General features: G+C 43.9%; 1 long non-coding RNA gene and 2 pseudogenes across 1 annotated transcript; 2 read left to right on the forward strand and 1 right to left on the reverse strand.

Annotated features, from left to right (window-relative positions):
• Positions 1-4600: 4600 nt before the first annotated feature.
• LOC116541885 lies at positions 4601-5429 on the reverse strand (annotated as a pseudogene).
• Positions 5430-23331: 17902 nt separating this feature from the next.
• Positions 23332-48223, forward strand: LOC116541890. The gene is made up of 4 exons (XR_004264997.1): positions 23332-23443; positions 38951-38957; positions 41507-41508; positions 48207-48223. It is a non-coding gene; the product is annotated as an uncharacterized LOC116541890 (long non-coding RNA).
• A 10041-nt stretch (positions 48224-58264) lies between these two features.
• LOC116541917 lies at positions 58265-60316 on the forward strand (annotated as a pseudogene).
• The last annotated feature ends 11773 nt before the right edge of the window (positions 60317-72089 follow it).

The following is a 72089-nucleotide window of genomic DNA, read 5'->3' on the forward strand; positions in this document are numbered from 1 at the left end:
GGTGTGCACCTAAATAAAATCCTCCTGTTTCACCCATAGGTCTCTCTGGTCTCGTGATTCCTGCAACAACATGACCTCCACTGACACTGCGCTGTGGGGAAAGGTGGCCTTGTCACTGCTGATGAGTGAAGAAATTCCTTACTCCCCATCAGGCCTCCTGTGGCACCACCTGACGGGAAATGGGGAGGTGCACCTTGTTGCCATTGGGTGTGCGTGGTAGAATTCAGGCTTTCCGCATGTTCCACATTGACACCACAGTGGGTGTAGTAGGGAGTCTTGTTAATGCTTAAAAGAGATAAAAATCCCAGCCTTTTACTTGGTGTTCCATATTACCTATCTCCTGGTAGAGGGGATGGGGTCACCTTGTTATAGTCTGGTAAAGGCAAAAATTTTGATTCCTCATTCACCCTTTAATGGTGGGGTGGTAGTAGGGCCACAGGTTTTTAAATTTTTTTTATTTTTGTGGCGTTCGGCTGGAATAGAGCAGTTATTTAAAATTTCCTGTCTTTTTAGGCCCTCCCTGTTTTGATCCTTGGGGTAGAGAGAACACTCTTTTCTTTTTTTTCTTTTTTCTTTTTTTTTTTTGCTTGTTTGTTTTGTCTTTGCTGTATTTTACTGGGAAGAATAGGGAAAAGTACTTTTACTCTGTCTTTCTGGAAGCAGAGATTCCTGGCAACAAATCTTCATATACTAAATGTCAAGACAAGGCTGACAAATTTGATTGGTAAGGAGACAATGATCCTTTTAGAGATTCAGACAGTTTATTAGTGATATAGGCAGCAAAAGTAAAATAAAACAAAAATGCAAAGGTGCCAGCTCAAGTCCTTTGTCCCATACGATCACACTGAAACAAAAGGTACCAGATGAAGATTCAGTTCTAGTGGTGGGACACCTTGTTGAAGAGATAATCTGATACTATTCTTAAGCAGTTTTATAGCCTGTGGCTGTGAAATGGTCTTTGCAAATATTACATCAGTGAGAAAACTATTGAAATGGCTCTGCTATCTGGGGTAAATACCTGGGGTTTGTTGTCTCGTGCCAAGAAAATTAAGGACACAGATACACAAAGAGTGGGTTTTAGAGTGGAAAGTTTAACAGACAAAAAAGAAGAGAGAGAGAGAGGAAGCTTCCTCGTGTTGAGAAAGCAGATTACCCAAGATAAAGCTTCTGGGTTTGCGATGCCATGCGATTGTTTTTGTAGAGATGCGATTGTTTTTGTAGAGAGGTTTGAGGCGGTGGTGATTGACTTATGTACAGCCCAGGGATTGGTTTGACCCAGCGTGCCATTTACATAGCCTGTGAAAAGATTGACCCTCCCACTCTAATCCTTTATTATGCAAATGTGGCTTCTACCTGGCTGTTGCCATGACACCTGCACATGTGGTGACAAAGAAAAGGGAGGGAGACTCGCCATAGTCAATGTACCTGGCTTCCAGGAGCAGCTGCTGGCATTGACATATGCAAGCTAACCTTGCATATCTGTCCTTGCAGCCTGACTTTCCAGGTTGCTTTCTGTTAGAAAAGAAATGGATTTGGGGCTGCTTTTTATTTTATTTTTCTTTTTATTATTATTTTTGAGACAATCTCACTCCGTCACCAGGCACCAGGCTGGAGTGCAGTGGTGCGACCTTGGCTCACTGCAACCTCCGCCTCCCGGATTCAAGCAATTCTCCTGCCTCAGCCTCCCAAGTAGCTGGGACTGCAGGCGCACACCACCACGCCCAGCTAATTTTTTTGTATTTTTAGTAGAGATGGGGTTTCACCATGTTGGCCAGGATGGTCTCGATTTCTTGACCTCTTGATCCATCCGCCTCAGCCTCCCAAAGTGCTGGGATTAGGGGCTGCTTCTTATTAAAGGAAAACTCCGAGAACTCTTACCATCGCTAACTGCCTAAAATACTTTCTGTGTTACTATGGCAGTGGGAGAGATCTGATCTAGCCAACTCCCCTCTTGCCTTAGCTTTCTAGTTGCTTTTATTTCTGTGCTTAGGCCAAGCTAACTTTGGAAGACATTTAAGTTATAGTTTAAATGTTAATAGCCCTTCTCCGAAACTCGACCACCTTTGTAAAGCTAATGAGAGACCACCAGGCTAGAGGAAGGAGAGGAGCTGGAATCCTGCTAAAGTATAGACTGATCACAAGATATGCAACTTCCCCTATTACTCCTGCAGGTAACGTCACTATTGTAGATTGGCCTTGTGAGATATCTTTTCAGGTTTTTGCACATTTGCCACTGATGGCTTCACCTGGACCCACCGGGCTGCTGTTATGGCCCCACCTAGAAGTCACTCAACTCAAGAGGACAGCTTTGACCCTCTATGATTTCATCTTCACCCCAACCAATCAGTAGCAAGCACCCATTTCCTAGCCACCCCCACCCATTCCCCCAAACTGCCTTTGAAAAATTCCTAACCTACAAGACTTTGATTAGATTGATTTGGGTAGTAACTCCATCTCCTACATGGTGTGGCCAGCCTCGTGTCAATTCAACTCTTTCTTTACCACAATGATGTGGTTTTTGTGCAGCAGGCAGAAAGAACCCATCGGGTGGTTACAGCCGTGCCATAAGGAGTCAGGAGCAAGGCAGAAAGCGTCATACTTTTTCAGACCCCAAAGTATGATAAGAAACTATGTTACGACAGCTTCCCTCTTAGGAAGATAGGCAGAGAGTGGGAAGTGGCTGTGTGGCACCTCCTTACAAGCCCCCTGTGTGCTCATGTCCTGCAAGTGTCACAGTTTGCTTTTCCAAGACATAGGTCAGCTGTGGTGAAGCCTTGCCTACATGACGTATGTGGATACATGAAGGGTCCTCAGGGTGTTGGCAGAAAGCTTTTTTCCTAAATGATGTCTGCATTTTCATTGAGAATATATTTTCTCATTTCCCTTGTGATTTCATCTTTGACCAGTCTTTCTTGTTTAATTTTCAATATTTGGATTCTTCCTAATTTCTTATTGTTACTAATTTTTAAATATTACTATTTTACATAGAAAACATACCGTTCATGGTTTTTACTGCTCTTTAAGTTTATTGAAAGTTGTTTTGGGGCACAGCATATGATATGTCTTGTTCCATACATGCTTGAAAGTAATGGTTTTTTTTTTGGACCTAGAGTAGCTTAGGTGAAAAGTAGGTCAAATTAGATCATAGTGTTGTTTAAGTCTGCTGTATACTTTATGATGTTTTGATATGCTTGGTCTATCAATTATGGAGAAAGACGTGTTACTGTTTAACTGACTGTGGTTTTGTCTGCCTCTTCCATTAGAATTTTCTTCATGTATTTTCTTTTCTTTTTTTTTTTGAGACAGGATCTTGCTCTATCACTGGGTTGAAGTACAGCGGCGTGATCCTGGCTCACTGAAGCCTTGAACTTCCAGTCTCAAGTGATTCTCCTGCCTCAGCCTCCCAAGTAGCTTGGGACTTCCAGTACACGCCACCACACCTGGCTACATTTTGTAATTTTTATAGAGATGGGATTTTTCCATGCTGCCCAGGCTGGTCCGGAACTCCTGGACTCAAGCGATCTGCCTATCTCAGCCTCCCAAAGTGCTGGGACTACAAGCGTGAGTCACTGTACCTGGCCCCTTCATACATTTTCAATACCTGTTAATAATAAAAGTAAAAAAAAGGCCGGGTGCGGTGGCTCACGCTTGTAATCCCAGCACTTTGGGAGGCTGGAGCGGGTGGATCACGAGGTCAAGAGATCGAGACCATCCTGGTCAACATGGTGAAACCCTGTCTCTACTAAAAATACAAAAATTAGCTGGGCATGGTGGCGCGTGCCTGTAATCCCAGCTACTCAGGAGGCTGAGGCAGGAGAATTGCTTGAACCCGGGAGGTGGAGGTTGTGGTGAGCCGAGATCGCGCCATTGCACTCCAGCCTGGGTAACAAGAGCGAAACTCCGTCTCAAAAAAAAAAAAAAAAAGTAAAAAAATATTTAGGATTGTTATATCCCCTTGAGGAACTGTCTTAGTATCCTCATTCATTGTTTTTCTTTATCCCTGATAATACTCCTTTTTCTGAATTTTACCTTGCTTGATATTAATATAGTTGCTGGGCTTTTCCCCTTTGGTTTTTTTTTTTTTTTTTTGGAGAAAGAGTCTTGCTCTGTCTCCCAGGCTGGAGTGCAGTGGCATGAGCTTGGCTCAGTGCAAAGTCTGCCTTCTGTGATCAAGCAATTCTCATGCCTCAGCCACCTGAATAGCTGGGATTATAGGTGTACACCACCACACCAGCTAATTTTTGTGTTCTTAGTAGAGATAGCATTTCCCCATGTTGGCCAGGCTGGTTTCAAACTCCTGGCCTCAAGTGCCGTGGCCTCTCAAAGTGCTGGGATTACAGGTGTGAACCACTGTGCCGGCCTCCTTGGTCTTTATGTGCTTCCTTTCACTTCTTGCATATCTGCCTCGCTTAATTTCCAGTTTGTTTTATGTAGATGGCACATAGTTTGGAATTTTAAAACGCTCAGTGTAATAATCTCTGTTTTTTTAAGTGAAACGTTCAGCCTGTTTATAGTTAATATTTTTATCAATATAGTTGAGTTTGCATCTACCATCTTGTGATTTGTTTTTCTATGTTTCCCATGCATTGTTTCTTTTTTCTTTTTTTTTTTTTTTGAGTCTGATCTTATTTATTTGTTACTCAAAAAATCTTATTTCTGACTGGATTCAGACTTAGAAGTAGAAGCTCGCAGAGAAGAAAGGCAGCATCTCTTCGCAATTTGTTCCTGGCGCTTCTCTTTAGCCTCCTTCATTCTCTTGGCCAAAAGTTTGGCATATTCTGCGGCCTCTTCCTTGTTTTTCTTAGTAGGCTGCTTCTTCAGAGCAATACGCCGCCGTTTGTGCTGCAGGACACGTGGAGCAACAAGACACTGAGTCTTGGGTGCTTTAGTCCTGGGTTTCCTACCTTCTTTGTTTAAGGGCTTTCTTACAGCATACTGGTGGACATCATCTTCTTTAGAGAGACTGAAAAGTTTGTGGATTCTGCTAGCTCTTTTGGGCCCCAGGCGACGAGGCACGGTGGTATCAGTCAGCCCAGGAATATCCTTCTCTTCTTTTTTTACAATAACCAAGTTGAGAACGCTCAGATTGGCATCCACGATGCAACCACGGACTGATTTTCTCTTTCTTTCTCCAGTTCTCCTTGGTCTGCAACAGGAATGCCCCTTACTCAGTAGCAGGTGGGCATGGCCATGAGTCAAGACACCCTGCTTCATGGGGGGAAACCTTGTTTGTGGTTCCTACCACTGATTCGGACCACTTAACCCTTCCATTCTTCACCCAGAGCATCAGCAGCAACTTCTGTCACCATATGCTTCTCATAAAAAGTACCAAGTTTGCGTTCATCGTCCACTTCAATGAGTTTCTGGCAGCCAGTGGCTGGGAAGGAGATGTTCAGCTTCATCTTGAAGCAGCTATACACCTTCCGTTTCTTTTTTCTTAACTTCTTGAAATTGATTGTGAATTATTAATGATTACAATATCTATTATAGGCTTATTCACTATATTATTATGAGTTTATGTGGTTGCTCTAGGGTTTAAGATATAAATCTTTAACTTAACACAATCTATCTTAATATTTTATAATTCACATATGTTGTAAGAACCTAGTAATTTTTTCATATCTCTTTAATCCTTGTGCCACTGTCAAATATTTTACTTTTCTGTGTATTATAAACCTCAATTACGTTTTTAACAGAATTCAAAAAATGAAAAATGTATGTATATTGATCTTGTATCCTTCCTTTGCTCAACTTGTTTTTAATTTTAATAGTCTTTTTAGTGGATTCCTTAGAATGCTGTCTACATATCAGTGAGACTAGTGACACTATAAAGCAACCACATAAATAAGTTTGCAAAATAACCAGGTAACATCATGATGAGAGGTTCAAATCCACACATATCAATACTAACCTTAAATGTAAATGGGCCAAATGCCCCCAATTAAAAGAGTGGCAATCTGGTTAAAGAACCAAGACCTATTGGCACACTGTCTTGAAGAGACCCATCTCACATGCAGTGACACACATAGGCTCAAAATAAAGATATGGAGAAAAGTCTATCAAGCAAACAGAAAACAGAAAAAAGCAGGGATTGCAAATCTAGTTTCTCATGAAACAGATGTAAAACCAATGAAGATCAAAACAGACAAAGAAGGGCATTACATAATGGTAAAGTGTTCAATTCAACAAGAAGATCTAACTCTCCTAAACATATATGTACCTAAGACAGGAGTGTCCAGATTCATAAAACAAGTGTTTAGAGACCTTCAAAGAGACTTAGACTCCCAAACAATAATAGTGGGGGACCTTAATACCCCATTGACGAAATTAGATCATTGAGAAAGAAAATTAACAAACATAATATGCAGAAGATTAAATTTGGACCCCTTCCTTATACCATATCCAAAAATTAACTCAAGATGGATTAAAGACTTAAATGTAAAACCCAAACTATAAAAACCCTGGAAGAAAACCTAAGTAAGACCATTCAGGACATAGGCACGGGGAACGATTTCATGATGAAGATGCCAAAAGCAATTGCAATGAAAGCTAAAATTGACAAATGGTATCTAATTAAACTGGAGTCCTGCACAGCAAAATAAACTATCAATACAGTGAACAGACAGCTTACATAATGAGAGGAAATTTTTGCAAACCATGCATTCAACAAAGATCTAATTTCCAGCCTCAATAAGAAACTTAAAAAAATTTATAAGAAAACCTGAACCTGAACTCAGCACTGGATCAAATGGACCTGATATATATCTATAGAACTCTCCACCCAAAAACAACAGAATATACGTTCTCATCACCACATGGCACTTACTCTAAAATTGATCACATAATTGGAAGTGAAACAGTCCTTAGCAAATGCAAAAAGCTGAAATTATAACAGTCTGTTGGACTACAGCACAAATTGGAACTCAAGACTAAGAAATTCACTCAAAACCATACAATTACATGGAAATTGGACAACCTGTTCCTGAATGACTTTTGGGTAAACAATGAAATTAAGGAAGAAGTCAAGAAGTTTTTTGAAACTAATGAGAACAAAGATACAACATACCAGAATCTCTGGGGCACAGCTAAGGTAGTGTTAAGAGGAAAATTTATAGCACTAAATGCCCACATCAAAAAGTTAGAAACATCTCAAATTAACAACCTAACATCACAATTAAGCTAGAAAAACAAGAACAAATACCGAAGCTAGCAGAAGACAACAAATCACCCAAATCAAAACTGACCTGAAGAAGACTGAGACATGAAAAACCATTCAAAAGATCAATGAATCTAGGAGCCTATTTTTTGAAAAAAAAAAAAAAATAATAATAAATAGACTGGTAGCTAGACTAATAAAGGAGAAAAGAGTGAAGATTCAAGTAGACACAATCAGAAACCACAAGGGGAATATTACTACTGACCCCACAGAAATACAGACAACCATCAGAGAATATTATGAACATCTCTATGCACATAAACTAGAAAATCTAGAAGAAATGGGTAAATTCCTGGAGACATACACGCTCCCAAGACTGAACCAGGAATAAACTGAATCCCTGAGCAGACCAATAATTAGTTCTGAAATTGAGGCAGTAATAAATAGCCTACCAACCAAAAAATGCCCAGGGCCAGATGGATTCAGAGCTGAATTCTATCAGATGTACAAAGAAGAGCTGGTATGTATTCCAAAAAATTGAGGAGGAGGGACTCCTCTCTAATTCATTCTGTGGGGCCAGAATCATCCGGATACCAAAATCTAGAAGAGATACAACTGTAACAAAAGAAAACTTCAGGCCACTATTGATGCAAAAATCCTCAACAAAATACTGGCAACCTGAATTTAGCAACACAAAAAGCATATCCACCATAATCATGTAGGCTTCATTCCTAAAATGCAAGGTTGGTTCAACACACACAAATCAATAAATGTGATTTACCACATAAACAGAACTAAAGTAAAAAACCACATGATTATCTCAATAAATACAGAAGACTTCAATAGATTTCAACATCCATTCATGTTAAAAACTCTCAATAAACTAGGTATTGAAGGAACATACTTCAAAGTAATAAGAACCATCTGTGACAAATCCACAGCCAGTATCATACTGAATGCACAAAAGCTGGAAGAATTTCCCTTGAAAACCAGCACAAGACAAGGATGCCCTCTCTCACCACTCCTATTCAACATAGTATTGGAAGTTCTGGCCAGGGCACTCAGGCAAGAGAAAGAAAGAAAGGCATCCAAACAGGAAGAGAGGAAGTCAAACTATACCTGTTTGCAGATGACATGATCCTATATCTGGGATCTAAGATGATGACCACATCATCTTAGCCCAAAAGCTTAAGCTGATAAACAACTTCAGCAAAGTTTCAGGATACAGTCAATGTGCAAGAATCACCAGCATTCCTACACATCAACAACAGTCAAGCTAAGAGCCAAATCAGGAGCAAATTCCCATTCACAAAAAGAATAAAATACCTAGGAATATAGCTAACTAGGGAGGTTGAAGATCGCCACATGGAGAACTACAAACTACTGCTTAAATAAATCAGAGATGACACAAACAAATGGAAAAACAGTCCACGCTCATAGATAGGAAGAATCAGTAAAAGTAAGATGGCTATACCGCCCAAAGCAATTTATAGATTAAATGCTATTCCTTTTAATCTACCATTAACATTCTTTACAGAACTAGAAAAAAACTATTTTAAAATGCATATGGAGCCAAAAAAAAAAAAAAAGAGGCCAAATAGCCAACGAAATCCAAAGCAAAACTTACAAAGCTGACTTCAAACTATACTACAGGGCTACAGTAACCAAAGCAGCTTGGTACAGGTACAAAAACAGGCACACAGACCAATGGAACAGAATACAGAACCCAGAAATGAGACTGCACACCTACAACCATCCGATTTTTGACAAACCTGACAAAAGCAATGGGGAAAAGCATTCCCTATTTGAAAATTGGTGCTGGGATAACTGGCTAGCCATATGCGGAAGATTAAATTTGGACCCCTTATACCATATTCAAAAATTAACTCAAGATGGACTAAAGACTTAAATGTAAAACCCAAACTATAAAAACCCTGGAAGACAACCTAGGTAAGACCATTCAGGACGTAGGCATGGGGAACGAATTCATGATGAAGATGCCAAAAGCAATTGCAATGAAAGCTAAAATTGACAAATGGTATCTAATTAAACGGGAGCCCCGCACAGCAAAATAAACTATCAATACAGTGAACACACAGCTTACATAATGCGAGGAAATTTTTGCAAACCATGCATTCAACAAAGGTCTAATGCTCAGCATCAATAAGAAACTTAAAAAAATTTACAAGAAAAAAAAAACACAACCTCATTAAAAGGTAGGCAAAGGACATGAACACATTTTAAAAGAACACATACAGGCCTGGTGTGTGGCTCATGCCTATAAGCCCAGCACTTTGAGAGGCTGAGGCAGGTGGATCACCTGAGGTCAGGAGTTTGAGACCAGCCTGGGCAATATGGTGAAACCCGGTCTCTACTAAAAATAGAAAAATTAGCTGGTCATGGTGGTGGACACCTGTAATCCCAGCTACTCAGGAGGCTGAGACAGCGGAATTGCTTGAACCTGGGAGGCAGAGATTGCAGTGAGCTGAGATTGTGCCACTACACTCCAGCCTGGGTGACAGAGTGAGACTCTGCCTCAAACAACCACAGCAACAACAATAACAAACACATCCATGCAGCCAAGAATCATATAAAAAAACTCAGCATCACTGATCATTAGAGAAATGCAAGTCAAAACCACAATGAGATACCATCTCACGCCAGTCAGAATGGCTACTATTTTTTTTTTTTTTTTTTTTTAAGACAGAGTCTCACTCTATCGCTCAGGCTGGAGTGCAATGGCACAATCTCAGCTCACTGCAACCTTTGCCTCCTGACTTCAAGTGATTCTCCTGCCTCAGCTTCCTGAGTAGCTGGGATTACAGGCACACACCACCACACCTGGCTATTTTTTTTTTTTGTATTTTTAGTAGAGATGGGGTTTCACCATGTTGGTCAAGCTGGTCTCAAACTCCTGATCTCGTGATCTGCCCACCTCCCAAAGTGCTGGGATTGTAGTCGTGAGCCACTGCGTTCAGTCAGAATGACTTAAACTATTCTTTAAGTCAAGAATAGTTCTTAAGTCAAGAACCTATTCTTGACTTAAAAAGTCAAGAAAATAACAGATGCTGGCAAGGTTGTGGAGAAAAAGGAATGCTTTTACACTGTTGGTAGGAGTGTAAATTAGTTAAACTATTGTGGAAGACAGTGTGGTGAGGGCTCAAATACCTAAGGGCAGAACTACCATTTGACTCAGCAATCCCATTGCTGGGTATATATCCAAAGGAATATAAATCATTCTATTATAAAGACACATGCCTGCATATGTTCATTGCAGCATTATTCAAAATATCAAAGACATGGAATCAATCTAAATGCCCACAATGAGACTGGATCAAGAAAATGTGGTACATATACATGTACCAAATGTGATGCATGGAGTCCTGTGCAGCCATAAAAAAAATGAGATTATATCCTTTTCAGGGACTTGGATGGAGCTGGAAGCCATTATCCTTAGTAAGTTAACACAGGAACAGAATATCAAATACCACATGTCCTTACTTCTAAGTGGGAGCTAAATGATGAAAACACATGGACACAAAGAGGGGAACAACATAAACTGGGTTCTATCAGAAAATGGAGGGTGGGAGGAGTGAGAGGATCAGAAAAATAACTAATGAGTAGGAGGGTTATTACCTGGGGGTAAAATAATCTGTACAACAAACCCCGATGAGACAAATTTACCTATGTAACAAACCTGCATATGTATGCCTGAACTTAAAAGTTAAAAGAAAAGGTATCTGTGCGCAGAGATATTTTACTTCTTCCTTTCCAATCTAGGTACATTTTATTTCTTTTTTTGCCTAATTGGCCTGTCTAGAACCTCCGCTATAATATCGAATAGAAGTGGTCAGAGCAGACAACCTTGTCTTCCTTCTGTTATTAGGGATAGAGGGGCAAGGGAAAACTCCCCCTTCACCATCTGAAGGTTTGCTGAAAAGCAGTTGACAAAAGGCAGATTAATAGGAGAAAAGACATGCGAATTTGCTTGATCATAGCTTTACACGACACAGGAGCCTTCAGAATGAAGATGCAAAGTTATGGGAGAACCCATTCATTTTTATGCTTAGGTTCAACGTAGTATGGACAGCTGTGTAGAAATATGATTGAACAAAAAGGGTATAATCTAATGCTAATAGACTGAGTGGGGAAAGTCTGCAAGGCCTGTCTGTCTGGATTTCTCTTGGCCTCTGAGCGTGCAGTCCTTACTTTTGGGTATGGGGCAGGACTCTTTCCAGAATGGAGGTCTTATGACCTACAGTCAAACAAAGTATGTGAGATAATTTCTTTATGGCCAGTTTTTACACAGAAAGGCAGGGGAAAGTACGAGTAATATTTTTAGGTTTTATGGTTGACTTTGGGTAAACAGGGTTCTGGTTAGCATGACCTGCCTTGGGCAGGAGAGATTCTAATTACTATGGCTAGCCTCAGGGGGGAATGAGGAATCAGAGACAGGACAGGGAAGGAGAAGGTCAGAGAGAAAGTTTTGCTTCTGAGGCTGCTTCCTTGGCCTTCATTTTGGGTGTTATTTTCTGAGCTTGAGCAAGGAGAAAGCACTCAATCTCTGACCATTAAGTATGACTTTAGTTTTGGGGTTTTCTTAGTTGCTCTTTATCAGGAAGTTCCAGTGTATTCCTAGTTTGATGAGTGTTTTTATCATGATACTGTTGAGTTTTGCCATTTCCTTTTTTTGTGTCTGTTAAGATGATAATGTGGTTTTTGTTTTTCTTTTATTCTGTTGAAATGGTGAATGACAGTAATAGATTCTTTTTTTTTTTTTTTGAGACAGGGACTCATTCTGTCACTCAAGCTGGAATGCAGTGGCATGATGGCTCACTGCAGCCTCAAGCTTGTGAGCTCAAGCAATCCTCCCACCTCTGGCCTCTTCCTCCTCCTTGCATGCCCTGAGTAGCTGGGACTACAAGGGCATGCCACCATGGCCGGCTAATTTTTTTATTTTTGTAGAGGTGGGGTCTTGCTATGTTGCCCAGGCTGGCCTCAAATTCTTGGGCTCAAGATCCTCCTGCTTTGGTCTCCCAAAGGGCTGGGATTATAGTATGAGCCACTGTGCCCAGGATTTTAAAAATGTTAGACCAACTTTTTGTTCCTCAGATAAATCCCACCTGGTAATGGTGTATAATATATTCAATATGCTGATAGATTCAGTTTCCTAGTATTTTTTTAATTTTTAATTTCAACTTTCATTGGTATATAGTAGGTACACATATTTATGAGATCAATGAGATGTTTTGATACAAGCACACAATGCATAATAATGACATCAGGGTAAGTGGGATATCCATGTCAAGCATTTATCCTTTGTGGTAAAAGCCAATTATATTCTTTTTTTTTTTTTTTTTTGAGACGGAGTTTCACTCATGTTACCCAGGCTGGAGTGCAATGGCGCGATCTCGGCTCACCGCAACCTCCGCCTCCTGGGTTCAGGCGATTCTCCTGCCTCAACCTCCTGAGTAGCTGGGATTACAGGCACGCACCACCATGCCCAGCTAATTTTTTGTATTTTTGGTAGAGACGAGGTTTCACCATGTTGACCAGGATGGTCTCGATCTCTTGACCTCGTGATCCACCCGCCTCAGCCTCCCAAAGTGCTGGGATTACAGGCTTGAGCCACCGCGCCCGGCTTATATTCTTATAGTTATTTGAAAGTGTACAGTTAAATTATTATTGACTATAGTCACCCTGTTATGCTATCAAAACTATGTTTTATTTATTCTTTGTATTTTTTTGGTACTCATTAACCATTCTCACCTCCCCCAAGACCGCCACTAACTTCCCAGCCTCTGGTAACCATTGTTCTACTCTCTCTCCATCTCTATGAGTTAAATTGCTTTGATTTTTAGATCTCACAGGTAAGTGAGAACATGTGATGTTTGTCTTTCCGTGCCTAATGACCTTTGGTTCCATCCATGTTGTTGCAAATGACAGGAACCCATTTGTTCAATGGCTGAATAGTACTCCATTCTGTATATGTACCACATTTTCTTCATCCATTTGTCTGTTGATGGACACTTAGGTTGCTTCCAAATGTTGGCTGTTGTGAATGATGCTTCAACAAGCACGGCAGTGCGGATATCTCTTCAATATTAGTGATTTCTTTTGAGTATATACCCAGCAATGGGATTGCTGGATTATATGGTAGCTCTAGTTTTAGTTTTTGAGGAACCTCCGAACTGTTCTCCATAGTGGTTGTACTAATTTACATTCCTACCAACAGCGTATGAGGGTTCCCCTTTCTCCACGTCCTCACCAGCATTTGTTATTGCCTGTCATTTGGATATAGGTCAATTTAACTGTGGTGAGATGATACTGTAGTTTTGATTTGCATTTCTCGGTTGATCAGTAATGCTGAGCACCTTTTATATGCCTATTTGCCATTTGTATGTCTTCTTTTGGTAAATGTCTATTCAAATCTTTTGCCCATTAAAAAAATCAGATTATAAGTTTTTTTTTTTTCCTATAGAGTTGTTTGAGCTCTTTATTTATTCTGGTTATTAATCCCTTGATAGATGGGTAGCCTGCAGGTATTTTCTCCCATTCTGTGGGCTGTCTCTTCACTTTATTGATTGTTTCCTTCGCTGTGCAAAAGATTTTTAACTTGGTGTGATCCCATTTGTCCATTTTTGCTTTAGTTACCTGTGCTTGTGGGGTACTACTCAATAAATTTTTGCCCAGACCAATGTCCTGGAGAGTTTCCCTAATGTTTTCTTGTAGTAGTTTCATAGTTTGAGGTCTTATATTTAAGCTTTTAATTCATTTTGATTCAGTTTTCCTGTATGACAACAGATAGTGGTCTAGTTTCATTCTTCTGCATATGAATATCCAGTTTTCCCAGTACCATTTATTGAAGAGACTGTCTTTTCCCCAGTGTAAGTTCTTGGCATTTTTGTTGAAAATGAGTTCATTGTAAGTGTGTGGATTTGTTTCTAGGTGCTTTATATTGTTTCATTGGTCTGTGTGTCTGTTTTTATGCCAGTATCATGCTGTTTTGTTACTGTAGCTCTCTGGTATAATTTGAAGTCAGGTAATGTGATTCCTCCAGTTTTTTTTTTTTGTTTTTTTTTTGCTCATGATAGCTTTGTCTATTCATTCATATGAATAAACAATCCTAAAAATTATATGGAACTTACAATAGCTTTGGTTATTCATTTATTCATTATACGAATTTATTCATTTATTTGAATAGTCAAATAGCTTACAATAGGTAAGTTCCATATACATTTTAGGATGGTTTTTTGTGGTTCCATATAAATTTTAGGATTGTTTTTTCCATCTCTGTGAAGAATGTAATTGGTATTTTGATAGGGATTGCACTCAAGCTATAGATTGCTTTAGGTAGTACAGACATTTTAACAATATTGCTTCTTCCAATCCATCAGCATGGAGCATCTTTCCATTTTTTTGTGTGTCCTCTTCAATTTCTTTTATCAGTGTTTATGGTTTTCATTGCAGTGATCTTTCACTTCTTTGGTTCATTCCTAAGTATTTGATTTTATTTGTTGCTATTGTAAATGAGCTTATGTTGTTGATTTCTTTTTTAGATTGTTCACTCTTGCATATGGAAATGCAATTATTTTTGTATGTTGAGTTTTGTATCCTGTAACTTTACTGAATTTGTTTGTAAGTTCTAATAGTTTTTCGGTGGAGTTTTAGGTTTTTCCAAATGTAAGATCACATGATCTTCAATCAAGGATAATTTCACTTCTCCCTTTCCAATTTGGGTGCCCGTTCTTTCTTTCTCTTGTCTGATTACTCTAGCTAGAACTTGCAGTACTGCATTGAATAACAGTGGTGAAAGTGGGCATCCTTGTGTTGTCCCAGATTGTAGAGGAAAGGCTTTCAGTTTTTCCCAGTTTAGTATGATACTAGCTATGGGTCTGTTGTGTATGACTCTTATTGTGTTGAGGTATGTTCCTTCTATATCAAGTTTTCTGAGGGTTTTTTTTTTTTAATCATGGAAGGATGTTGAATTTTGTCATATGTTTTTCAGCGTCAATGAAAATGATCATATGGTTTTTTCCTTCATTCTGTTGATATACCATTGATTGATATGATGTTATCATTGATTGATCTGTGTATATTGAACCATCTTTGTGGCCCAGGGATAAATCCCCCTTGGTTGTGATAAATGATCTTTTCAATGTATTGTTGAATTTGATTTACTAGTATTTTGTTGAGGATTTCTAAATCAGTATTTATCAGAGATATTGGCCTGAAGTTTTCTTTTCGTGATATGTCTTTGTCTGGTTTTGGTATCAGGGTAATACTGGCCTGTTAGAATGAGTTTAGAAGTATTCCCTTTTCCTCTGTTTTTTTGACTAATTGGAGTAGGATTGCTATTAGTTATTCTTTAAATGTTTGGTAGAATTCAGCAGTGAAGACACTGGCTCTCAGCGTTTTCTTTTGTTGGAGGATTTTTTATTACGGCGTCAATCTCATTACTTGTTATTGGTCTGTTAGGATTTTAGATTTCTTGATGCTTCAATCTTTGTAGGTTGTATATGTCCAGAATTTTGTTCTATATTTTCCAATTTATTGGCATGTAGTTGGTCATAGTAGCAACTAATGATCCTCTGAATTTATGCGGTATCAGTAGTAATGTCTCTTCTCATCTCTGATTTATTTGGATATTTTCTCTTTTTTTCTTAGTTTGGCTAAAGGTTTGTCAATTTTGTTTTAACTTTTCAAAAAACCAACTTTTCATTTCATTTCACAAGTGAAACAAAACAATTTGGGAAAATGCCAGTTATTGTCTCCAAATAAACTTTCTACCCTATCATCTCTTTAAGGCCAATAACAGATTTGCCCTTTTGAGGCTGGATACCTTAGGCATGCTTCATTATGTTTTACTCTTTTTTATTTTGTCTCCTCTAACTGAATTTTCAACTATCCTATTTTAAAGCTTACTAATGCATCTGCTTGATCAATTCTGCTATGAAATTACTTAGTCTTCAATATGCCAATTGTGTTTTTCAGTTCCAGAATTTCTGCTTAATTCTTTTAAATTATTTCAATCTCTTTGATAAATTTGTCTGATAAAATTCTGAATTCCTTCTCTGTGTTATCTTGAGTTTCTTTGAGTTTCCTCAACACAGCTATTTTGAATTATGTTTAAAAGGTAAACTATTTCTGTTTCTCTAGAGTTTGTACCTGGTACATTATTTAGTTTGTTTGGTGAGGTCATGTTTTCCTGGATAGTCTTGTTATTTGTAGATATTCATCTGTATTTGGGCAGTAAAGAGTTAGGTATTTATTGAAGTTTTCTTAATCTGGGGTTGTTTGCACCTGTCCTTTTTAGAAGGCTTTCCAAATATTTAAAATGACTTGGATATTGTGAGCTAAAGCATGTCTGTTTTGGGTGGCACCCCAAGCTCAGTAATGCTGTGGTTCTTGCACACTTGTAGAGGTACCACTTTGATCATCTTGGACAAGATTCAGAAGAATTCTCTGGATTACCAGGCAGAGACTCTTACTGTCTTTGCTTACATTCTCCCAAACAAATGGAGTCTCTCTCTTTGGATAGAGCTGGGAGTAGGATGACACAAGCACCCCTGTGGCCACCACCACTGGGACTGCAACGGATCAGGTGTAGGTTTTTGTATGATACACAGTTTTCTTTTCATGGGATAAGTGCTCAATGGGTACAATTCCAGGTAAGTATATGTTTCGTTTTATAAGAAACTACTAGTTGTTTTTCCACAGAGGTATCATTTTACTTTTCTGCCAGCAATATATGTGAGATCCATTTTTTTCTGCATCATCACCAGCATGTATTATTTCTCCCTTTTTTTTATTGCTGTTCTAATAGGTATGTAGTGACATTGTGATTTTAATTGGCACTTTCTTAATGGGCAATAATATTGAATGACTTTTCATGTGCTTGTTTATATATCTAACTCCTTTTTACAGAAGTGTCTGTTTTGTCCATTTTATAATAGGCTTATCTGGTTTTTTTTGCTGTTTTAGAAATGAGTTTCTTGTTGGGTATGTGGTTTGCAAATATTTGGTCAGCCTGTAGCTTGCATTTTCATGTCCTTAACATAATATTTTATAGCACAAAACTTTTCAATTTTGATAAAGCCCAATTTAATAGTTTTTTCTTTAATGTATTATACTATTGTCATGTCTAAGAACTACTCACCTAGCCCTAGATCTCGAATTTCTCCTATCGTGTTTTACATTTAAGTCTGTGATGCTTTTTGCCTTAATATTTGCAGGTGATTTGAGGTTTAGATGATGTTTATTTCTTTGTTTACAGATGCCCAGTTCAGTGCCATTTGTTGAAAAGTCTGTCCTTTAGTTGCATTGCTTTTGCACCTTTGTCAAAAATCAACTAGGCGTATTTGTGCTGGTAAGATTTTTGGTGTTTTTTTGTGTACCTTCCACCACAAAGTTTTTTCTGTTGTTTCTATTCCTCTGTTGATACCAGTCTTTTTTGTAGCTACATAAGTTTTAATATCAGGTAGAGTTATGATTCCCATTTTATTCTTATCAAAATGTTTTAAATATTTTGGTTTCTTTGTCTTTCCATATAAAGTTTAGGATACATTTGTCTATATATACAAGCAATTCTGCTGGGATTCTGATAGGACTTGCATTAAATCTGTAGAACAATTTGGGGAAAATTGACTTTTTTAAACTAGCTTTAATCTTCTAATCCATGGTGTGGCATGTCTCTTCATTTATTTAGATCTTCTTTAATTTCATCAGCATTTTATGATTTTCGGCCTATAAATACTATATGTGCTTTTTAAAGATTTACACTTAGGGTTTTATTTTTGAGTGTAAGCAGTTTTGTCTTGAAGGATTCTTGATTCTGAGTAGTTTGAAGGCTGAAATGTAGGCTAAATTAGGAAAAATGTGAGTACAAAATTGTTTTCAGAAAGAAACCAATTAAAGGGAAAAATATCTTGACCGTAGTATTGCAGGAAATACTGTGTGCTTTTGGAATGATAGCTTGCAGACTATACATACATGTGTGTGTGTGTGTGTGTGTATGTCACACTATATATATATAGCACACTATATATATGATAGCTTGCACACACACACACACACTATATATATGTGTGTGTATGTGTGTATATATATGTATATATATTTATATATGCCCTTGTTTTCAAGGAAGACATCTCTTAACTCTTTCATCTGTTGTTTCTTGGGGCTGTGAGCTCAGAACCACTTTTGGTTTTTAGCAAAGGCGTGATGTTGCATGAAGTATGCCTAGCAGGAGGGTGACAGTCAAGTATACACCAGAAGTTTTAAATGATAAATCAATATAAAGGATTCTTCTAAAATTGAGGAGGGAGGTGGAAACATGTGATCCTTAAATTTTTCACAACCAGTAGAAACCGGATATGCTGAAAAATGCATGGAGGACAAGAGGTGTGTTGGCTCATGCTTGAAATCCCAGCACTTTGGGATGCTGAGATAGGAGGATCACTTGAGTCAAGGAGTTCAAGACCAGTCTGGCCAACCTAAAGAGACCTTGTCTCTACTAAAAAAAAATTAAAATTAGCTGGGTGTGGTGGCATGTGTTTGTAGTCACAGTTCCTTGGAGGCTGAAGTGGGAGAACTGCTTGAGCCTAGGAGGTTGAGACTCCAACGAGTCATGATTGCATCCACCACTGCACTCCAGCCTGGGTGATAGAGCAAGAATCTCCCAAAAGAAAGAGAGAGAGACACAGAGAGAGAGAGAAAGAGACAGAGAGAGAGAGACAGAGAGAAAGAGAGGAAGATTGAGAGGAAGAGCAAGCATGGAAAGCAGTTTACTATGAAATAGGGTTAAAACTGGGTTCAGGAATCAAGATACTGAAAAGGGGAAACTTTGGGAGGCTGAGGCAGGTGAATTGCTTGAGCTCTGGAGTTCAGGAGTCTGGGCAACATTGTAAAATTATACACAAAAAATAGCCAGATGTGGTGGCATGCAACTGTGGTCCCAGCTACTCAGGAGGATCGCCGAAGCCCAGGAAATTGAGGCTGCAGTGAGTTGTGATCTCACCATTGCACTCCAACATGGGTGACAGAGTGTGGCCCTATCTAAAAAAAAAAAAATTTGATGCTCAGCAAAGGCTTACTTTTTAACGATAGCAGCATGAGCCAAAGTACCAGCGCCAGGACAGAACAGTGACTCCAACTCAGGTGGAAACGTGGCTATTCTTTCAGTTATTTTTACACTTCCTCTTGAGTGTTTGTGTTTGTATGAATGATAGCCAGTAGATTAGAACTTGGGATTTAGCCGGGCGCAGTGGCTCACGCCTGTAATCCCAGCACTTTAGGAGGCCAAGGCAGGTGGATCACCTGAGGTCAGGAGTTTAACACCAGCCTGGCCAACATGGTGAAACCCCATCTCTATTAAGAACACAAAAATTAGTGGTCTCAGCTACTCTGGAGGCTGAGGCAGGAGAATTGCTTGAACCTAGGAGGCGGAGGTTGCAGCGAGCCCAGATCGTGCCACTGCACTCCAGCCTGGGCAACAGAATAAGACTCCATCTCAAAAAAACAAAAACAAATCAAACAATAAAACCTTGGGATTTAGGATTATTTCTTTAGACATGAGGAAATTGGTACCATTAAAAATGTATTTTGATGTTGTGTGTACAATGACAAAAATGGGAATCCCAGGTGGAAACCCAGGTCTTGGCAGTCCCCTGAGACCAATCCTTTCTCTGCTCGGTTCCCTGAAAACCTTGTCCATGGTTTTCTGAATTGTTAAATTCATCCCATTCTCTGATTTTCCTGTTCCAAAGATCCTATCCTCTTAAAACTGCTATGCCATGAATTCATTGTTCCTTTCCTTTTAGACCTAGTTTTCTACTCAAATTTGAAAATTGTTTTAAAATACCAATATATATGTTATTCATTTCCATGTTATTTTCTCTTTTTCCATTATAGCAATTGCTCCCCTCAGAGGAAAATAAACACAATTAACATTTACTTAGAGTTACTTTATTGTTGAGCAACTTAGTGAGAAACCAAAGTGTCAAATATATAATAGCACTTACATTATGTGTATTTGCATGTATAATAATACATACAAATACATATAAATATATATATATACACATATATATGTCCCTTTTCATAAGAAATAATGTTAAGCTTCCTAAGGAATTTTTAACCTTCTCATTTTTATAAGATTGCTGACTTGATCTTTTAGAGAACAGCCAAGAAAACCAAGACGAATATATCTCTCACTTTTTATTTACCAGCAACAAAATATTGACTACAGGACAAGAGGGAGTTTCAGGAAAACCATTGAATCTGGAGTCAGAAATTTTTCCTTAAAAAAAAAGTCTGTAAATGTAACATTTCTGGGCCTATATACCTGGGCCTCTACATGTTGACCCCATGTAATTATTCAAAAGAGAAGGCTGATGTGTTTAATATATCTTATGTTGGCATTGGAAATGAGAGAACCAATACTGAACAGAAACCTTATGATTACAATAAAAACTTGTAAGCTTTTTAGTTATGTGAAGAAACTTATTAAACATAAGACTATTGAGAATTTGGGAGCAAATTCTCCCATTCTTTTGAATATAATGATTGTGGAAATGCTTTCTATGATAAGGTTGCTTTCATTACATGTATGGATGCCTACACAAAAGAGAGCTCTTACAATAAATTTGGAAAAAAAAACTGATGCAGTTTGGATATTTATCCCTGTTAAAATCTCACGTGGAATTGTAATCTCAAATGCTGGAGGTCAGGCCTGGTGGGAGGTACTTGGATCTTGGGGGCAGAGCCCTCATGGCTTGGCGCTGTTTTCACCATAGAGATCTAGTCATTTAAAAGTGTGTGGCATCTCCCTCCCCATTCACTTACTCCTGCTTTCTCTACGTGACATGTCTTCTCTTCCATTGCCTTCTGCCACGATTGCAAGCTTCCTGAGGCCTCTATTAAGAACCATAAACCAATTAAACCTCTTTCCTTTATAAATTACCCAGTCTCAAGTATTTCTTTTTATAGCAATGCAAGAATGGCCTAATAAAGAAAATTGGTACTGAGTGTTAGGACATTACTATAAAGATATCTGCCCATGTGGAAGCAGCTTTGGAACTGGGTAATGGGCAGAGGCTGGAAGAGTTTGGAAGCATCAGAAGACAGAAAGATGAGGGAAAGTTTGGAACTTCCCAAAGACTGGTTAAATAATTGTGACCAAAATGTTGATAATGTGAATTGAAATCCAGGCTGACTAGGTCTCAGATGAAAATGAGGAATTTATTGGGAGCAAAAGTCATGCATGTTACAACTTAACAAAGAGATTGGCTGCATTGTGTTCATGCCCCATGGATCTGAGGAAATTTGAAATTGAGAGCGAATGATTTAAGGTATCTGGCTGAAGAAATTTCCAAGCATCGAAGTGTTTAAGAAGTGGTGTGGCTGCTTCTAACTGCCCAAACTCAAATGTGGGAGCAAATGAAAAACTTAAAGTTGGGATTTATATTTAAACAAGTAGCAGAGTATAAATATTTGGAAAAATTGCAGCCCGGGCATGTGGCAGAGAAATAAAGAAAAAGCTTTTTCAGGAGAGGAATTTAAGCAGGCTGTGGAGCAGCCACTTGCTCGAGATATTTGCTTAACTGAAAAAGAGACAAGTGCTGATTCCCAAGACAATGGGGAAAAACCTTGAAGGCATTCCAGATACGTTTGCAGCAGCTCCTCCCATCACAGGCCCAGAGGCCTAAGAGGACAGAACAGTTTCATGGGCCAGGCCCAGGACCCTGGTATCCTGTGCAGCCTCAGACTATTGCTCTCCATATTCCAGCTGTTTCAGCTCCAGTTGTGGCTCACAGGGTCCCAGTTACAGCTCGAGCTGCCATTTTGGAGAATGCAAGCCATAAGCCTTGGTGGCTTCCACATGGTGTTAAGCCTGTAGGTGCACAGAAAGGAAGAGTGAAGAACGCTTGGCAGCCTCTACCTAGATTTCAGAGGATGTGTGAGAAAGCCTGGGTTCCCAGCCAAAAGCCTGCTGCAGGGGCAGAGCATTCACAAAGAACCTTTGCTAGGTTAGTGCCAAGGGAAAATATGGGGTTGGAGCCCCCATATAGAGTCCCCACTGGGGCACTACCTAGTAGAGTGATGGAAAGCGGTCCACTGTTCTCCAGATCCCAAAATGGTAGAGCTACTGGTAACTTGCACCCTGTGCCTGGAAAATCTGCAAGCATTCAGCAACCTGTGAGATCAGCCACAGGGGCCGAACCCTGAAAAGCCACAAGGGAAGAGCCGCTCAACTCCTTGGGAGACCAACCCTTGCACTGGTGTGCCCTGGATATGGGACATGGAGTCAAAGGAGGTTATTTGGAGCTTTAGGAGCTAATGACTGCCCCGCTGGATTTTGAACTTGAATGGGAGCCCTGTAGCCCCTTTCTTTTGGCTGACTTCTTCCTTTTGGAATGGAAATGTTTACCCAATGTCTATACCCCTATTGTATCATGGAAGTAAGTAACTTGTTCTTGATTTTTACAGGCTCATTGGTGGAAGGGATTTGACTTGTCTCAGGTAAGACTTTGGACTTTTCAGTTAATGCTGGAATGAGTTAAGACTTTGAGAGACTATTGGGAAGGGACAATTATATTTTGCAGTGTGAGAAAGACATGAGATTTGGGAGGGACCAGGGTCAGAATGATATAGTTTGGATATTTCTCTCCATCCAAATCTCATATTAAATTATGATCCCTAATGCTGAAAGAGGGCCCTGGTGGGAGGTGTTTGGATCATGGGAGTGGATCCCTTGGGGCTTGGTGTTGTCTTTGCAATTGTGAGATCTTGTGAGAGCTCAGCTGTTCATTTAACCCTTTTCCTGTTTGCAGCTGCAGGCACTGTCAACAAGTATTCTCAGGGCAGTGTTTACCCTGAGAAAACTTTGTTATGAAATATCTCACTTTTATTATTATTAATGCATCGCTTTTGTATATTGACTTTGGCAACAAAGGACATCATCCTATTTATGGTATTCTGTTTCTAGTAGTGGTATGTTCATTTAAAAAATATAGTAATTCTTGATAACTGAAAATGTTAAATCCTAGAAGATGTAGCATTGATATACATGACATTAACATTGTTCTTGAACAGTTTTTGGCCAAAGATTCATTTGATGAATCCAATTTTTCTGAAATGGAGGATTCAGATGCTGAATTCAAATAATATTGATGTTACTTTTGTTTATAAATAACTCTGAGAACAGTTTTTATATTTTATTTTCACATTGAAAGTCAGTCAGATTTGCTTCTGCCTCAAAGAGTGTGTTTATGTAACATTAAATGAGTGCTAACAGTGGGCTGCACTTGTTTTTCTAAATGGAAAAAGTGGTGAAAAGTGTGTGGCACCCCCCCTCCACTCTCTTGCTTGGCCCTGCTTTCACCATGTGATGTGTCTGCTCCTGCTTTGACTTCTGCCATGATTGTAACCTTCCTGAGGCTTCCCTAGAAGCCAAGCATATGCCAACATGATGCTTCCTGTAAAAACTGCAGAACTGTGAGCCAATTAAGCCTTTTTTAAAATTGCATTTTAGGTTTTGGGGTACATGTGAAGAACATGCAAGATTGTTGCATAGGTACACACATGACAGTGTAATTTGCTGCCTTCCTCCCCATCACCTATATCTGGCATTTCTCCCCATGCTATCTCTCCCCAACTCCCCACCCCCTGCTGTCCCTCCCCTATTTCCCCACTATAGACCCCAGTGTGTAGTGCTCCCCTCCCTGTGTCCATGTGTTCTCATTGTTCAACACCCGCCTATGAGTGAGAACATGCGGTGCTTGATTTTCTGTTCTTGCATCAGTTTGCTGAGAATGATAGTTTCTAGGTTCATCTATGTCCCTATGAAGGACACGAACTCATCATTTGTTATGGCTGCATAGTATTCCATGGTGTATATGTACCACATTTTCCCTGTCCAGTCTATTATCAATGGACATTTGGGTTGGTTCCAGATCTTTGCTATTGTAAACAGTGCTGCAATGAACATTCGTGTGCATGTGTCCTTATAGTAGAACGATTTATAATCCTTTGGGTATATACCCAGTAATGGAATTGCTGGGTCAAATGGAATTTCTATTTCTAGGTCCTTGAGGAGTCGCCACACTGTCTTCCACAATGGTTGAACTAATTTACACTCCCACCAACAGTGTAAAAGTGTTCCTATTTCTCCTCATCCTCTCCAGCATCTGTTGTCTCCAGATTTTTTAATGATCGCCATTCTAACTGGTGTCAGATGATACCTCAATGTGGTTTTAATTTGCATTTCTCTAATGACCAGTGATGATGAGCATTTTTTCATATGTTTGTTGGCCTCATGTATGTCTTCTTTTGTAAAGTATCTGTTCATATCCTTTTCTCACTTTTGAACGGGCTTATTTGTTTTTTTTCTTGTAAATCTGTTTTAGCTCTTGGCAGATTCTAGATGCTGGTGCGCGTGTCCCTGCCGGGGCTGGGGAGGGGCTGACCAGGTTGGTTTTCATCTGATAAATGTACGCATCCCCGCCGAGAAGGGGGTCAGCGCCTGTTGGCATGTAGCCTCTTTTCTTTATAAATTACCCAGTCTCAGGTATTTCTTTCTAGCAATGCAGGAATGACCTAACACAAAATCTGTGTGATAAATTGGTCCTTGAGCATTCACACAAAGAATTGTCACTCTGAATTTAATAAAGATGAATGTGATCAAATTGGGAACAATTTCAATGGGGTTACTCAACTTCAGAGAACTGACATCAGAGAGAAAACTTTCAGTTGAAAAGTACTCTTCAGAGAATATCGGAGCGCTCTCACAGGGGTGAAACGTTTTTTGAGTTTGGGAAAAACTTCAGCCACATTTTAGCCCTTAAAGTACATTATCAGAAAACTTGCACATTATAGATATTCTGTGATAATAACACATGTAGGGAAACTCAGTTCTCAATCGACCTTCAGAGGAGAAATCCTATGTGTATCTTGAATGTCAAAAATTCTTCTTTTGGAGGCCATCCTTTATCATACATCAAATAAAGATGAGAAAACCTATGGATATAATGAAAGTGGCACAATTTTCCCCTGAAAATAACCTCTTACAGTACATCAGAGAACACACTCAGAGGAAAAACCCTTTGAATGTACTGAATGTGGGAAATCGTTCTGTAGGAAGTCAAACCTTATACATCAGAGAATTTACACAGGGGAGAAATCCTATGAATGTAATGAAAGTGGTAAAGCTTTCAAATAGAAATCAGGCCTTAGACTGTATCAGAGAACTCACAAACATCAGAAATCCTGTAAATGTGATAAATGTGGGAAAATTTTCAAAGAGTTTTCAGTGTAAAAAGCCATCAGATGAATCACAAAAGAAAGAAATCCTAAAAATGTGATGGAGTAGGGAAGATTTCTACCAGAAGTAAAACCATGAAAGTATCAGAAAACTCACAGGGATTAAACTTACAAACATAATGAGTATGGAAAAGCTTTCGGTCACACGTTAAACCTTGCACTACATCAGAGAACTTACACATTGAATGGGCCTGCCAGTGTCATGGATCTTTTGGGCAGAAATCACACATTCAAGGAACATCAGAGAACTCTTGGGAGGAATTCTATAAAGGTGATGAATGTAGGGCAACTTTCGGCCACACGTCAAAACTAAAAAAAGATTGGAAAACTCAGACAGGGTCCAAAACCTATTTAGCTACTGAACGTGGAAGTTTCTCACTAAACATGTAATTTTTTTTTTTTTTTTTTTTTTGAGACAGGATCTTGCTCTGTCTTCCAGGCTGCAGTGCAGTGATACCGTCATGGCTCACTGCAGCCTCAACCTCCCAGGCTCAAGTGATCCTCTTGCCTCACTCAGTCTCCTGAGCACCTGGGGCTACAGGTGCACACCACAGTACCCAAGGAATTTTTTAAAAAGGTTTTTCTTAGAGGAGTCTCGCCATGTTGTCCATGCTGGTCTCAAACTCCTGGGCTCCTCCTACCTCAGCCTCACAAAGTGTTGGCATTACTGCTGTGAGCCACAATGCCCAGCCAACTTAAGAGAACTTTCACTGGAGGGAAAGCCTTGAAATGTATTGCATGTGGGTAGTCTTGTAGTCACTAAGTATAAGCTTAGTCTGTATTGGGGTCAGAGAATTCACCCAGGTAATCAATATAGAAAATACCCAAAATGAACTAAACCCTTATAAACTTACACTGTAGAGGAATCCTGAGAAAGAAATGAAGAGATGGATGCTTTCTGTCCTGGATTGAATCTCATTGACCAGAGAATTTACACAATGGAGAAAACCTAGAATGTAATAAATGTGTGATAACCTCAGCTCAAATTCATATTTCTCAGTACAATAGAAAATGTATACAGGCTGGGTACGGTGGCTCACACGTGTAATCCCAGTGCTTTGGGAGGCCAAGCTGGGTGGATCACCTGAGGTCAGGAGTTCGAGACCAGCCTGGCCAACATGGTGAATCCCCATCCCTACTAAAAATACAAAAATTAGGATGTAGTGGTGGGTGCCTGTACTCCCATCTACTTGGGAGGCTGAGGTAGAGAGAATTGCTTGAGCCCAGGAGGCAGAGGTTGCAGTGAGCTGAGATCACGCCACCACACTCCAGCCTGGGTGACACAGCAAGACTCCATCTCAAAAAAAAAAAAAGAAAGAAAATGTATATAGCAGATAGTGTATCAGTCAGACCAGACCAAATAAATAATATGAAGGTAGTGGATGTGGGGAGAAATCCTTCTTCCAGAATGCAACCACACAATGTGGTATATACATAGTAAATATAATTAAAAGAGACCCCTATGGTAGCTACTTGTGTGTTTGCATATTCTTGTGTGTTCACCAAGAACTATTTCCTTTTGTCCCTAGGTCAACAACTAGTCTACATTTCTCAACCACTCTTCAATCTGTATGGGGTAATGTCACTAACATCTATATGGGGTAATGTCTCAACCACTCTTCCATCTATATGGGGTAGTGAAATGTGGATTTCAGTGGCAAACAAGTCCTATGAAAGAGATCATCATTCTATGTTTTTTGCTCTCCTTGTTCCTACTAGAAATGAAAAATACTATATGGAAGGAGCCAAGGTTCAAGAATCACTGTGTGGAACAGTTTCCTCATCTTTCTTCTCCGGAAGCCTGACTTTTATGAGGAAGAAATAAACTTGTTCTCTGCTGCGCTGTTATAGGTTTGGGTCTACTTGTTACTGACATATCCTAGACATTCCTTAGCTGATACAAGCTATAAATATGACTTCCTTGAAAAACGTGAAGTTGATATTTGTCCGTTTGTGTTGCTATAAAGGAATACCTGAGGCCAGGTAATTTATAAAGAAAAAATGTTTATTTGACTCATGGTTCTGAGGCTGTACAAGAAGCATGGCACCAGCATCTGCTTCTGGCGAGGGCCTCAGGTTGCTTCCATTCATGACAGAAGGGGAAGAAGGGGAGCAGGCATCACTTGCAAAGAGGAGGAAAGAGAGAGAAGGGAGGTGCCAGGCTCTTTTTGACAATCAGATCTTGTGCAACCTAACAGACTGAGAACTCACTCATCATCAAGCTGATCACAAGGGATCCCACCCCCATGACCCAGACACCTCCCACTAGACACCACTTCCAACACTGGGGATCAAATTTCAACTTGAGATTTGGAGGAGATGGATACCCAAACTGTATAAAAAATCTCATGGGAGAAACCACTGACAACATCCTGACCGACCATTAGCTATTGTCCATACCTCTTCATTACTGATCTGGTAAATGACAGGATTTGTCTGTTTCCTTGTGATTACATTTAGGTTATGCACCTTTTGTTGACATTCAACAGAAGTAACAGAAGTGTTGAGATTTCTTTCCTCAAGTCATTACTCATTATTTTTAGTGTTTACTTCTGATCATTACCTAAGTCAGTTATTACCACAGTAGCAAAAATGTGCTATTTTTAGTTCCATTATTCCTCATGTGTTTATCATGGTATAAAAAGTAGGCTTCTTTTATTCAACCATTTATTCATTATTTATTTTTATTTTTATTTATATCTGTATAAATTCGGCTTCTCGATGTTAAGTGGGTTATAATACTTAGCTAATATGGTTGTTTGTTATTTATTCTCAAATCATCCGTGCTAAAGCCTGTGGACGTTTATTCAAATTGTTCCTGTGTCCTTTTGTCATGTTTCTGATATCTTTTTGCTTTTACCAAACCATTCTTGTACTTGTTTTGATCACTGTGTTTAATTAATCTGCCTTTGTAATAGATAGTATCGAACAATTCCGTTGTTCATTTTTTTCTCAAAATTTTGATTTTTCCTTAAAATGTTCAGTATTCTAAGCTCCTCTTAAGGAATCCTTTAAGAGTCTGATTAGAATTTTATTTAATTTTGTCTGAATCAGGTGCCCATGGCATAACCAATTCAACGCACTGGCCTAGATTCCTTCTGTGGAAACCCAGGGACACAGTCTAGCCATACAGGGCTCGGGCCTTTCCTACTTTCCCTCTCTGCTGACCAATGTCTAGATAATACTCCCCACCCAGTACCCCCTCATGCACTAGAGAATGTTCTCTGGGCCCTAAATGTTAATGCTCCTCTCACCCCTGCTCTGCTTTACAGATCTTTCTCACCTGTGTTTAAACTTTTGTTCTTGTTGGATCAAAAGTTGGTAGGATCACCTGGAGACCCTGGAGGAATTAGATTTCCTGCTCACCTCCTCCTTTAGGCTCCCTCTGTCACTACAGGCACATAGCAAGCCTGTTTCCACACTGCTGCCTGCAGTGACTCTGGATGAGGAGCATCTTCATGCTTCATCACTCACCCCAGCGCACCTTTTTCTTTCCTGTCTGGTTGTTTGAAAGAATAATAGTGTATCTCAGTTGCCTGTCTAGTTGACTAAGTGACGAAGTGTCCAACTACTATCAACCACCTGTGACCTGACAGAGTGACAGACAACCTATATTCAGCTGAGTAACCACCTGGATGGAGGGAACTTAGGGAGCGTTGCTAGGATAAATAGCTGCTGCTTTATCAGCTTAGGCTACTCTGCATTGTAGATCCTTGCTCTGCCAGCTTGAGCACAGTCTTTAGCGTCAGGTAGCTAGGCAGTAAACATTCAGAACTACCTCCAGCCCACTCCTAATAAATGAGCTAAAGGGAGTTCATTAGCTGCCTGAGATACATTCAAATTTATGACTGTATGTGGGTCTGCACATATTTCTGGCATGAAGATTCATGGCTTTTGTCACATTTTCAAAATGATTGCTTCTCTAATGATGCAAAATTGTCAAGAACTTTTGCTCAGGAGAGACTCCTAGGAAGCTCATGAATAACTTTCTATGTTCATGTTTCTGGGAGGATACAGTATGGCTGCCTTCAAAATTTCTAAATATTTAATAACTTAGTTACCTATAATTTTGTATATGGTTTGGCTGTGTCCCCACCCAAATCTCATCTTGAATTGTAGTTCCCATAATCCCCCTGTGTGGTGAGAGGGACCCAGTTGGAGATAATTCAATCATGGGGGCAGTTTCCCCCATACTATTCTTGTAATATTAGGTTCTCACAAGTTCTGATGGTTTTCTTTATATTTAAAAAATTTATTTATTTATTTTTTGAGACAGAGTCTCACTCTGTCACCCAGGCTGGAGTACAGTAGCACGATCTCAGCTCACTGTAGCCTCCGCCTCCTGGGTTCAAGTGACTCTCCCCCTTCAGCCTCCTGAGTAGCTGGGACTACAGGCTTGTGCCACCAAGCCCAGCTAAGTTTTGTATTTTCAGTAGAGACAGGGTTTCACCATGTTTTCCAGACTGGTCTCAAACTCAAGTGATCTGCCTGCCTCGGCCTCCCAAAGTGCAGGAATTATAGGTGTGAGCCACTCTGCCCGGCCAAGATCTGATGGTTTTATAAGGGGCTTCCCTCTTTGCTTGGCTCTCATTCTTCTCCTTCTTGCCACCAATCAAACATGTGAAGCAGGACGTATGTGATTTCCCTTTCACCATGACTGTAAGTTTCCTAAGGCCTCCCCTGCAAAACTGTGAGTCAATTAAACTTCTTTCCTTTATAAATTAACCAGTCTCAGGCATGTCTTTATTAGTAGCATGAGAATGGACTAATACAATTTTCATGTGCTGCTCAGAAATGACCCCCAGAGAAACTTACATTTATTATGTTCATCCCCCATGTTCCGTTCCACAGCCACTCTGATGTATGATATTGCCATCTCAGGGGTCAGAGTGCTATGCAACAAGTTGAGAGTGTCTGGTTAGCTCTTGAGAATCACCTACAGACCTGTTCTTCTGTATGAACTCAGATTCCAGTGATTGCTCCCAGTGCCTATGAAGAGCAAGTCTTGATCAAAGTTTTCCAGAGTCTCCACCAGGGCAATCTACTAGCTCCATTCTTGTTGGTGGCCTTCCTTACCACAGGATGATAGTTTCAGGTTAGAAATTCTTCACTCTCAAGTAGGATATGAGGATCTTGATATAGCACCCTGCTGTGTGGAGCTAAGGAAAGTGAACCATTGAGGATGATCTGTGACAAAATGACTTAGGTAGGTATTGGTATATGACTTCTAGTTAATAATGAGTGCATTTGTGTGTAAGATTGCAATCTAGGCCGGGTGCGGTGGCTCACGCCTGTAATCCCAGCATTTTGGGAGGCTGAGGTGGGAAGATCACGAGGTCAGGAGTTCAAGACCAGCCTGCTCAACATAGTGAAACCTGGTTTCTTCTAAAAATACAAAAATTAGCTGGGAGTGGTGGCAGGCACCTGTAGTCCCAGTTACTTAGGAGGCTAAGGTAGGAGAATTGCTTGAACTCGGGAATTGGAGGTGGCAGTGAGCCGAGATCGCAACACTGTATTCCAGCCTGGGTGACAGAGCGAGACTCTGTCTAAAAAAAAAAGATTGCATTCTAGGTGTGTATACATGTGAATGTTTTGTATAGCAGTGTGTTAGCTAATGTTGTGTTTGATTGTAGCAGGTGAAGAGATATTTCTAAAAAATACAAACTTTTAAAATATTCTTTTCTTTTTGGTGAGAACACTTGCTTGAGGACAGTAGGAGCAACATTTAATAGTCAGTTAACAAACAGTACAAATGATTTAAGTGGTCTTCCTTAGCTGTTGTTGAGCCCACGATTGTTACCAATACTGCTCTGTTGTTTATTTGATGTGGTGTTTGAAGTGAGTGAAGAATTAATCTGTGAATAGTTTGAAGGGAACAGCTACAGATGAGAATATTTTAAGAGAAGTTGTGAAAACACTTAGGACAACCTGAGGTGAAATTGCTAAGATGTGTTTCAACTGATGGTGGTAAAAATATGTGGAACAGAAAAACGCTTAGTTGGGCAAATTTACAGAGCTTGTGAAAATGTAAGGCATTCGTGACCCAATATCATTCATCAACAGGAACATGGCTGAAAATATTTCAGTCTGCCATGTCTTACTGAGTAATGTGAAGGGCAAAACTTCTGTTCTCGTTGACTTAACTAAGATGAGATCAATGAATTTGAATGTTTTGCTTTGCCCTGTCGCATAGTAATCAATGATTACTTAGCAGTGGTAAATACTTACTGTGAATTTAAAAAAAAATTTTTAAGTTTTATTTTAGTATTTTTTTTTTAGAGACAGGGTTTCACTGTGTTGACCAGGCTGGTCTTGAACTCCTGACCTCGGGTAATCCACCCACCTTGGCCTCCGAAAGTGCTGGGATTACAGGCATGAACCACAACGCCCAGCCCTTATTGTGAAGTTTTAAAGCTAATGGCAAAGATTGAAATTTTTCTGAATGAGAAAATCTGCCCTTACAGCACTATTAATAAACTGTGAATGCCATAGGTTTGATAATCTTTCTGAATTCGGCTTGAAGTTACAAGGCAAAACAGCACTCATATGTGAAATTTGTATGTGGTGGTGAAGTGATTTCAACACTAATGTTTGAGTCGCAAGTAATGTCAACCTGCTGTGTACACTCTTGTGTTGTCAAAAATTATAAGATCTGGGAGTGGTGGCACTTGCCTGTGGTCTCAGCTGCGTGGGAGGCTGAGGTGGGAGGATCACTTGAGCAAAAGAGTTTTAGTACAGCCTGTGTAACACAGCAAGACCCTGTTGCTTAAAAATCACACTCTGAGGTCTGTGTGTGTGGGGGGAAACTAGGGGAGGGACAGCGGGGGGTAGGCAGTTGGGGAGGGATGACATGGGGAGAAATGTCAGATATGGGTGATGGGGAGGAAGGCAGCAAACCACATTTCCATGTGAGTACCTATGCAACAATCTTGCGTGTTCTTTCACATGTATCCCAAAATCTAAAATGCAATTAAAAAAAAATATATATATATATAAATTACAGCAAGAACAGACATCTCCATTCCCACGCTTTACAAGCTGAAACCAGTATTCTAGCAGCATTGTGGGAGAAATTTGATGCAAATAAAAAGGAAATTTTCATACTTCAGAAGCATTACATTTTGAGGTGCTGCCACCTACCGTTTAATTGGAAGTGATTGATCGGCAGTGTAATACATGCTGAGGAGCTGATATGCAGAGGACAATCAGAGAAAATTCTCTCAATGCCTTCCTAGCGCTAATTGGCCTTAAACAGAATTATATGCCAAGAATCAGTACTTGGTAGTATGTATTTTTATGGAAAGAGTTTTTTCCTTTTCTTTTTCTTTTTTTTTTTTTGCCAAGATCTCACTGTGAATGCCATAGGTTTGATAATCTTTCGGAATTCAGCTTGAAGTTACAAGGCAAAACAGCACTTAAATGTGAAATTTGTATATGGTGATGAAGTCATTTCAACACTAATGTTTGAGTCACAAGTACAATCATGGCTCACTGCAGCCTGGACTTCCTAGGCTTAAGCAATCCTCCCACCTCAGCCTCCAGGGTATCTGAGACCATAGGCACCCACCATCATACATGGCTAATTTTCTAAATTTTTTTGTAAAGATGAGGTTTAATGAGGTCTCATTATGTTGCTCAGGCAAGCTCATTACCGATTATCTTGGTAACAGGTGAACATTTGAACTGTTTTTGGTAACGGGACACATGCTAACTCTGGACCCCATTAAACAAAATGTAGAATTCCATTCTCATTGGTAGACTTATACTACCTAAACTTGTACCTTTTAATTAAACTTCAAATTCCATGAATAACAATTTTGTGTAAGTTCTTTTTCCCTCTTTTCTATAAAGATCTATGTAATAGTCTTTGGCCTTTCTCCATGCAGTCTAAAATATTTATGACTCCTTACATAAAAAGTTTGTCAAGTTATGTTCAAGACCATATTAGATGCACTGCTGCAAAAGATTAAACAACAGGGCCAGAACCATCTACTTGTAATTCAATTACTTGGTTTAGCAAAACTCAACATCCCATAATGGAAGTCAGCATTATCCCGGGTAGTGAGTTGAATTGTATCCCTACAAAGTTCACGCCTACCTGCAACCTCTGAATGTGATCTTAGTGAAATAGGGTGTTTGCACACGTAATTAGGGTAATGACTGAAGTGAGAGCATCCTGGATGACGGCGGATCCTAAATCCAATGGGAGTTTTCTTACAAGAAATAGACAAGGATATATCAGGACACAGGGAAGACAGTGTGAAGACAGAGGCTGAGATTAGAGGGATGTACTTCCAAACCAAGAAATACCAGGACCACCAGAATCTGGGAGAAGAAAGGAAGGAATCTTCCTTACATCCTTCAGAGTGTGGCCTTGATTTTTGACTTCCGGTCTCCAGAACTGTAATAGAATAAATTTCTGTTTTTTTTCAAGCCACAGAGTTTGTAGTAATATGTTGCAGCAGCCCTAGAAAATTAATACATCTAGAAATCTCTACAATATTTTATCTGTAATGTCTAGCATAAGTCAGACACCTGACATTTTAAGCAGAATAATGTGACCCAAAATCAAGAGGGAAAAAGCCTACCAATGGAAAAGGCCCAAGATGATCTAAATGTTGTAATGAGAAAACATGGGTTTTGAAGCAGCTGTTTTATTATGTTTAAAGATTTAGGCCTGGTTTGATGGCTCATGCCTGTAATCCCAGCATTTAAGGAGACACAGATGGGAGGATCACTCAAGCCCAGCAGTTTGAGACCATCTGGGCACTATAGAGAAATCCTGTCTCTACAAAAAATAAAAACCTGTTGGGCACAGTGGTGTGTGCCCGTAGACCCTAGCTACTCAGGAGGCTGAGGCATGAGGATCACATGGGCCTGGCGGGGTCGAGGCTACAGTAAGCCGTGATCATGCCACTGCACTCCAGCCTGGGTTGACAGAGTGAGACTTTGTCTCCAAAAAAAAAAAAAAAAAAAGAAGAGAGAGAAAGAAAATTGATGGTCAGGAAAGGTTTACTTTTTTTTGAGACAGAGTCTCACTATGTCACCCAGGCTGGAGTGCACTGGCACGATCTTATCAAGCAATTCTTATGCCTCACCCTCCCAAGTAGCTGGGATTATAGGCATGTGCCAATGTGCCTGGCTAGTATTTGTATTTTTAGTAGAGATGGGGTGTCACCATGTTGGCCAGGCTGGTCTTGAACTCCTGACCTCAAGTGATCCACCCGCCTTGGCCTCCCAAAGTGCTGAGATTACAGGATTGAGCCACCGCACCCAGCCAGTCAAGGGTTACTTTGGAATGATACCAGTACGAGCCAAGGTACCAGAGCCAGGACAGAACAGTGTTCCCCAATGTCAGGGGCCTCCTCTGTACAGCCCCAGGGGATGGCTCTGTCTCTCCCTGTCACTCCCCACTGGCCCCAGGAAGGAGGTGAGTCCCAGAAGTCTCTGGCTTGCAGTAAGCTCCAGGATCAGGAGGTGTCAACTCTCTCCCCTTATGTCTACGGCCATGCCCGTTATTATGGCATCCCCTCCCTCATCCTGCAATCCTTACAACCACTAGCCAGGTTTCCATCTCTATAAGTTTGTTCTTTCTTGAATGAGACATGTAACCTTTCCCTTGAGAGCCAGGGAAGTTGTTGTGTACGTAGTTTATTCTTTTTTATTGCTACATAGTATTCCATAATATGGATGCACCACAGTGTGTTTATATTCACCCACTGAAAGCTTGCAGATTCATGCCACAGATGTCAGGCAGGTTGCATTAATGAGGGAAAGGAGAAAAAGACTGATTATGAGTTGGCTCCAGTGAGGACTGAGAGATTGGTGAATTGATTTGGAGCACTTAATTTAGTGCATCTGAACATCAAGTAACAGAGGAATAAACTATATTCAGGTATGCTGAAGGTGTGTACAAAGTTGTCATCTCAATTCTTTTGGATCATTAAAAGATATATAGACATATATATATGTGTATATATATACATACACACACACACCCATATAAATATATATATATATATATATCCTAAATGAGGATAGGAAATCTTCATTAGCGCTGACATTATCCATCCTCAACTCAGTCCTAGCATATCTGATTGGTCAAATATATCTTGATGGACGTCTTTTGCCCAGAAGTCAGCCCAACCAGTTTCCTAGTTTAAGTATTAATGGGTCAGTCAACTGATGTGTAGGCTAGTTACATATTTCTATCAATGCTTTTTAGAATACTGGAAGATCACTAAAATAGCCAGTTGCCAGGCAGACTATTGGTACTTGAAGACTGTGCAATCTGACATGAAAACAAATTTCTCTCTCATTATAGCAGGCTACCCTAGTACAAGGACAGAAGATATTATTTCTTCTGGGGTTCTGGGAAGATGTTTAATATGAAAAGATATTAGAGAAATATAGAGGTGGAAAGTCATATGAAGGTGTTATATCCCTTCTTTCAGGGCAACATGCCTTTCCAAGGGCATAAATATCTTAATGTGACAAAAAACTTTTCTCCTTTGAACTGTCAGAAGGATGATTTGGAAGGTAAAAATGAGGGGAACTGTTGTTAAAATGGATTAAAGTGATGATCCTTAGAATTTCTTTGCATGCCCATTTGGTTGATCTTGGAAATATGAGTTTACATTATTGTTTTGCAAAATTGCTTAGACTGATACTTACAAAGTATTTAAGTGGAAGCAAAGCAAAAAAAAAAGGTTATACTCTACAATACTAATAAACTGATTAGATGTGTAGACATAACTTTGAACTTGGACCATCTCAACTTATTGAAAGTACATGTTTTGGTTGACAAAGATCTGAAGAACAGTTCTGTACACTTCTGAACATTGTTTTAAAAATTTATAAAATACCTGTGAATGGGGAACTTATAGCAATATTTTACCTATTCATAATAAAATAATCCCCTCAAAAAATAACTTGGAACCTCAAAAGGAAAAATTTTCAGATTTCGCTTTGATACTGTATCTCCAGCACATATTTCTGAGTGCCTAATATGAAGAGGGGCTGTTTCATGTGTTTGACACACTGCGAATAAAACAGACAAAAATTCCTGCCTTGTTTTCTATCTTTATTAGCTTGAAGGCCCTGAGTAGGTGGGCAGACAGAAAATCAACTCCTCTAGGGTGTCTAGATGAGGCATCCATCTGCTAGACTAAAAGACCATGAGTTGGTAAGATCATCAAGCAGGCAGGGAGAGTGAGCATTTATGACGAGAGCACAGACCGAGGCCTCCAGCTGGTGATGTATTGTTTGGAAAGGTATCCTGTGGGTCTACCTCAGCCAAGGGACAGCAGGTAAAGCCTGAGTCCCCAGTCATGGGGCTTTGGCATCTGGCCTCCCAACGACTCAGGCCACCTGGGTGAATCAGTTCCATTCTACAGGGTACCTGAACCTTAATACCAAACCCAATCATAATCCTCAAATATCCTATTTAAAAGGGGCAGAGGGAACTATGATTCCAAATATTTTCTTTCAGAAAGTATCTGAGTAAAAAAAGTTTAAAGAAAGACTTGCTTTAAATTACCAAGTATTATAAAAATGGAGTAAAATGCTTTGATTCTCAGGGACTAACTGGTCCTAACAAGTACTAACTGGACTTGTGAACCATTAATCTCCCCGTCATATCTGATTCTCTCCAGGGGTAACTGTATGTTACCCTATTGTCAATGTATTTTATTGTTAAGGCTGCTGGCATTTCTAGAATTACAATGTAACTAGTCTATGATATTATATTTCTTAAGTCCTAGGATGTATTCTCATTTTCCAAACTTGATTCAATTATCCTTCTGTGAAAAATTCAATAGCAGGCCAAAAAGATGGCTATTATGGTTCCTATACATGCCAGTCCTATTCACAAAAGAAGGATGTGTCACTAAAATATCAGAATGTTTAATCAGTCATATACACTATCTTTACAAATGATGATTTAGTATATGAAGATATTTAAAATCAGTGGGAAAAGGTGAATTAATCAATGGCATACGAAGTACTGGCTTTATCCAGAATAAAAAAAAATTTGTAAATTCTTTTATCCAATGACATCAATGGAAGGATCAGATAAAGAGACGTTTACTTTGTACCCAGTGTAAAGTAGGTGATCTTTTGCCACACCAGGACAATGATGGATCCAGCTAGTGATGGTCACAATCTGGGTGGAGAAAGCTCTATCAGCAGCTTGATTCCAGTCAGTCTCATCGGAAAATAGTCTCTTCTTATGGGCATCTACTTGAGCAACCCAGATGGCGCACTCAGCAGCTGTGATTTTTACCCCCACCGTACAAAGGACGAAAAGGTGCTTTTTAATCTATAATTTCCAACTAGAATATCAAATAGCTAGGCCACATCCAGAGCCCAAGGTTTAACAAAAATGTAACAAGGTTCATCACATGGAGTATGGGCCAGAGCTGAGAACATCCTTGTGTTCCATCCATTGAGAGCAGTGACTGTTTCACTTTGCGTTTGCTAATGGCACTGAGCTTGAACGCATGCGGCATGCTAGTGGTTTCTGGTGAAACCATCAGTGAACCAGGGCCAGTTAGAGTAACCTCTATGAACCGAGGGCTCTGCTAAGCCGGCAGCTTTGCCTCAGTCAGGAAAGTGGGCGATACATTTCATTGCTGATAGATAGCTACCACTATTGCATATATAGCTGAGATGCTGTGGGACCAGGACCACCGCTTTCCTGAATGCTCCATTTTCATTCCACAAGGGAGGCTTGTTGGGTCCTTTTCATTTTATTACTTGTTGAGTCCAAGGTGACACATGCCAAAACTGGAATTTTAGGTCAGAGACCTCTATCCAGGGAAGAAATATCCAATGTGTAAAAGAGCCAGAGTAAATTAACAGCTGCTTTTCAGAAGGGGTGAAATTGGCAGCCTTGTCAGGGAATCAGGCCAACCCCCTGTCCCCAGCTCCTAAGGGCTACCCGCTTTTGCCAGAAGTTTCGACCCACAAAATCACTAGTCACAGAGACTTGAAGCCCAAAATGATCAGAGCTGTTGGACCTCAGAGGTATCTTTACATATAATTATTCCTGATTAGAATTCTATGACTTATGGGAATTACAGCATATAACATTAATCCCTACTATACTTTCAGATGTAAAAGTAACCATAGTACACTCCACTGGCCCAAAAAGCCTCATCCATAAGATTATTGTATTTGTATGCAGTGAGTGGAAGCCACGGAGACTGCAGAGCGCCGGAGAGGTAGAAGCGTGGCTGGCTGCCACCAGGGCAAGGACAGTGGTGCAGAGGTGGCCAGGTGGCAGCCTCTGAGGCAGCCTCAGTCCCTGGGTCTCCCCCTGCTGATGACTGCAGTCAGAGCTGGGGTTGCCACTGTTTCTGCCGCGCCATGTGCAGGTGGCAACTATAGTTGAGCCCACGGCAGAGGATGGCAGTGCCGGTTCCCGCCCTCCTTCTTTTCCTTTTTGTCCCTGGTCCAGGGCACTGGTCGCAGGCCCTGGGTACCCTACAACCACTGGGATGGGGCTGGGTGCCAGCTCCAGTCCTCCTCCTGCTGCGGGGCCTGATTTAGGCGCCGCAGCAAGGTCTGGCCCTTGGGTCTGGGTTGCTGGTGGAGGCGGGCAGGATCAGGGGTTGCCACCACACTGCCGAATGCCATCTATAAGTGGCAGGTGCAGCAGAATGCACGGGAGTCTGTAGGGCTGGTCTCAGACAGCCTGGGAGTTGCCCAAGGCACCTCCCCCACCCTAAGATTCGTGTTTCCTTGGCCCAAGCCCAGAGTGTGGGGTCGCAGGCTCTGGGCCCACTGCAGCCCCCAGGATGAGGCTGAGCGCCTGTTTCCGTCCCCTTGCAGTAGCGCCGCCGACCACCTAAATTAGGCGCCATGGCGACATCTGGCCCTGGGATTCCTGCTGCTGGTGGGGGAGGACAGGGCCAGGGGTTGCCACTGATACTGACTTGTGCCATTTCCAGGTGGCAGCTGTGGCTGAGCCCATGGCAGATTCTGGTGGGGCTGCTCCCCGAGGGCGTGGGGGTTGGGGAGTGTACCGCCATCCCGCCATCCCACCCTAGGGTCCGCTTTTCCTTGGCCTGGCCCAGAGCACAGGTTTGCAGGCGCTGGGCACTGAGCAGCCACAGAGTTGTAACCGAGCGCCTCCTGCCCTCCCGCACCTGCAGGCTGACTGCTGACTGTGGCAGCATCTGGTCCTGGGTTCCATGCTACGGGGGCCAGTGTCCAGGGTTGCCACTGCTGCTGCCCCATGCCATGTGTAGGCCGCTGCGCAGCTGATCCCAGGGCAGAGGCTGTCAGAGCTGGTCCCAGACAGCCTGAAGGTCGCCTAGTGCACCAGCCAAAGGGCCCATTCTTTCTTGGCCCACGCCCGGAGTGAGGATTGCAGGCTCTGGGCACTGCACCACTGGCACGGGGAGACAAGTTGTGGGGGGCTTCCTTACCTGCTCCACACAAAGCCCAGGTTGTCAGGAGTCAGCTCTCTCTCCAGCATGCCCTAGTCTCATCCTTGGTCAGCCCAGAGCACAGAGGCTCACTCAGTCCTGGCTCCATACCTTGTGCCTGGCAGACAGAGCCCCAGAGCCTCAGCAGCTTTGTCTGTGGCTGGGCTAAACTGGTGCCTGCCTCATCTTGACCATCTGCCCAAGTGGCACAGCCTCCAGCATTGCTTCCCAGACAGCTCCAGGGTGCTTCCTCCCTGGCCCCTTCTTCCGGCTCCCAGTCCCAACAGCAAACCACCCCCACCCCAGGCAGCACATCTGTTGCCCGTGGGGCACTTACTGCTTGGCCTCCCAAAGTGGTGGGATTACAGGCGTGAGCCACTGCGCCCAGCCTGTGGGAACTGTTTTAAATATCGGCTGAGAAGAGGAAACATTGAAAAGTGGCAGGGAAACAGCATTTCCTGACTGCACACCCCATACCAGGCATCCATCAAAAGCTCCACTAGGAAAACATATTCAATGAGGTCTGGTAACTTGCCTCAGGTCACACAGCAAGTGAGAGGCAGAATGGTAATCAAACCCAGGCCTGCTGGGCTAGTTTCTCCCCTGGTCACATGGCCTTGGGCCACCACTCAGGCACAGCAGAGACCCACCCAGGAAGACAAACCTCAAAGGCTGACAAGTTTGGAAAGTCGGGAAATCTCTCGTGCAAGGCTGAGACCTTTGACGCCCCTGAGGGAGTGGACTAGGGGAACTGGGCCATGCAGGTGAACACCAGGCTGATGACATTTACCTCCATTCATACTTTCGAGTGTTGGGGGGGGTCCCTCCACACACATCATCATCATCCCAGCTCCCATAGCCCAGGGCCCCCTCTGCACACCCCACAGAGGGACCCACGGTGATGGCTTTGGCCTTGTGAACATCAGTGCTATTGAAGTTGTGGCCCTGAGGCTGGCCACCTTGTGGAGGTCTGACTGGGATCACTGCTGCTGGCCTGTCCCCAAGGCCCAGGGAAGTTTCCAAAGCAGCTTTCCGACCTAGTTTGGGATGTGGAAGTTGGCTTCTAAGCTTCACTGTCTCAGATCACTAGAAATGGAATTTTTACTTAGGTAACTTTTCGTGACATATGGAAGGTTTTTCTTTCCACTGAGGATTCAGCTTTCAGTTCTGGCCCTGAGCTGCCTTGGGGCCTGGGGAGTAAGGACAGCCCCTACCTCCTCATGCAGAAGCCCCCTGCCCCTTTCATCCAGAGCTCCCCACACACCCCCGGGGCTTATGTCTACTATACAGGGCTATAGCTTTGATTGCATGTTGATCCACCTCAGGCCAGACTCCCGGGGGGTGGGGGACGAGGGACATTTTGTGTTCACGGTACCTGGACACCCAGTTCCCAGCCCCAGGAGCATCCCCCCAACATTGTGGGAACAAAAAATGCCACCACAGGTTTCCAGGTCCTTGCCAAGTGTTGGTGTAGCTCCTGTGGAGAAACTCTGGTCCTACTTTAGGAATAAAAATGGGAGCCATCAGGGAAGTTATGAGTTTGTAGCAGCACCGTTACAGCAGCAAAAGGCACGCTGGCTCAGCTGGAAGAGATCAGCGGTGCATGAGCGCTCCCAGGATTTAGAACTGAAGGAATGGTCCTGCCCCAGTTCAGATCACATGGAGACACCCTTGCATGGGCTTCTCTGAGTTCTGTCACTTATACGAAAGCTCTTTATGGAGTATTCTACACCTGCCTGGGCTGAGGATTCCATATCTCCCCTCAGGCTGGCTCCTACTCTCGAAGGGCAGAACACCCCCTAACCACACAGTCAGGTGAGGTCACCATGGAGAGCCATGCATGGCCCAAACCAGTATTGGGTGGAAGCTTTCAGGAGACTGGAGGCAAGATAGGTTTTGGGGTGCAAGGGAGCTACAGACGAAAGCAGAGGGGATCCTTCTGGGTAACAGTGAGGAAGAGGCCTCAGGCTGCACCCCAAATGGCTCCATGCAAGTTCTTATTAGGGAGCAGGACAGGATGGGGATGGTTGAAGAGAGGGTGGCATGTGAAGGGGAATGACACTAGAGTGGCATAGTTCCTGCCTCGCCATGTAGACCTAGAATAGGTTCCCTTGAGTGCACTGAGCACCTTGCCTACATGATCCTGTTAAAAGTTCTTATGTGATATTTGATGTGAAATTGTTCACACATCTACACCTCCCTAAGATGAGGGATCTGGGCTACGTCTTCCCATTCTCAGCACTGTGCTCAGCTCAGGGAGGCCCTCCCTAAATGCTAGTTGTTGAATGAAGGAGTGACTGAGTCGTGAACTATCTCATGCTGTGGAGCCTCCTGCTTCTCCCTGTGGGACTGAGAAAGGAGAAATTGACGGGGATGTTGTGTCCCTGGCTGCCTTTGCGGCATAGAGCTTGTACCTTGTGATGTCTCTTCTCCCATCCTCTTGTCCTGTTACAGCCTTAAAAGGACCCAGACCACCCCCCGCCCCCCGCCCTGCCACACACAGAAAGAGACAGGTACCTTTGCTGGTCAGACAGGGCTGATCCTATTTCATGTTTAAATCAAAGGCTTCACAATTGCTCCAACCAATTTGTTAGGCATCAAAATGCAATGGCAATAGTACATCCCCAGAGACAGAAAACAGACCTGTGGTTGCTAGGGACTGAGCAGAGTGGGGAATGGCAAGTGACTGCTCATAGGTACAGGGCTTCCTTTCAGGGCAACTCACATGCTCTGGAAGGAGACAGCTGATCCAGTGTTGTGAGGACCTAGAGCGACACAATGGCATCCCCGAGGGGCACCGCTCCTGCTCAGCTCCGAGAGAGCATTTGGTGTCCGAAAGCTCCTTAGCGGTTGTCCGTGTTGCTCTGTCCGGTCACGTCCACCCTTCTGGGGAAGTTTTGCTGCCTTCCTGGACCTTCCACAGGCAGGGTTATCAATTCACCACAGGAGGAGGCTGTCAGGATTCACACCTAGAACCTCAGGGTTTCCTTTTCTTCCCAAGGGAGAAATGCCTGCAGTGAGCAAGAAAAAACAGTGCAATTTCCAGTGTGATTTCTGCTGAATCCTCTCTTAGGAAGAGGAAGTTAATTTTTTGAAAGATTAGAAAAGAGACCTGACTAGGCATGATATGGCTCACGCCTGTAATCCCAGCACTTTGGGAGGCCAAAGTGGGTGGATCACCTGAGGTCAGGAGTTCGAGACCAGCCTGGCCAACACGGTGAAACACCATCTCTACCAAAAACACAAAAAAATTAGCCAGGCATGGTAGTGCTCACCAGTCCCAGCTACTCAGGAGGCTGAGGCAGAAGAATCGCTTGAGCCTAAGAGGTGGAGGTTGCAGTGAGCAGAGATTATGCCACTGCGCTCCAGCCTGGGTGACAGGTGACAGAACAAAACTGTCTCAAAAAAAAAAAAAAAAAAGAAAAGAAAGAAAAGAAAAGGCGACCTTCAAAGAGTTGCCCAAACCAGGCCAATTTTGTGCTTTGTCCCTTGATTCATTCTCTGTACATGATGCCACAGAAGAGTCAGATCTTTCCCCAGGTTGAGGCCAAATGTGTCAAAGTGTGTTTCTGTTACTCCCCTCAGTGAGGGAGAATGCTGGGGAGCGTTGGGAACTGCGGAGAGTTGCCTGAGATTCAACTTCTTTTTTTCTGACACAGAAATAGAATGGACACATGGGGAGAAAATAACAAAAACAGATTTTTAATCGATACAATTGCAATACTGCTAATACATATAGTGATATTTATAGAGCACTCGGCCAGGAACTAGGATAAATATGTTTTCAATGAGGCCTCATTTATGGCACACAGCAGCTTCCGGGGTGTTTTTACCACTGTTTTGCTGCAGCCTTGAGAGGTCAGTCGGCTGCCCTGAGGCACACAGGTGGCAAATCACAGAGCCTTGGGCGCCTGAGCAAGTGCTTGTCAATGACACTCTGCCAACGGCATTCACCGCACGTCTCCATTTTCCGGTGGGGTGTTGGATCTACCTGAGGATGTGAGATGGGTCACACCTTTTCCGGAGCCACTGGTTTTCCGCATTTACTCATCAGGGCGGCCTCTGTGCTGCTCCAGGCGGGTGCGGCACTCACGGGCGCTCCCCGGCAGTTCCCGGTGCCACCCCTAGAGAAGGGCAGCGCGCTCGTGCTGCGGTTGAGGGCAGTGCAGCCTGAAGCTGATCTGGAAAGTCTGCAAGACCTAAGTGGGTGTGGAGGTGACGCCCAGGAGCCCCCACCGTGGAGTCCCGCAGGGGCTGGTGTCGTCTGTGGCCCTGCCCTCGGCCCCTTCAGTGAGGTCTCCATGGCCTTCCTTCTGCTCAGTTTCCCTTTCTGGTCTTTGCAGGGGATTCCTGGTGAAAGGTGGCTCAGGGTGACCCTTTGTTTGCATGCCCTTGAGGTGGGGACGGCATCTTTAGCCAGGGCTTGGAAAGGGGGGCCCGGCGAGGGGACAGCAGCCCCGCTGCAGGGAGAGCCCAGCCATGGGGTCTGGAGAGGAGGCGGCTTCCTGGTCCCTGGGACCCGCAGCCGGTGCAGCCTCCCCAGCGCAACCTGACATTCCTGCCAGGGACACGAGGCAGGAGCCCGGCTTCTCCTGCAGGCCGGGTGGGAGGTGGCGCTGCTCTCTCTTGAGTCCTCTGCCTCTTAGTGCTTTAGAACCCCTCTGCTCCTGTCGTCTCTGGGATGCTGGCTTTGCTCTTACAAGGAACTGAAGGAGGACACTTCACACCCGCATTCCCTTCTCCTCGAGCCAAAGTCCTCAGGCTCCCAGGAAGCTCCACTCTGAGGTGGGGAGTGGCCAGGCTTAAGAAAGCAGCAAATGCGGGAAAGACAGAGAGAAGGCAGAGGGCCCAGAGGGGCATCCAGCTCTCAAGGTTGCTGCTCCCCGGGGACACAAAAATTCCAGGTGTCATGTGGGACCCTCCATAGGAGCCAGGCCCCGTGGGAAGGACCTGGGGAGTCCCGTAGCTGGTACCCACCAGGGTTCCAGACGCTGCCCACGCAGCCCCTCATTTGACTGCCAGGATCTGTGCGGTCCTCTCATGAGCCCATTTCAGAGGAAAGTAACCCAAGGCTCAGAGGCAGGAGGTGGGTCTGCCGGGAGAGGGGGTCACAGCAGATAGGGGCCTCCCGGAGAAGCTGCGGTGCTCTGTTGAGTATGAGGAGGGGTTGGGGGACATTGACTGTCATTTAAAAATCAGGAGATCACACCTAAAAATGCGGATACTTGGCTTCTTGTGGGAAGTCTGTTCTACACGGGATGCACCCTCCTGCGTGGTGTTGGGTATGGGGAGGGGCAGCTGCCCGGCTTAGAGGGACACAGGCTCTGATTTCATGATGTTCTCCACCTGCACCTTAACTCCGAGAGTCAGGAGTCCCTCGGAACAGGAGAGAGAGCTCAGAAGCAGGCCCTGCCCCCGGTGTGAAACGCTGCTCTGTGATGACATTTCCAACCAGGGTAGAAGGACAGTACCCCACCTGGGAGCACATTGGAGTGTGTGGGCCCTGGTAAGGCCATGCCTAGTCAGTATCAGAGGCAGCATTCAGCCGAAGAGTTCTCTGGCCAAAGCCAGGCAGCCTTTGGTGGGCCTGGTGAGAACAGATGTGTACAACCCCATGGAGCCTGCATTGCTTAATGCCCAGATGGTCCATCAGCTCCAGAGGGCTGGGCAGAGTGTTATCCAGTACTTGGCAGTAAGGAGCTTCACCTGCAGTTAAACCAGCATCTGCCTGAGGCTGTGAAGAGGCAGGAGGCCTCTATGCTATGCCCACAGGCCCCATAGCAGATTTTCCTCCTGCCTGGTATGGGGAAATCTTGCCCTGGGGTGTGCACCTTCAGCCTCAAGTCTGAGGAGGCCCTGGGTAGGAGGCAGAGCGCAGCAGCTGGACCCAGAGATGGATGGGAAGATGCCGCCAGAGAAGATGTCGCCGGCCCTGGACCAGGCAGATCAGCAGTCACCTGATGCTCTCAGAGCCTGTGCATCAGCACCAGACCGCACCTCACAGGCAGCAGACTCCTGTTCAAGTGACATAGGACCCGCTGGGGTCTTGCACAGAGCACGCCATGGTTGCTAGATGAAGTAGCCCTGGGAAGATTTAAAGCTTCACCCATCAGAAATATTTCACAGCAAAGAAAACACTGAAACATGGAAAGGAAACCTTCCCTACATCAGTCTCATAGCATCAACTATGATTTTCTGGCTCTAATGAATAGAATCAGATTCCATGTGCGTTTTGCTCTCTGGAAAGCTCGGTGTCCTCTGAGCTCCCTGGAGCAGAGCTGGCTGTGGCAGCAAGAGGGAGAACAACCCCCAGACCCTGCTCTCAAATTACAAAAGTAATTCCAAAGTGACATGGTGGAATATTCAGAAAATTCAGAGAAGTAGAAAAACAGTCACTAACACAATGTACTGAAGCACATAAAACAGTGGATGAACAAATGGAAGGAGACTGCTGTCCCTGATAGCAAGATAGGACTGCATGTTTCAATTTCCCTGAGTTACATGCATTCAATAGAGTTCCAGCTAGCATCTGAATGGCACTAAGGAGATTGAGTTTCCTACCTTATAACTTAAATAGAAGCATAAATAAAACATTATAAAGTTTCCATAATCAATACAGTTAAATAAGTTATAGGAACAGCTTAGAAACACAAGCTACAAGACCACCCTGAGACCCCAGCTGGCCACAAACCTTGGGCTGGTCGTGTCCTCCCTGGCTAAGCCAGGTGGGAGCCATGTGCAACCAGCACCCCTGGGGGAGAGGAGCAGGGACTATGGTGCCACTGACATTTTGGCTCATGCCTTGAAGTGCTCTCCAGTGTGTGTCCCCTAGGTCTGTGGGTGTAGCTGGAGGGTACTCAGGAGACCTGGGGCATCTGGGGTGTGGCAGACGTCCGCAGTCAGGGCAGGACCAGGCTGGGAAGAGGAGGAGGCAGCACCAAACTCCAAGGGCCACAGAATTTAAAGTGAGGCTTCCCAGGTGATCATAGGGGGTTTTTGCAGGACACATTCTATTCACCTGTGTTAACGCTAATCACATACTTTAAATATTTACACAGAAGCGGGAGCCTCCCTAATATTCTTGCCCAAGGCTCACTCAGTAATAGAACCTGGATAGCCCCAGTCCCAGCACCACCACGTCTCCCCTGGCTGCCAAGACCACCTCCTATCTGGTCCCTCCACTCTGCTTCCTGACCCCAAGACTCCAGTCTGAGCAGCCGGGGGAATTCCTGAACCTAAGACAGATCTCGCACCTGCCTACTTAATACACTTGGCCAAAGCCCGATCTCCTCAGCCCCTGGGTAAGGTCTATAAAGCAGCACCGCCTCTCGGGTCACGTGGCGCCTCATTCTCTGCCTGCACCCCAGGCCCATCCTCCGGCCCTAGCCCAGCCACCCTCCTTCTTTGTTGTTTTATGCTTGAGCTCCCTCAACCCTTCACTGCCCTGGCCCCTTGCACTCCCTCTTCCTCTGCCTTCCTCCAGCCCTTCCTCGGGCTGGTTCCTTCTTCTTGCCCTTTGGGTCTTGGTTTCGATGTCACATCAGAGAGGTCCTGATCAGCCAGATGAAAATAGACACCACCATCCTTCCATCCTTTCATCTCACCTCACCCTGTTTCAATTCCCTGCATGGCACCTACCCCTGGAAGCAGCAGCCCTTTCTGTAGACAGCCAGATGGTCTCTGTGGCAACTCAACTCTGCCATTAGGAACACCAGCCACAGACAAGACTAACACCAGCCACAGACAAGAGTGTGTGGCTGCATCTCAATAAAACTTTATTTACAAAAGCAAGTGTCGAGTTGTAGGCCATTGATTATCATCCACTGATCCAGCTTATGCTATCTGGCACTTTTCTTGCTTGTTTGCTGGCTGGTTGTTCTGATTTTGCTCACTGTGGTCCCTGCAGTAGAATATCTTTTCAGCGTGTGAGTGAGTGAATGTTACGTGGTAACAGCATTGCTCTCGGAAGCCCTGGTGAATCTCCTAGTTCCTAGTTTCCTTTATTCCAGCCCCAGCCCTGGCAATTTATTTTCATTTTTCCATCAGAAGGGAGGACTAATTGTCTGCAGGCTATGAGGAGACCATCCACAGTCTGGGAAGGCCGGGTAAGAGCACTGAGAGGCGATGTGGCGGTGCCCACATGGCAGGGTGCAGGGAGACCGCACGGGTGGACAGCAGCTCTTAATTACACAAATGCAGTTTACAGGTGGTGAATTTTTCATTCTGGGCAAACTCCCAATTTTTTTTTCAGTTTGCAAAATATTCCTGAGCACCTTTCTTCACTGGATGAAGTAAAGGCAAACTAGTTTTTTTTTAGAAAGGGGGCCTTGCTCTGTCACCCAGGTTGGAGTGCAGCGGCGTGATCTCAGCTCACTGCAACCTCCGCCTCCCATGTTCAAGAGATTCTCCTGCCTCAGCCTCCCGGGTAGCTGGGACTACAGGCACACACCACCATGCCTGGCTAATTTTTGTATTTTTAGTAGAGTCGAGGTTTCACCATGTTGGCCAGTATGGTCTCGATCTCTTGAATTCACGATCTGCCCGCCTCGGCCTCCGAGAGTGCTGGGATTACAGGCATGAGCCACCACGCCTGGCAAGGCAAACTACTTTTAATATCAACTCATGGAAAATCTGATTGGAAGGATAATCAAACAAAATAAAAATATGCCAACTCCTGAAACCCCCTGAAACTAATTTTAAAATCAAATAAGAATGGGACTTGCATTGATTGTAGTAGAAATGAATGCTGACACAAAATCAAGAAGCAACTCCTGTCCCTACCTGTCATAGAAGGAGTCCCTCCTTTCTTTTAGAAGAATTAAATTTGTCTAAGCAACAGCAGCATCCTGAGGCAGGTTTGGATAGCTTTCTTGATGGCTGATGCAACACCTCGGTTCTTGCCTTCTTGGTTTAAAAGAATTTAAACAAAAGGCAACAGCAAAGGAGATGCAGCACAGAGTGATTTTATTGCAAAGGAAAAAGAGTATTTTGAAAGTTAGGTGCAGAATAGACACTACACTCTGAGAGAGAGAGAGAGTTCAGGGTGGCTGCTGGTTAGGGTGAGACAGCATTGATTGCTGTTGGAGAAAACCCCTTTATGGGAGTCTTACATGATTTTTCATAAGGAGGTGGGAAGAGGTTTTGCTAATAAGCATGTTCTGAGTGGTCTTCTGGGTGCACATGCGCAGTAACTGTACATGCTTTTTCATACGTCACATGTCTCATTAACATCTTAAATCTCTACCCAGTGGTGTAATTTTTATAATTGTGAGCAAAGGGTCATTTTGAGGAGCAGTAAAATCAAAATGCGCATGCTCTCTGGAAGGAAAGTCTCTACTGAAGATGGAAATGCTAAGACTTATTGCGTTGGCTGTACGGTCACTGGTCATCATGGTTGCTGCGTCCTGAAACACGGTCATTTCCTGACTAGCTAGCCTGCCTCGGCTACACTGGCCTTTGTTTAATTGGTAGCAGTGAGCACAGGGAGGTAGAAGGTGCAACCTTCTTCTGTAATAAGGTGGTACCTAGAGCCAGGGTGGAGCCGTGGGGCTGTTAGAGACCCCTAAAACGATGGTGAGCTGGTCAGCGACCGCTGGCGGGCAGGCAGGCACCGATCTGTAGCATTTGCTGATTCCTGTGGTGTAAATGCTCCCACCCTGGCTGATTTCAAGTACCCCATGTGATGTCACTGAGTTGGGAAGGCATGCTCGGCTCTCAGGGACCGAGCACCGCGGCTCCCGCATGTCACTGCCCTAGTTCACTTCCTGTAGACTTTCAGAGTAGATCTCACACAGATCAGCCCCGGCCCATGTTCTTCCTTTTCCCCAGGAACTCCAACCTTGATCTCAGTACCTTCAAGCCTGCCCTGCCCCGCCCCACCCAGTTGGGGAGCTCACTTGGGTCCCTGGAATGCCCTGTTTGCAAGGTCCTATTTCCCATGGGGCAGCCCCCTGCACTGTTTAATAATGAAAACAGCCAGTCCCTCTCTCCTGCCCACCCTCGTTGGTGCAGGGAAACAAGAGGACATTCGTTTTATTTCCAGATGCCCAGTCCCATCGATTCACTAGCAAATGCAGTTTAAAAACACATTCCTAGGCAATGCCAACCGATAACAGCTGGGAACATGGGAAGTATTTCTTTTGCTCATTTGGCCCGTTTGGAAGCCAAATAAAATGACTGCCTTCCTCAGCTGTCCCAGATACAGACCTCTCCCCACCACTGTGTGAGATCTACTCCACAGAGTATGGCAGCAACCCAGGGGGTGTCAGACAACGTGTGCAGGTATTCTTTGGTTTTCACAATATGGGGCTGTAAGGGATGCTAGCATGTTAGATGCTTGGCAGCCATGGACAAGAAATACCCTGCAAGGACAGGACCTCCCATTCACCCAATTCCCAAAGGCACCCTGTGAGAAACACTGGGAAACATCAAGGTGAAAGAACATGGAAAGGAAGAAAATGGTCCTAAGATGCTCCGAAGGGTGAATGACCTCATCTTCCCCTTCCCCCGCCCATATCACGTGCCCCATTGTGTCCTCCTCCAGGTGCCCCAAGTTATAATTGCAGGTCAGCCCCTTTCCTGGCTTCCCCCAGAGGCACTGCCTGCTCCTCGGCTCCCTCCTCAATCATCAGTGATGCATTCTCCAAGGAAGCTGCTGAGACAGCTGTCACTTTCAAAACCCAAATTCCAGGACTGGGTGTGCCCAGGTGCCAAGCAGTTACTTGTGTGGGGATTTATGCTCACACATACGGAAGACTGACTGTGATTAGCAATGCTTGGCAAACAACTCTTCCCATTCGGGCTAGTGCGGAAGCTGAAGTCAAGAGCCCACTGAGGGATGACAAAGGTAAACAACCTCGAGGGGCTCCTTGAACATGGAGTCTAGAAGATTCTGCTGAAAGGGACAGGGATACCAAGTCCTCATGGCTCCACAGATGCTGGAAGCATTCACGTGCACTTCACCTGTCCATCAGTGGATGAATGAATTTTTATATGTAGCATACATTCACAGTGGAATACTGTTCAGCCTTAAAAAAGAAAGAAATCCTGTCATTTTCCACAAGATGAGTGAGTCTGGAGGGCATCGCACTGAGTGAAACCGGCCAGACACAGAAAGAGAAATGTTAATACTAAATGTGTCCCTTCTACATGGAATCTAGTAGTAGTTTTGTGTTTTTTGTAGAGACAGAGTTTCACCATGTTGGCCAGGCTGGTCTGGAACTCCTGACCTCAGGTAATCTGCCCACCTTGACTTCCCAAAGTGCTGGGATTACAGGTGTGAACCACTGTGCCCAGCCAATCTCTGCTGCTTCTCTTTACCCTGAATATCATTTTATGTTTTCTTGAACCTGTGAACATCTTGTGAATGTTAAATAGTAAGACCTTCTCAAAATGAGACCCCATGTTCTAAACGGAACCTGCAGTCAGGACTCCAGGGAAGGTCAGCTGCCTCCCACCCCCAGCCACGCTGCTGTGTAAGGCCCTGTCTATGGACAGTCGGGATTCCAGGGAAGGTCAACTGCCTCCCACCCCCAGAAGCACTTTGCTGTGTAAGGTGTTGTCTATGGAACATCGAGGTCACTTGGCACCTTAGAAAGACATTCAGGAAGAGAGTTACTAAGTCTAAATTTCTGAACATTAATGTAGTAGAGGAGAATGATGAGTCTATGGCTGTTCTTCCTTTTTTTCCCTCCTGTCTAACAAATTTTGTATTTAATGACCAACGTCTCCCAAACCATCCCCAATCTCAGGGTAAGCACCATGCTACTCTCCACTTCTTCTATGAGCCAAGCCAGCTGGACTTCTGACCTACAGAAGTGGGAGACAATCAACAGGTATTGTTTGCTGCCTCTAAGTGTGTGGTGATTTGTTCTCACAACAAAGGAAAATGAATACAGTAAGAGGTGAGATGCAGAGGGAAGGAACAGAGTGGGTCTTTGGATGCTGCCTGGAACCTAATACTATGTCTGACATTGGTGTTGTATCCAGATTTCAAAACAAATCTCAGCTGTCCTTCTATGTAATCATCCCAGGAGCAATAGAAAGTAGGCACAGAAAGTCACCAATTCAGTTCTTCTAATGAGGAGCCTCAGGAAGAGAGAAGTTTGTGGTTTGCCTGCAGGGGCTTTTCCAGTTAGTCAGGAGACAGAGATTAGGACTCTAAACTCGTGACTCTCAGCCTGGGAACCTTCCAGAGCCCACCCCAGGAGTGAGGTGGGAAATCTCAGCTCTCCTGACATTTTGTCAGTCTACTTACCTTTCTGTAGACAGCAAAGATGATTTCAATGGAGGCCAGGCACTCAATGTTGGAAGATCCATCTAGTGGGTCAAAGCAGACCATGTATTTCCTCTAAATCAGGGAGGAAAGCACCACCCGGTCAGCACATCTCCCACGAGCACAATTGCACTAGGCTGTGCGCAGCAGAGAACATCACATCAAAAAAAAAAAAAAAAAAGATTGCGAACCATGATATATCCTAATCAAAAACCACCATGACTTACAGAGGGCGGAGTGTGCCAGCTTATGTAAAAATACTCCTTTGGGTTTTGTATTGGACAACTCACCTGTCCAATGTGAACACCAGAAGATAAAGTGGGTGGGGTCTTGAAAGACCCATATCCTTACACCCAGCCAGTCTGCTGTCACAGGCAGCTCCAGCCATGGAGGGAAGTCCCTGGGTCCTTTGTACAGCTGCCTATGTGCAAGGTCCTGAGAGAGCCCTTAGTGATGGGGACGGGAGCCCCTGGCTCACTAGACACTGGTAACAGAACTTCAAGTGAGATGAGGGTCATTTCACCCTCCACTCAAATGAGTTTCCCCTGACTTGCCAATGAGCGTTAGCCCATTTTTTCCATGCTCAGCCAGAGGCAGACAAAAGGAGTTTGATAATCTATAAACTTAGAAATTCTCCAACATCTCTGTAATAATCCAATGTATCCAAAAGTGATCCAATTTAGCCCATTCACGCATGTATCCATTCAACAGATACTTATGCTGGGAACTGTCCAGGGCACTGAGATTTCAGCGGTGGTGATACTGCAGGAAGGCTGGATTTCTTGGAACTGACATCTAATGGGAGAACAGGCAGCACGCGGGTCAGCACACACACAAGAAGGTTGTAGTGTGTGATCAAAAGAAAACTCACGCAGGCTGGGGGCTGGAGAGCCATAAGGGGGGTCACACTTGATGACAGGCCTGACTAGAATTAAGGAATGAAGACATACAGAGAGACCCAGAGAACAGATTTTTTTTTTTTTTTTTTTTTTTTTTTTTTTTTAGACAGAGTCTCACTCTGTTGCCCAGCATGGAGTACAGTGGTGTGGTTACAGCTCAGTGCAGCCTGGGCCTTCTGGGCTCAAGCAATCCTCCCACCTCAGCCTCCTGAAGAGCTGGGACTATGGGAGCATACCACCATGGCCCAGCTAAGTTTTCTACTTTTTGTATTTTTATTTATGTTGCCCAGGTGGGTCTCAAATTCCTGAGCTCAAGTGATCCTCCTACTTCAGCCTCCCAAAGCGCTGGGATTGCAGGCATTAGCCAGTGTGCTCAACTTAGAGAGGAGAGTTTTGGGCAGAGAGATTAGCAAGTCTGGAGCATTGAAGAGCTGGCATGAAGACCTGTGTAGTTCGGACCAGTGGTAGAAGACAATGGCAGATTAGACAGGAGAGAGAAGCAAGGGTCATATCAAGTGCACTTGAAAGTTTGTAGCTTAAATTACATGACACAAGTGTAAAAGTGCCTTGCACATTACCTGGCATTTAGCAGAGGTTAAATAAATTTGGCTTTACTTTACCTTTCCATTCTTCCAGTTAATCACAAAGAAATAGCCTCCTGTCCCCAATTTTCAATGTGTAAAAGAAGGGCAAATCGCCCCAGCATCTATTCTTTGTTACGTTATTGCTGCTGAACATTGGTTGAACTTTTTGGCCGCCAGCAAACCTCTCTCTATAAAAAACTATTCGTGGAGCCATAGTGAATACAGCCCTTCCCTAGCCATGCCCTGCACTAGCCAACTTTACCATCGTGTTAGGCAAGAGCACAGGGTCCTTTGGTTTCCTTTCTAGACTAGTCTAACAGCTCATCAGGCATGAATAAATCCCTCCTGGAACCACAACCCCCTTGCAAAGTGTCGGGTGAGGGTGGGGGTGGAGACAAGCAGGGGGGTGAGAGTACCAGCCCGTATTTTACAGCTCGTCCCAGGAACTCTGTTTTTTACCGCACTCCACAGGTTCTAGCCCCAAAAGATGCGTCACTTGTTACTGACAGATTAAGTGAACAGCCATGAACAACCGCCCACTGAGGTGGTTCTGTCCATCACTCTGAACTCTTTCCTGAATGAATCACTGTCCTACTATAAAGTCTTCTTTCACTTGACAGCACAAGATTTCCAACTAGAGAAGTGTGCAACCCTTTGTTTCTAGGAAACAAATGTTAAGAAATAGAGGAAACTCTCAGAAATTAAAGAAAAGCAAGATAGATTGATCCTGGCTCAGTAGCACCTTCTAATGGAGAGCAGGGGCACTGCAGCCCCTGGACGTGCCAAGAAGGTGAGGATAATCATGTCCTTATTCTTTTGTATGAGATGGGGATCATGGGCTGAGCAGATGGCCCAAAGGTGTCTGCCATGCTGTACGCAGAAATGCTGAGGTTTCGTGCAAGACCGTATGTTGGGATCACTTGACAGGGTGCATGGAAAGCATCCTAGCAGGATTTTGCTAACAGAGAATGTGCCCTCTGCTAGGACTCTATAGAGTTACAGCCCAGATCCTAGCCTGCAGGTGGAGGCCCTGCCCTGTGAACTGCCCTCAGACTATCCTCCTGTTTGGAGACTCCGTTCATTCTCACTACTTCGTCGCAGGCCTGTAAGGAGCTCTACCAAGCAGAGCAAGCCCATAAATAAACGGCTCTGTGGTCACCTATGCATCAGTGGCGCTGAAGTAACTGTGAGGTGGACACTGCTCTCCCTCCCTGTAGGCCCTTCAGCTGCTTTGTGTGTCCACGCTGTTGTGTGCCCTGGAAGAACTTTGAGATTTGCCGAAAGGTCACCAGCTGCAATTTCAGACCATGCGGGTGACTCAAATGTCTAACACTTAAATGCACCTGAAAGGGGTGGACAGCTGGGCTGGATGGTGGTAGAAGTAGCAGGCCCTGCCTTGGATCTCTTTACATGGCAGAGAAGACTCCTTGCACATGGAACTAATAATCCCTCTCCCTCCTGATACCTATCTAACAGAAAAGTGCACCCTGCTCATAGGAAGAAAACCCAAGGCCGCATTTGTCTTACGGGACCCTGGTCTCTGGCTACAGGTGATTTGACACAAACTAAGACAATCAGATTTTTTCTTCTGGAACTTGCTGTGAGACACAGAGACACAGTGGATTGGAGGACAATGCTGGGACGTGAAGGACGTGTCCTTGGGACTAGGAAAGCAGTGGGTGCTGGATTTCATGACTCCCCTGAAATGTTCCAAAAATTCCCTTTCTGCGTCAGCCAGAATGAATAGATTTCTGTTACCCACAGTGAAGGTGGCCTTGACTGCTACAACACATATCACAATTAACATTTTGCAAATGAAGAACGGGAGACTCAGAGAGGTTTAAAATGTTGTCAAGCTCAGTCTGCCCTAGTCAGGATAGCATAGGTTATGCTGCAGCAATAAATAAGCCTGAAATCCCAGTGGCTTAGTACAACAAAGGCTTGTTTCTCCTTCCCTTCCCAGGCTGATAGCAACAGGGTAAGTGGCTCAGGCCCCCAGGCTCCTGCCGAGTTGTGACCCTGTCTCTAAAATGCATGGCTTCAGCGGTGGCTCGTAAGGGAAGAGAGAGGATGAAGGATTGTGCATTGGGGACAACCTAGATGTAATTTATGCTTCCACCCCATTTGACAAAACCCCTGGCCCTCACCTAAGAACAAGAGAGGCTGGGAAGTGTAGTCTTCCTATGGGTCCAGGAAGAGAAATGGGTGTGGGGAGGCTGATCTCCACCAGCCTCTCACGCGGCTGGGATGGAAAGAGGCAGAACCTGGCCTAAGGCCACCCTGACCCCAGCATACGGCATCTCGCCACCACTGATGCCAGTGGCCTTCTCTGCAGCTCACCAGGACTCCCACTGGAGAGGAGTGCCTGAGTAGGACCACTCTCCATCACCAGCAGCTCTGCCCACCTCACCCCAGCTGTGGATGCCACAAGGAGTCCCTGCACTTCACAGCAGCACCTCAATGCTTCAGGGACCAAAGGATGCATCTCTTTTTAAATGTTTTTATTTTAGTTTTAAAATTGTTGTGGGTACATAATAGGCGTATAATTTATGGGATACATGAGGTGTTTTGATACGGGAACGCAATGCATGATAATCACATCACGGAGAACGCGGTATCTATCCCCTCAAGCTTTTATCCTTTCTGTTACAGATAATCCAATTGTACTTCTTAAGTTAATTTAAATGTACAATTAAATTGTATTTGACTATAGCCACTCTACTGTGTTATCAAGTAGTAGGTCTTATTACTTCTTTGTAACTATGTTTTTTATAACCATTAGCTATCCCCACCCACCCCTGCCAATCCCCTCCCACTACCTTTCCCAGCCTCTGGCAGTTATTCTTCGGCTCTCAATGTCCATGAGCTCCACTGTTTCTATTTTTAGATCCCCTGAATAAGTGAGAACATGCCATGTTTGTCTCTCAATGCCTGACTTGTTGCACTTAGCATGATGACCTCCAATTCTATCCATACTGTTGCAGATGACAGAATCTCATTTCTTTCTATGGCTGAACAGTGCTCCATTGTGTGTGTGCACCACATCTGCTTTACCCTTTCATCTGCTGATGGACACTTAGGTTGCTTCCAAATCTTAGCTATTGGGAACAGTGCTGCAGCAAACATGGGCGTACAGATTTCTCTTCAGTATACTGATTTCCTGTCTTTTGTGCATATACCCAGCAGTGGGATCGCTGAATTGTATAGTAGCTCTATTTGTAGTTTTAGGAGGAACCTCCAAACTGTTCTTCATAGTGGCTTTATTAATTTATATTCCCACCAACAGTGTAGAGTTTACTTTTCTCTACATTTATACATGTATATACAGAAAATTCCGCCAAGATTCTGCCAAAAAGAAGCCTGTTAGGATAAATGAATTCAGTAAAGTCACAGGATACAAAGATAAAATACAGAAATTGGTAGCACCTGTGTACACTAATAATGGACTATATGAAAAGAAAATATAGAAAATGATTCCATAGAAAATAGCCACAAGAAAATGAGATACCTAGAAATAAATTTAACCAGGAGCTGAAAGACTTCTACTTTGAAAAGTATAAAACATTGATGAAAGAAATTAAGAGGATCCAAATAAATGGAAAGCTGTCCTGTGTTCTTGCATTAGAAAAACGAACATGTGCAGAGTACATTCTTGTGAGGGCCGCGGCCTCGGCCGTGAATCGCGGGGTTTCCTGATCGCCGCAGCCTGAGTCCCAGAAGCTAATTTGTAACAAAGGTAACTGTGTCCAAGTCCATCAAGGGGGCGTCTCGGGGAGCCGTTCGCAGGCACTGGAGAGATGAAAGCCCGTGCGCGCTAGAAAACGGCTTCGCAACTCACTTGGGGAAGCCGAGGCGCTGCCCGCCAAAAATAAGCGACGACCTGACCTCGCTGGGGCTTTGGAATGCCACATCCTCACAGGAAAAAAATCCAGGGAAATCATCTTTTCCATAAAAAGTAAAGGCTTCCAAATTAAAAAAAATAAAAAAGAAAGAAAAGAAAAGAAAAACTAACATTTTAAAGACGCCAGTACTACCCAAAGCTATCTATAGATTCAATGAAATCTTTATCAAAATACCAGTGACATTCTTCACAGAGATAGGAAAAACAATCCTAAAACTCATATGGAACCACAAAAGACCCAAACAGCCAAAGCATTCTGGAGAAGAAAAAAAAAGAAAGCTCGAAGCATCATACTGTCTGACTTCAAAATACACAATACACTACAAAGCTATAATAACCTAAACAGGATGGCATTAGCATAAAGAAAGACAAATAGACAAAAGGGACAGGACAGAAAGCCCACAAACAACTCCGTGCATCTACAGCCAGTTGATTTTTGACAAAGTGCCAAGAGCACACATTGCAAACAGGACAGGTTCTTCAGCAAATGGTCCTTGGATAATGGGACATGCACACACAGAAGAATGAAACTGGACTTCTGTTCTTCACCAGACAGAAAAACAAACTCAAAATGGGTTAAAGACATAAATATAAGACCCCAAATTGTGAAACTACTAGAGGAAAACTGTAGAAATGCTTTAGGACATTGGCCTGCGCAAGATTATTCTGAATATGACTCCAAAAGACAACCGAAGCTGCTGAAGCCGTTTCATATGGAATCTCCTACCTATTTGAGGGATTCAAGAAATCCTGAATTTATCCATGCTGCTATGAGGCCAGATGTCATTACAGAAACTGGTGGAGGTGTCAACGGAGGAGTCTGAACCAATACATACCTCTCCTATTCCTGCATCACCACATAGCCATGAACCAAAGAAAAAGAAAAAAGTTGGCCATAAAGCAAAGACCCAACACTCACCAATTTCCCGTGGGTCTCCTGAGTTAGGTATAAAAAGGAAACTGAGAGAAGGAAAAGGAAACACAGTCTATTTGTGGGAGTCTCTTTTAGATCTACTTCAAGATAAACATACTTGTCCCCAGTGTATTAAATGGATCCAGAGAGAACAAGGCATATTCAAACTGGTGGATTCAAGGGCTGTCTCTAAGCTTTGGGAAAAGCATATGGTTTTGTTCAAACCAGATGTGAACTGTGAAACTATGGAACGAGCTCTGAGATACTGTTATCAAAGGGGTATTCTTGCAAAGCTTGAAGGACAGAGGCTTGTATATCAGTTCAAGGATATGCTCCAATACATAGTGGTCATAGATGATGATAGAAATGAAAATCACCCTGCCACATGTGTACCTATGCAACAATCTTGCATGTTCTTCACATGTACCCCAGAACCTAAAATGCAATTAAAAAAAAAAAGAAAAAAAAAGATACTAACATAGATCGATAGAGCCAGGAAGTTACACAAAAATAAGAACTTTCACGCTAGTCTCAGGCAAATACAAAAACCCTAAATAAAATATCAGCAAACTACCTCCAGTAATGTGTAAAATAGATAATACATTATGATTTTACTGGTTTATCTCGATTCATTCATACTAGACAAAAGAAAAAGAAAAAAAAAAGAAATTAAATCTGTAACAAAGATTTAGCAGGAGCTACTAATGAAAAATCATTAGATGAGTACCACTGTCTACATAAAGTCTCCTGAAAGCAGCATCCTGTTTCTGGTGGCAAAATTCATCCCCTATAAACTTCTCCAGGCAGAGAAGGCTGTAGCTGGAGTCGTGAATATCCCTTCCCCTGGCCATGATGCTTCACCCAGGTTTCCAGCCAGCACTGCATCTATATCAGCAACAGCAGCTCCAAGGACAGTTCGTGTGGCAGTGCAGGTAGCTGTTGAAATGACATTGTTGGGTTAGAAGACTTCAACTGTGGCAGTTCAGTCAGTGAATGCAGGTGCACCATTAATAACCAGCACTAGTCCAAAAACAGTGACCTCTCCTACGGTAGTCATTGAGATAAGCCTTGCCGTGATGCTAGCTTTTACTGAAAACAAACAAAATCACCATGCAGCCTGCCAAAATTATTACAATCCCAGCTACACAGCTTGCACAGTGTCAACTGCAAACAAAGTCAGATTTGACTGGATCAGGAAGCATTAACATTGTTGCCATCCCATTGGCTATGAGAGCACTTACCCCTGTTTTTTTTTTTGTTTTTTCCTTGAGACAGAATTTCCCTGTTGTTATCCAGGCTGGAGTATAATGACGCGATCTCAGCTCTCAGCTCACCGCAACCTCTGCCTCCCAGGTTCAAGCAATTCTCCTGCCTCAGCCTCCTGAGTAGGTGGGACTACAGGCGAGCGCTACCACACCCGGCTAATTTTTGTATTTTTAGTAGAGACGGGGTTTCACCAGGATGGTCTCGATCTCTTGACCTCGTGATCCACCCGCCTTGGCCTCCCAAAGTGCTGGGATTATAGGCGTGAGCCACCGCGCCCGGCCTCACCCCTGTTTTAGCAGCCTATGGTACACCTGAATTGAGACTATCAGCATCTACTCAACAGCATCTAGCCAGGCTCCTCCTTGAGTTATCAGTGCTGTCATAAAGGGGCCAGAGGTTCAATCAGAAGCAGTGGCAAGAAAGTAAGAACATAATGTGAACACTATGCAGCTGGAAGAAGAAAAACCAGCAGGTGAAAATAAGACAGTTACGTAGTGAGTCAGTGCGCCTTCAGCTATTGCCCCTTCCTGTAACTATGAAAACGAAGGACTAGTGACATGTGAGAAATAAAATAGCAGCTCCACCATGGACTTCAGGCTGTTAGTGGTAGGAGTGACATAGACATTTGCATGGGAAGTCATCAAGAAAAGTCAAAAAAGACTTTAAGACATTTTTAATGCATATAAGAAATCAACCGGCTAGGTGTGGTAGCTCACAATCCTAGCATTTTGAGAGGCCAAGGTGGGTGGATCACCTGAGGTCAGGAGTTCAAGACCAGCCTGGCCAACATGGTGAAACCCCATCCCCACCAAAAAAAACAAAAATTAGCCAGGTGTGGTGGTGGGTGCCTGTCATCCCAGCTACTTGGGAGGCTGAGGCATGAGAATCATTTGAACACAGAAAGCAGAGGTTGCAGTGAGCCAGGATCCCACCATTGCACTCCAGCTTGGGTAACAAAAGCAAAACTCCATCTCAAAGAAAAAAAAAGATCAAACTTACTGGAAATAAACTACCTATTTCATGTTTCAGTGGGAAATGAACTACATATTGAGACGCTGACAGAAAACTGCCTCTTGTGGAAACAACTGGACCCATCAATAAAAAGGAGTGAAGCCGGACGTGGTGGCTCACGCCTGTAATCCCAGCACTTTCAGAGGATGAAAATGGCTCACTGTGAGATCAAGTTACACTAAGACTTGGAACACTAACATTCTGTAAGAGGTTGTGTAGTTTTCAGTGGGGAGGGGTTGGAATGAGTGATCTCATTGTTATATATAGCAATTTTTGATGCATTTTATATGCATACCAGCAATAATTACTGTGTTTGCGCAATAATCACTTAACTGGTGCTGTGTGAAGACCCTGATAATGTAGGCGACTTGAAGAATGGATTCGAAAACTTCCAAAAAAGGATAGCAAAAAAAGATCCAGTGTGCTATCTATCTATCATCTATCTGTCTGTCTGTCTGTCTATCTATCTTATAGCTTAGGCTGATTTAAAACAAAGCCCTTAGACTATTTTTTTTTCTTTCTTAAAATAAGCTAATGGCTTGTTTGTATGAAGCTTTTTTATGAAAAGAAAAATTTTTTAAATCTTGTACCTAGCACAGTATTGTTATAGATTTTACATGTAACATTTTATATGGTAGTTTAAGTCTGTCAGTTTCTTAACTGTGGGCAAATTAACAGTTGGCCCTGGCCTTCTGCCGTAGCGTGTCTGTGTCACTTGCTTAGCCCTGGCGTTTGTGCAGACACCCCAGCCTCAGGGCTACAGTCCGGCTGAGCGTGAAGTTTTGTCAGGTGGCTCTAATACCCAGAGCTTGCTTTTGTCTCCTTTCCTTTCCTTCCGTTTCTTTTCCTTCTTTCTCTTTCTTTTCTTTCTTTGTGTTTTAGTTGAATTTTATGAGGGAAATTACCAGTGTTCAGCTTTGAACTATAACAGTTTGTATACCCAACATTTGAAAAATATTCTATTTTGTGGTACTCTTGTTTCAAAGTGTATTCAAGTAGGTTTTCTGAAATATAGAAATGAAATTTAAAAAAATTAAAAAGAGAAATACGAGATCCAGCAATCCCACTGTTGGGTATATATTCAAATAAAATTGAATCAGTATGCTGAAGAGATATTTGCACTCCCACGATTACTGTAGCTCTATTCACAGTAGTCAAGAAATGGAATCAACTTCAGTGTCCATCAATGCACTCATGGATTTTTATATGGTATATACGCAGAATGAAATCCGATTCAGCCATTAAAAAGAAAGAAACCCTTTAATTTCAACAACATGGGTGACCCTGGAAGACATTATGTTAAATGAAATAAGCTGGACACAGAAAGGCAAATATCACATGATCTTACTTACATGTGGAATCTAAAAGGTTGATCTCATAGAAGTAGAAAATGAAACGGTGGTTGCCGGAGACTGGGGAGGGAGTGGTTAACAGGTACAGAAGTATAGTTAGACAGCAGGAATAGGTTCTGGCATCCTATTGTACAGCAGAGTGACTACAGTTTACAATAATGCATATTTCAAAATAACTGGAAGAGAGGCATTTACATGTTATTACTACAAAGAAATGATCAGGGCCAGGCGCGGTGGCTCAAGCCTGTAATCCCAGCACTTTGGGAGGCCGAGGCAGGTGGATCACGAGGTCAAGAGATCGAGACCATCCTGGTCAACATGGTGAAACCCCGTCTCTACTAAAAATACAAAAAATCAGCTGGGCATGGTGGCACGTGCCTGTAATCCCAGCTACTCAGGAGGCTGAGGCAGGAGAATTGCTTGAACCCAGGAGGCGGAGGTTGCGGTGAGCCGAGATCGCGCCATTGCACTCCAGCCTGGGTAACAAGAGCGAAACTCCATCTCAAAAAACAAAACAAAACAAAACAAAACAAAACAAAACAAAACGAAGAAATGATCAGTGTTTCACGTGATGGCTTGCTAATTACCCTGAACTGATTATCATCCTACATACACATGTTTTGAAATATCACTTTGTATCCCATAAATATCTATAAATATTATACATCAATTAAAATTTTTAAAAGACCTCCACCTAAATGAAATTCATGATCCTGTAGTGGTTTGCAGCGTATATTTTGAGAAATACTGATTAGTGTTATCACAATAATCATGAAAGGCACAGAAAGTAAGAGAATTAAAGAAGTCACCACCAGGCAGTGGTGCTGGGAGGTGGGAAAGAACAGGGAGGACAGCTACTTTTCATCACATGCTCTTCATTTATTTGATGTGCTGTTATGTGAATTCATTGATTTGATAAAAATGAAAAGTACAACAAAAAAGCTAAGCAAGGAAGAAAGGCCTTTAATTCTTTTCCTGGTTCAAGTGGTTCCTGTTGCAGTTTCCACAGCCCTGATTCAGTTCCCTGGGACAGGAGCCTGCCCCTAGGTTAGAGGCCCAGCACCTGGCCCTCACCTACTCCCAATCTCTTTCAGCAGTGATGTATCTCTGTCATATCCAAACTCACCTCCAGGTGGCTTAGGAACATTCATGAGGTTGGCATGGAAGCCAGCAGGACAACCTGGAGTGGGTTCCTCAGCTTGTCACCAAAGACTGGGGCAGAGAATGAATTGTTTTAGGAGGCAGGTGCTGCTACCTGGCTGACTTTCGTGCCCAGGTGAGGAGGGCATACTGGCCCAGGCCATCTCTCCAGGTGGAGAGCAGAGCCACAAACACCTCCAGCATGGCTTTGGGGAAACCCAGCTCCAACATGATTCTGCAGCTCCTCACACTATGCTCTCAAAGTCTGGGTACAGGTTTTTGATGCTCATGGAGGCTGCAGGCCAGAAAGGACTCAAGGGACCCTGGTACAGGGCATCATGGACCTCCCAGCCTCGGCCTTCTCTCTCCCAGCCTTTCCTCTGCATTTTCCTTTTCTAGAACTCCCTGCAGCATTCCAGGAAGAAAGTATAAGAGGTGAGGATTCCTCCTGAGGCCAGTATTTGATCTGTGATATGCCTGGACGTGTGTGAGTCCAAGCTTTTTTTTTTAAGGGCAGAGCCTTGAGTAGAACATGATGCAATTCTGCAATTGCCACACTGACGATGATGCCTGTGATGGATTTCAGTGGAGCCCTTGTTCTGCTGTTGCTGGGTCAGTTTGCCATTGCTGGAAAACAAGGGGTGCAGTCAGGGTCACCAGCCAGCCTAGACCACAGTTGAAAGCCACCAAGGCCGTCGTATCAGCCATTGGCCAAGGACTGATGCAAAACCCTTCCTCCTCCTAGACCTTGATGGGAGAGAGAGTAGAAGCCAACGCATGCTGGAGAGACAGGAGCCAGCGTCCGGGTTCCACCTGCAGGCTTAGAGCCAGGGGTGAAGGTGGAAATCTGCTGTCGTTGGGAGAGGAGAGTCTGGACCTCACCTTTTGAGAAAGCTCCTCAGCAGCCCACACTTGAGAGAGTCTATAAGGATGCTTTTCTTGGAACCTGAGTGGCCAAAAAGCCTGAGCTTGATTCTTGAGTGCAGGGTCTGCCTGGGTCAGGGCTGTTCAATGAAGAGCCCTCAAGGAGTATCCTGAGCACGGATGAGGAAACTGTCAGTTAGTGACCAAAAAAAGAAAAAGAGAAAGAAAAAGATTCAGATGACGATTCTCAAGGTTCTTAACCCCTGGTCTGCAACGATCACCCATGCTGTAGATATGTTTATTTCTATCTCTAATACATTGTTTTAAATATTCAGATACAGTTGACATAGCAAGAAGTCCAAGCCAGAGCAATCAGGCAAGAGAAAGAAATAATAGGCATCCAAATAAGAAAAGAAGAAGTCAAACTATATGATTTGACACCTAGAAAATCCTAAGGTCTCCACCAAAAGAATCCTGGAACTGATAACATGCTTTTGATAAAGTTTAAGGATATAACACAAATGTACAAAATAAGTAGCATATTTATACGACACTAACATCAAGGTGAAAACCAAATAAAGCATTCAATCCCATTTACAATGGTCAAAACAAACAAATAAATATGTAAGAACACGTCTAACTAAGGAGGTGAAAGATCTCCACAAGAACTACAAAACACTGCTGAAAAAAATCAGGCGGCACAGAGGCACTGGAGCGGCCGCGGCAGAGCCCGGCGGGACCCGGGTGGCACCGTGCTCGGGTTCCAGCAGGTTCTGGCCCTGTAACGCAGGGCACAGGGCTGGCCAATACAGGGCCACTGAGTGCCAAGCCAGCACCCAGGCCAGGCGCCAGGCGGGAAGGGCTTTGCCACGTCAGCCCCGCGTCCCCAGGGGCCCATCCGGAGCCACACACCTGCCCCCAGCAGGATGTCTCCAGGTGTTAGAGTCCTGCTGGGCCCGGCGGAGGCGGGTGTGGGGCTCTCCCTGTTGCCCTTTGACCCCTCTGGTAGGCGCCCTAGGGCGGGGGGCTCCCGCGCGCTTCGCGAGCCCTGGCTCTGTCACCAGCCCCACTGGGACGTCACAAGCGCTTAGCGTCCTAGTGCGCGCCTGGCGGAAGAGAAGTTGGTGACTACGGAGCTCCGTCTCCGTTACTGACCGTTTTCTCGCCATTGTACCTTGCTCTCAATGGGCAGTTTATTAAGTATATTTCGCCCCCCGTCCCGCCGCAGGCCCCTGCCTGGCCGTGTCCCACGCGCTCCCATAGCCGGCGAGGCGTCCCAGCCTGGCCCGGCTCCCCCTGCGGCGCCCACGCCTACCCCGGGCCCTTTCCGATTTCTCTTCAACCCTCAGCAGAGTCGGGGGCCTTCTGCAGTCAGCTTCCCCGGCGCCCCCAGGAGACCGTGTCCTTGCCCGCCAGACACCGGCGCCCCCCTGGCGGTCCGGCCTGCTGCGGACTGCGGGCTCCTCTTAAGGAGGACAACCGTGCTGTCGGCTCGCAACTCCATGCTGTTGGGACACCCCAGCTCTGTGAGGATCCCCCCTCCCAGCAGCAAGTTCACCCTCCGACTGCCTTCACCACAGGAGGAGGTGGTCAGGGCTAGGAAGCCGATCCCGATCCCAGCCAGGCTCCCGAATCAGACCAAGGTGAGGACCCAACGAAAGCCCAGAGCAGCGATAGAGGAGGAGGATCAGTGACCCAGGGGCAGGAGGACAAGAAAAGTCCCCTCCTCTCCGCAGGACACCCACATCCAGGGCCCTGGAGGCCCAGAGAGACCTCAGTTCCGTCAGGGGCAGTCCTGGGCCCCTAGAAGGAAATGTTTACCCCAATAGCCTGTCAGAAAATAACTTGACTGACAAGGCCCAGGTGTCTCCAGTGAGTTCCTGCTGGAAGGGCCATGTCGTCCCCAGCCCTGATGGAGAGGTCCTTCTCCTTAAGAAGCCTGACCCATGTCCCTGTGCTCCCTGATCCCGCCCGGGGCTGCTCTTTGGTGCCGGAGGAGGTGGCCCAGGAAGTGCCGGGTACAGACCACCTGCTCAGCTCCCCAGGCTTGCTGATGTTGGGGAAAAGCCTTCAGTTCTTGCATCAAGGAGCTGTTCTCCACCCAGAGCTGCCAGCCACAGGTTCCACAAAAGAAAATTGTCAGTTACAACTTCTGCAGCTGGCCTGTCTCCTATAATTAACTGATATGGGATAGAGCTGAGTTACAGTTAGACCTTCCAGGCACAACATATCCCGTCATATTTAGTGAGTTCTGAGCAGAAGTTCTTATTCTGGGGCTTGGGGATTTTCTAGGGGATTCTTGGGTGGACTTCAAGGTATCTGTGAACCCTCTAAACCTGTAATGTGCATGCAATGTGTATTTTATATGCATTTTTCTGGGATGTGTGTTGATAAATTTCATTAGATTCCTTATGGGGCCTCTGATCCCAAATCAGCTGGTGCTGAAGCTAAAAATCAGATGCAGCTTGTGACAAATAAGACACACAGCTGGTTCATGGTGAATGATGGGTGTGAGGCCAGAGGGGAAGGACAGTGAGAATCACCGGTCACATAATTTCAGCCTTCTTCTTCAAACCTACCACAGTCTGGAGGCTCACTCAAGGGATATAGAGCTGGTTTCTCTCCCCTGTCCATCAAACAGACATGCGAAGGAGCAGTGCAGTAGCCAAACAGCAGGCATGAGGGGAGAAAGCTCCCTCTGCTCCCTGACCAGATGCACAGTCAGTGGACATAGGAGAATTCCCTTGCCCTTAGGGCTCTTCTGGTTGCCTGGGTACATGAAGATTTCTCCGTAGACCAAGATGTGGTGCATATCTGCCACCCTGGAGCCCAAATATCTGACCCCATAGGGAGCACTGCCATCCTAGAAGACAGAAAGAGAAGAGACAAGATCCAGTGGCTTTTGGGATTCGCCAATAAATGCTCTGGGGTCACACGTCCAGTTGGGGTGACCTCTACATTCCTGACTCCCTGTCCCACTAGTGTAGGAATTAAAAAGATTATGCAATTGTGCATTTCATTCATCATGAGACCCTCAAATGTTAACATGTGATTGGACTTATTAAATGTAGGACCACTTAAAGTCAGAGACAATATCCTGTAACAGTCTTAAGAGAGCAGCTAAACACACAAAGAGAAAGAAAGAAAAGAAAGAGAAGGGAAGTCTACATGAAGAACTATGGTTCCTGAAGCGCTATGGTTCACAATAGTTTTAGCTTTCTGAGAAGCAGACCCCCACCAATAATGACTACTCTGCTCTTACTGCATGAAGTGTTTATCCAGGGCAAAAATCTTAAACACTGTTAGCAATCATTTAAAGAAAGAAAACAACTGATTTGTGAACCTCGATTTCACTACCCATACGTATAATAAAGAGGATGTCTGACCAGAGAGAAACACGTCAAAGGTCATGATGTTCTTTAGAGTAGGCATAAGAGGAAAGGCGTGACAATGTGATTACATTGCTCCCTAAGGCAGGTTTGTTTCTCCGCATTCAGTGATCTGTCTATGATTTCTTTCTCTAATAATTCTGTGACAGTGCACAGGGAGACAGCAAATTCCTTAGGGCAGGCATCAAGTGCTTTGTGTTCCAAAAAAGTTTGGAGTTAACTCAGCATGGCATCAGTCATGAGTAATGACACACGAAGTAAGCTTCAAAGCTGCTAGTTTGGCAAAATAACCTGCCCAAGCTTTAAAGACCTGAATATAAGCTAGAGTGAGTAATGAATCAAGAACTGAGTAAATGCCAATACGATCAAACGTGAACTCATGTCCTTTCAGGGTGTTTTGGTTAGAAATTGTGTGTGTGTGTGCGCGCGTGTGCATGCACGTGCATTTAGTTACCAACAAATCATTAAAGTAAGTTAAGATGGAAACCAGGCCTAAGAAATCTCTGAGCAAAGCCAATGAGGCCTCCTAAGGGACCTCAACCTTCCTTGATTTGCAGACATAAGTGAAACCTGACTTTAAGTATTTCTTGTAAATGCCTACCCAGTACTACAGCACTTGTTCCTGTAGGCTTATCACACACTGAGTTATTCTTTTTTTTTTTTTTTTTGAGACGGAGTCTCACTCATGTTACCCAGGCTGGAGTGCAATGGCGCGATCTCGGCTCACCACAACCTCCGCCTCCTGGGTTCAGGCAATTCTCCTGCCTCAACCTCCTGAGTACCTGGGATTACAGGCACGCGCCACCATGCCCAGCTGATTTTTTGTATTTTTAGTAGAGATGGGGTTTCACCATGTTGACCAGGATGGTCTCGATCTCTTGACCTCGTGATCCACCTGCCTCGGCCTCCCAAAGTGCTGGGATTACAGGCGTGAGCCACCGCACCCCGCCCTGAGTTATTCTTTTTTTGTTGCAATGTCTTGCCACTCCAACCAGACCGTAGCTTCTTGGAGATGGGACCATGTTCCTTGTTTGAGTAAATATCCAACACTTGTGAGTACATTTACTCACAAGTAAATGTGTTGGATAAATATCCTGCCTTTTCTCCTGTTATCACAGAAGTGGTGTCCTCCTCCTACCTAAAGCCCATCCTCTTCTCGTCTTCGGATTCCTCCCCCTTCTGCCCCCAGACTCAGTGACATCCATCATCCCCCAACTCTTCCTTTCACACACTTCAGCTCCTCTTTCCACCTCAGCTCATGAGCTCAGGGATCTCCCATTTGATTACAAATTCATCCAAAGACCCCATATCAGATTGTAGTTCCATCCTGGGATCCCCCACTGCCACATTTCATGGAGGCCTGGAGGTGTACCATCCACCACCTCCACCACCTTCCCCCATTCTTCTGTCCATCGCTCTTTGACTTCCATTCCATCACTCCAGTGGAACACACTTCCCCCAAGGGCACCAATGCCCCCGAGTCACCATAGCCTGTGGACACTCCATGTAACTACTAAGCAGCACTATCTGCTATTGGCTATGAGCTCCTTCTTGAAACACCATTTCTGGTTTCTGGAGAAGGGGTGAGTTGAACAGGCAAGGAGCATCCCACTCTTGCCATGGGCATCTGGAACCCTGGCAGGAGGAACCCCCTCAACCACCATGGACACTTGAGTTGGCAGGGAGAGCTGCTTAGAGAAGGGGCAGGGGCAGAACTACTGTCAATGTGGAGCCCAGAGAGTCTGTTGCAGAAGCTTCTCTAGTGGATCACGGCCAGGGACACCCATCCCCCAGGCTCAACTCGCTCGTATAGGAGACTCAAGCTGTAGGAGAACTGTGGGACCTGAACTCTGCATGGTGGTCCATGAGATGGGGCCAGTTGAACCTGAGCACCCCTCAGTCTCCTGGCCTCTCCTGGGGCACCGGCCTGGCCAAGCCTGCTTGCAGTGCAGCCTCAGGTGCCCACAGAGGGTACCTCCTAGGGGCCCACACCATAGCTCCTGTGTTGGCAGGCCACACCTGACCAGCAGAGGGCTCCAGCAGAGTAGCCCTCACAGACACACACCAGCCTGCTTGTGCGCACCCCGCATTGCAGCCTTCCCTGTGCTGCTTTGCCTGCATGAACTCGCCCACAGCCACCCCCCATATGGCCTTGCCAGAGCATGTGTGTATGGCTAGGCCTTCCCCCCACTAATGCCCCACCCCTGTGCCAAGCTACCACCAGCCTAAAACTAGGCGTGGAGAATAATGGACCCACATCCACCCTGAGTGGTCACTGCCACCCACAGGAACACACACAGAGGACACACACACTCCTGCACCCACCAGCACCCCACCCACATGCTAACACCATCACCAGTGCAAACACATGTAAGACACCAGCTAGGGCATCTTCCTCCTGACACCATGCTGCCTCTACCACTGCTGAGAATGAACACCTGCACAGAGGCCAGCAACCCAGCACACACTAGCACCCCACTGCAGTGGACAAGCATGCACCCCACCACATATGCCACCACATGCTGCTGGCATATGCAAATGAGGACAGATTCCACTGCCACCACCCTGTGAAGTGCTTTGGCTGGCATCACCCATCCAAGTATTGTGACCAGCTCTCTGGGAGCACCTCCGCATCCCCAACACAATGGATTCCTAACCTTAAGGAGGCAGGGAACAAAGTCAGCCCAGTAAAAGTCCAGAATTAGAGCATGCGGTCCACAAGTTGGGAGCTGAGCTTTTACCCCCTAAAATCTTCCAGAAACAAAGCCAGTCCACTGAACCCACCTTGTACCACAATCAAACCCCCAGGTCATCAAATAGGATAAAAGAAAAAAGCCACCCAAAGGACAGAACTTCAAAGACTGAAGGAACATCGGCCCACACAGATGAGAAGGAATGAGTGCAAGAGCCCTGACAACTCAGAACGCCCGGGTGCCTTCTTTCCGCCAGATGACGGCATCGCCTCTCCAGCAAGGGTTCTGAACTGGGCTGAGATGACTGAAATGACAGACATAGAATTCAGAATATGAATAGGAATGAAGATCATCGAGATTAAGGAAAATGTTGAAACCCAATCCAAGGATGCTAAGAATCACAATAAAACAATACAGGAGCTGACAGACAAAATAGCTGGTATGAGAAAGAATGTAATCAACCTGATAGAGCTGAGAAATACACTACGGGAATTTCATAATGCAATCACAAGTATTAACAGCACAATAGATGAAGCTGAGGAAAGAATCTCAGAGCTTGAAGACTGGCTTTCTGAAATAAGACAGATAAGAATAAGAATAAAGAATAGAAAAGAATAAAAAAAACTCTGAGAAATATGGGATTATGTAAAAAGGCCAAATCTGTGACTCACTGGTGTCCCTGAAAGAGATGGAGAGAATGGAAACAATCTGGAAAACATATTTCAGGATATCACCCGTGAGAGCTTCCCCAGCCCAGCTAGAGAGGCCAACAGAAAATTCAGGAAATGCAGAGAACCCTAGTAAGATACTTCACAGGAAGATCATCCCCAAGACACATAATCATCAGATTCTCCAAGATTGAAATGAAAGTAAAAATGTGAAAACCAGCTAGAGAAAGGGTCAGATCACCTACAAGGGAAGCCCATCAAACTAACAGTGGACTTCTCAGCGGAAACGCTACAAGACAGAAGAGATTGGGGGCTTATGCTCAACGTGCTTTTTCTCCCCCATGAGTCATAGGGTATGATCGACATTCTTAAAGAAAAGAAACTCCAACTGAGACTTTCATATCTAGCCAAACTAAGCTTCACTGGTAAATGAGAATAAGATCCTTTGCAGAAAAGCTAATACTGAGGGAATTCATTACCACTAGACCTGTCATCTCTAGGAATTCTGATTTTATAGATCACATCTGGCATTGCACCAGGTGGAATTTGTGAAAAATGTGAGGAAATATTACTGCTAATTAGGCAAGCCCAATGCTCCAACAATTGTCAAAAGCAAAAATGAACAAACAAAATGCTAAACCCCTGTAGCAGTGTTTTCTTATTCATTTCCTCCCTTCATCCCCTCTTCCACGAGATTCCTGAGAACAGCCTGATACATATTCCTCTTCCCTTCCAGATGCAGAACTGGGTGTTCTTTGCCTGGGCTTTTGCCCTGCCCACACCCAGCAGGTGCACAGCTCAAAAAGTGGGAAAAGGAACGAAGGCAACCAAGGCGAAGGAGGCAGAAACTCCGCAGCCAGCAAAGAAGAGGCACTGTCTCCCAGCAGGTTAGGCAGCCCTAAGCCATGCACCCCAGTATTTGGGAGATGAAGGTTCTTCCCCACTTGTGTGTTTCCAAGCAGGGTCATGTTGTGGTTAAGGGTATGGGGGGGCAGCCAGAATGTTTGGGTTTGATCCTGGCTCAGCCACTTACCTTGGATAAGAAATTGAACGCCTCTGTGCCTCATCTTCCCCATCTGTACCTGCCTCCGAGTTATGAGAATAAAGGAATTAATACATGCAAAACACTTAAAACAGGGCTTACTACATATTAATCACTCAGTAAATGTTAGCCATTAGTATGATTGTCTTGAAACATCTCCAACTCAAAATTATAATGAACATCG

This window comes from Sapajus apella, unplaced genomic scaffold (genome assembly GCF_009761245.1).
Source record: "Sapajus apella isolate SASKATOON/1434 unplaced genomic scaffold, GSC_monkey_1.0 scaffold158, whole genome shotgun sequence".
NCBI classification, from domain to species: domain Eukaryota; kingdom Metazoa; phylum Chordata; class Mammalia; order Primates; family Cebidae; genus Sapajus; species Sapajus apella.